Source organism: Nuphar pumila, chromosome 10 (assembly GCF_984573655.1).
Source record: "Nuphar pumila chromosome 10, dmNupPumi1.hap1.1, whole genome shotgun sequence".
In the NCBI taxonomy this organism is placed as follows: Eukaryota; Viridiplantae; Streptophyta; class Magnoliopsida; order Nymphaeales; family Nymphaeaceae; genus Nuphar; species Nuphar pumila.
The window spans coordinates 97,871,657-97,943,745 of NC_143258.1; the positions used below are offsets into that span (position 1 = coordinate 97,871,657).

The 72,089-nt window shown below is 37.3% G+C and overlaps 2 protein-coding genes across 2 annotated transcripts; both read right to left on the reverse strand.

Annotated features, from left to right (window-relative positions):
• Positions 1–17,292: 17,292 nt before the first annotated feature.
• Positions 17,293–17,853, reverse strand: LOC149827520 (putative invertase inhibitor). Its single transcript, XM_090018527.1, has one exon. The coding sequence runs from the start codon at positions 17,851–17,853 to the stop codon at positions 17,293–17,295; it is 561 nt and encodes a 186-aa protein (XP_089874653.1).
• A 3,020-nt stretch (positions 17,854–20,873) lies between these two features.
• LOC149827521 (uncharacterized) lies at positions 20,874–58,219 on the reverse strand. Its single transcript, XM_090019439.1, has 7 exons — positions 57,601–58,219; positions 45,253–45,637; positions 44,955–45,007; positions 44,748–44,785; positions 22,613–22,931; positions 22,095–22,414; positions 20,874–21,779 (listed from the first exon to the last, which is right to left on the reverse strand). The coding sequence occupies exons 1-7, from the start codon at positions 58,102–58,104 to the stop codon at positions 21,167–21,169; spliced, it is 2,232 nt and encodes a 743-aa protein (XP_089875565.1). The 5' UTR covers positions 58,105–58,219; the 3' UTR covers positions 20,874–21,166.
• Positions 58,220–72,089: the final 13,870 nt, after the last annotated feature.

Here is a 72,089-nt window from a genome sequence, read left to right on the forward strand (position 1 = left end):
AGAGCGAGAAACTTCATCCATCTTAGTTTCACAAATAGCAATCAGGTCAGGCTTCTCTTGTCTAACCCAATTCGCCAGAAACCTACGCTTAGAGGGGCAATTCAAGCCTCTGATATTCCAGCAAAGAGACTTCATGACACATGTAACGACCCCAACTCATACCTTTGAAAAATGCGATTTTTTTTTTTAAAAGAGAGTTGTGGAAAACTTCCCAAAGACCTGGGTCCCTACAGTTCCAATTTCAGTTGGATAACCACACACCACAAACAAACTTATATTTATCATTCATAATCAACCAACTAAACTCTTTTATTAATGAATCAATAAAAGTCTCATACTCGATGTCAAAAGTAGAATAACAACTTACAGGAAATAAGAATAACTAAAAGAAACAAAAGTAGAGTCACTCTGTCCGTAAGTGAAGCAGTCTGAAGCAAATGTGACCCTCGTATCCCTTCAGAAGCAAGTCGATTTTCACTGATCCCCTGTGTCTGAGAAAAACCAATAAAAATAGAGGGTCAGAAATCCGAAGAATTCTGCGTACAGGTTTCCCTAATGAATCAAATAAAAAAAAGAGCATAAATAAGATTCATGAAATATTTTGAGGAATACAGTTATAAGCAATTCATAAGACAATGAACCATCCATGCAGAAATAAACTAAACATTAAGCATGAGGGAACACGAAATAAGTAACATTGATCACAATTTAATCAATAAGGCAATTAAATGCAAAAGAGATCAACATCATGCAATGATAAACATATAACAACCATGGGAACAGATAAACATGCATGATCTAATGTATAGCAAGAATATGCATAATTTATGTACAATGCATGAACCCCTTTATTATCTTTCATTTAAGCTCTCCTCTTTCTATATGCATATCCTATTAAATGCTCACAACTTTAAATTCTTCTTTTTAATTTACCATTGCCCGCGGATACACCAAACGGGTACAATCCCCGAGGTCAAGTAGGGTTCCTTGGGTAGCTTCACACACAATTTGTATTTTATTACCGAGTTCCAAACTTAGCCCTCGACCGATATCAGGAAACAACACCATCTATCGAAACCTTGGAAAATAGCATCCAAAGTCGGGGACACCATGAAAAACAGCATCCACTGGCGCCACTTTATTGGTATACAAAAATAACAACAGTTGTGTCAAAACACACCACCCCCAGGAAAAGTGGCAGACTCTCCCTAAAACCGTGGCCAGGAGAAGAACCTCAATATCGGGTTCAGGGCAACAACGCACACGGAGTTTTTGTATCCTCACGGTTTTCCCCAAACCGCAACATCCAAGATTCTCACGCTAAAGCAGGGACATCAAGGAGAAAATGAATTACACTGTTATTTACTTTTTTTTATCTGGTTATTAATTCATCTCTTTTACATTTGCAAATTTACATGCAGAATTAATAACCTAAGCTTGCACATCAGCATGCTAAGCTTTTCACGGGACCACAGCCTGTGACAACATAGAACAGTGCGGTAAAACAATAATATCACATTTGATTTGTTGCAATGCATCAAAACAACTAAAACAGAGAACAACCTGCTCTCGAGGCTCACCTAGCCCCTAATGATCTAATTGACCATCAATGCATTCATAAGCAAAAACCATAAAGAGTATGCCACTTATGCATTCTTTTCACATGTTTTTCAATGCGGATTCATGTATGCAAGTTGTGCATGAAACAATAATTTCATAAGCATAAGCATAAATTCACACAATCACATTAAATGCATGTTTTCATGACATGCACATACTCGTGTCAAATGCAAAAGTTCATTCATGAATCGATCCAATTAAAACATACGAACAACCATGCCATTTTGACCCTGAAAAGCATCTAAATTCCATATGTGTATATGCACAAGTACACTCACTTACAACAATAATTTCGAACAAGGATTATTTATCAAGTTTAAGCACATAAGAAATATCACCCCTTTGTATGCATATGATTAAGTCTAATACACTTGGCATATTTTATTCCCATGAGCAAAGAAAATTTGGACAGATCCACTCCAAATTGCATATTATATATATTTCCCTTTTTGTAAAAGAATCGTTGCACCCATGACCTATGAAAATAACTAGGCAATGGTACCTCCATCAAGCACAACAAAATAAGCTTAAGCATGTTAGCATTTCCATTCACTTGTATGCGAGGAGCCAAGTCTAACATGATTGGCCACTCTCCTAAAAATTAATGTACTAGGCTGAACTTCCATCCAGTTACAGGCAACTGGCCCATAAATAACTCAAACCGATTCAAATGTGCAGGGGCGAACCATGGTTTATTCTATACCTGGTATACCTAAATACAAATGTATATGGTTGGTTTCTTACAGGGTCAGATGTCATGTTCAGATATACACACATGAACACTAAGTTACAGGCATGTATATACTGATTCTGGGCATCCCAAATTTGCTACGAGTCTTTCGAGAATAAATTGACATGAAGCATTCAACGGTATGTGCTATTATCGTATAAACAATAGGAAAAACATTAGAATAAAATTCTGGTTTAACATGTCAACGAATGTGCCTAGAAAATGCCTTGTGTAAAATGTCTGCCATATGCTGCCAAGCTTACCAGCTGATTGGCTGTCCTGGTAGGCCTGTCAGACCTGCAATAGGTCTGCCCATGGTTGGCCTGGCAGGGCCGACAGCTGCCCCAACCGTGCCCAGCTCGGTTGGGCTGCCAGACACCCTGCTGCGGCCAACAACCCACATTATAAACATGTTTTATTTTTCTTTTATTGCTGACAACATACCAAAATCCCAAAAAAAAATTCAGAACAGCATGTATGCTTGCATAACTCAAACATACTCAGGTTTATAAAGTTCATAACGGGGTCATGAAACAAATATTAGTCATAACATACGTTCAACCATGTTTTTGGCTTTATTTCCAGATTTTCAAGCACTAATAATCCCTAATATGGGTTTTTCATAAGGATCGGAAATACTAGCCTGCACATACATAAGAAAATCAATTTATTTTTATTTTTAGTTTTATGGATCAAACCTTCTGTTTTAATGTAAAAACACCACTACACGAGTATTATTCCGCAATAGCATACAAAAAAAAATACACATGGATTTCATCCATGGATCCTAGAATAAATGCTTGGATTTACTCACCCACATGCTTTTACACTAAAATACTTCATGGAAATCGAATCCATGTTCGTTTTCCTCACTTAACCCAAAAGAAAAACCCGTACCTTTGAATCGGTTTTTGGGGTTGCTTCCGTGAGAGAAAGAGGTCGCCGGTGACAGTAGCTAGGGAGCTGGCTTCGTCGGACGGCGTCGAATGGTTGTCGAGGTACGCCGGATGGAAGGAGGCAAGGGGGACTTCAACATCAGCCAGCGTCGCACGCAGGGAGTGAGTGGGAGAGAGAGAGAGAGAGAGAAGAGGGTGAGACCCCCTCTTCCACCTCCCTTTTATCGCCGAAACCCACCCACCATCTTGCCGAGAGGCGCGGTGTTTCGGTTATGCACTGCGTAACCCCCCCCCCTTTTGCCCCTTTCTTGTTCTCTTACAAACCTATCGGGCAACCCTTATCGGGTTGCCCCTTTCTTTAAAAGGGCTTACACAGGGGCGCGGCTCAGGTCCGGACCCGAGACCCGTAACCCGACCCCAAGCTATATGGATCCACAAGTTGGATCCAAATGGATCCAACTGTGGATCCTCGGATAAATAAATAAAAAAAATTAAAATTTTATTTATTTCTTCTTCTTCTTCTTATTATTATTAGTTTTATTATAGATGTGGATATAAAGACTACTTTATAGATCTTAGATCCACATGTTGGATCCATTTGGGTCCAATCACGGATCCAACCTTAAATACTTGGTTTTTTTTAAATACTATTAATTATTTATTTAAATATTATAAGTATAGTTTTAATACCCCATTGTGGGTTATTTACGCATTCTATTATGGATCCGGTAACGGATCCGAGGCCCAAATTTAGAAAAGTACCCGTATTTTCCAATAAACTTAAATAATTAGTTGTCAAAAATTGAGGTTATTACAACACACAATCTGGAAAAATTCGGGGTGTGTGTGACCTCGCTGACCTTCATGGAGACATGTCATCGAAAGTCGTAACATTGAGTGGGTTGCTCCTCTTGCTTCTACTACCACTGCTAACTTGTCGGTGCCGAACAACCCCCATACGCTCAGTAGCCCTCGAAGGACCGGAAGAATCACCCCTTAAATCAGAGACAACATCAAGTGGAGGACCTAAGGAGCCACCTAGGATAGTAGAGGCTACCGAAATGATAGATACCATATTGACAGTTATATGAAGCAACTGCGATGAGGAGAGAGAGATATCAAGCATCTAGGATGCCTCTTCAACCTCAACACCCAAGGGCGACAGATGGGAGGACTGTCGAGAAACGGGTGGAGCGGAAGGGAGAGCCACACTTGGGAGAGGCCTACACCTCCAAGAACTACACACAGAATCAGTGACGGTAGATGCAATAATAGTGGCCTCAGTAACGACCGGCGATAAAGGAAAATGAACTGATAGACCAATAATCATGCATCTGTGAGCCTAAGTGGAACGAGCATTAAACGCCATAATGTGAACCGTCATATAATCAAAGCGCCTCAATGAAAAAATAATGAAAGACGATGACAAAATTGACCTTTTTTCACCTTTTGCATGACTGTCTAACCAAGTTGTCAATCCACCTCGAGAAGGGGCGCTAGTCGTGTAAGGCACAGAGTCACTAACAGATAAACCATGATGGGCATGAGCATATGGAATAATGATAAACTTATCACCAGTAAGATAATATTCAGAACTAGTTGCGGTAGATATCTTAGGGCTCCCCAGCAACACATTCGACGACCGTTGAAAGCGAGATGCGAGAAATCGAGCAGACGTGCTGGGTTTGGCAACGAACGTCGAAGATGTAGATGATATAGCCGGAACCGTATTAGAACAAGATTTTCTGGTAAGCTGCCTTGGCAGAGCATGTGATAACTGGACTGAGACCCAGATAGTCCCAATCTTAATGACATGAAAAAAAATCTTCGGCTCCTGAAGATCTTCAATCTGTACCCATGGCAAAAAATAAGTACGTCGCGAAGGTCGCTTAGAACTCTGACTGGCAAAGTGGGTCCCCAACACAGAAGGTTCGTTGGAGTCAAGAGACTTCCCGGTTGAATGTTGGTGAGGAGCATTTATTCGCTTTCGCTTCCAAAAAGGATGACGACGAGCAAGAAATGATGAACCACACCTATGGCAATCAAAGCATTTCTGAAAATTCAAAGACAAACATGATGCGCATCACTAGTCTCCCGGTCTAGCACGTCGCAACTGAGATCTTGTGCGAAGGGCACAAAAAGAGCGTTGCCATGAAGATTGGACCTGCTGCCAACCCCGATCAACGACCTAATGCAGAAGCTCCCGAAAAAAGAAAAGCGGGTCAAGCAGCGCCATGACAGAACAGGCTTCGAGAGGCTCTTTCCTAACGGCACGGATAAATTTTTTGACGTCCGAGATATGAAGAGAGCCCGCATCCAAGCATGAACCAAGGACATCCGAGAGATTGAAAAATAATCGATGCTTGAGTCGGAAAGGCAGGTCAACATCGAAACCCCCACCGTCGAAGGGCGAATGCTGCGTCCCCGTCATTAAGAGCATCCTGAATGAAATGGAGGGCCCTCTGATTTGCTCCCAAGGAGCGATCAGAAGCAAGACCCCCAAAAAACAGGCGGCAAGCGACTCATGAGGAAGAAAGGAGAGAGAGAACCTGGCTGGCAGAGGGACATTGGACGAGGGGGGTCGAGGAGATTGCAGCTGGTTATGGCTCCAATGCTGTGAGGGAAGACGCTGCAGAGGTCCGGCGATGGTGGCTCCGATGCAGTGAGGGACGACGCTGCAGAGGTCCGGCGATGGTGACCCTAAGGTCGGGGCGTAGCTGTAGAGTAGGTCGAGCGATGGTGGCTCTGGCACAGAGAGGGGCGTCGTGCAGGGGAGGTCTGCCGACGGTGGCTCCTGAGCGGCGATGAGCGTGGCTGCAGAGTTGGTCTGGCGATGGTGGCTCCCGCACGGAGAAGGTCGTCACCACCCACGATCGTTCCTCCCTTGCCACTGTTTGGGCATCTCCCACACGCAGCAGCGAAGGGAGAAGAGGGGCGGCTTCCTGCGGCTGTCCACTACGGCGGCAATATGAGGAGGAGAGGAGGGCATCACTAGAGGGGGAAGTGCACGCCGGTGATGGTGGCTCCGATGCAGAGAGGGAAGACGCTGCAGAGGTTCGGTGATGGTGGCTCCGATGCAGTGAGGGACGACGCTGCAGAGGGTTACCCTAAGGTCGGTCGATGGCGGGGCTTAGCTGTAGAGGAGGTCGAGGGATGGTGGCTCTGCTTTGGCGAGGGGAAGAGGGAGACGATGGTCGGGTGAGCTGGCGTGGTTTAGGGAAAGAGTCAGGGAGAGAGAAACGGGACATCAGGGGGTTCCGTGCCTTCGGCGAGGGAGAGAGACAGTGTTGGGGACAAGTGTGCCGATGAGAGGAAGAAGGAGACGAGGGGGGAGGAGGGAAACAGAGAGGTAGGAGGCGTCAGGGGAAAGCTAGGAGGTAAGGGGGCTCCGGCGTGCCTCTGGCGAGGGAGGGTCGGGGCTCAGGTGAGCATGCCGGGGCCGGTGTGGTTCAGGGAGACACGGGGGCTCAGAGAGAGGGAGAGAGAGAAGAGGGTGAGTTTGAGAGAACAAGAGAGAGAGGAGGAGCACAACCGACTCAGCAGAGAGAGAGAGAGAGAGAGAGAGAGAGAGAGAGAGAGAGAGAGAGAGAGAGAGATGGTACCATCTGTTGTTGGGTGTTGGTTCAGGAAGCTTTGCTCTACAGGGAGAGGAAAACGCCATTCCAATGGTAGTGGGGAAAGGTCGGTCACTCAGCAGAGAGAGAGAGAGATTCACCCACACCGCCGAAACAGGAATGAGAACAAAAATTCGTTCTTCTTTTTTTATTTTTCTTTCTTTTTTTTCAAATGTATCTAAATGGGCGCCAAACAAGAATTCTTCTTTTTTATTTTTCTTCTTTTTCAAATGCATCTAAATTCTTTTTTTCAATAATTCGCTCTTGTTTGGGACAGTAGTGATCCACCCCAATTTGACCATGGATCGGACCAACCCACATTCAAGCAGACCCGTCCTAGGACCATGTAGATCATACCCGATTTCGGACCCAGACAATGCATAGAAAACAACTATAAATGTAGGTTTGGGGAATGGATCACAGGGTCAGCAGCATCGTATGGGTTAAGTCTTGTATTCAGGTCAAATGGATCTGATGATCCAAAGTTGTAAAAGAGGGTATTCTGCTAGTATATACTTATTATGTTTTTTTCTTTCATAGTTAAACCACCCTCGTAACAAAGACCTAGCTACTCTGGCTAAGCCTACTGCACTTATGATAGTTGTTTCTATGGTGTAAACCTTTTGCGCACCCCTCACCCCCAAGGAGTAGTCTTACTTCAGCATAACCCAAGGGGTAAATCCCTTCAATGTTGGTATTTTTTATTTATAACCTAAAGAAACTTCACTTAGCACGGAGACTTGGTCGCGCTGGCTCAGCCTGGCATACCTATGGTCGTCGTGCCAGCAGCATAAAACTTCAAAACTAGAACCCTTGCACCTGAGCCCTATGCTATGCGTTGGCTTGCGCAGAGGGACAACGCTCAAGAGAATTGAACTGTCGAGCAGCCAATGCCCCCCCCCCCCCCCACCACTACGCCACCCCCCTTGAGCATCATTCACCATTTGAGGGTTCTCAATAATAGTTGAACTCTTCATATGAGGCTCATTAGTATCAGTAATCAAGTCTCACCATTTACACGTTCTTGACAATAAACGACTCCTTTATATGTGGAACCAACCCCTTCATATGTGGAAACAACTCCTTCATTTGTGGGATTGGTTTCTTGAACTGAGATTTATCAATAGTCGATGGACTCTTCTTATCGATAATCACTTGAACCGATGGATGAGATTCATCAATAGTCGATGGAATTTTCTTATTGATAATCACTTTAGATTCAACCAACTCTTTGGTTGATCGAGATTTCATATCCACAAAAGTAGCCACAAATGTAGCATAAAATGTGACGTCTTTTCTTCTATCCAATGTTGTGTTGGATTTTCTCATTATCTTAAATTCTTTTAAGACCCAGGGACAACAACAATTCTTTTGGCTTCGAGAAGGCAACGTGTATAGAATGAATCAGGTTCAGTTTTTACGGCTTGCACAACTTCCATAGCTCTTTGTGGCAGGCGAATATGAGGGAAGAGGTACATTGCTCCCTCAACTTTGTTACAGGTAAGACAACCTTCTAAACTGTTAAATGCATCTTCAAACATCTGAATTTCACAATCAATTGCTTAGTGGATTAGAAAACTATACACATTTAATGCACGTGAAAGCACATGGAGCTATGTAATTTATTGTCTCAGTATTGCTTTATATATGAGTTCATCTTACAATCTATTTGAGAGTAGCGTGAGGAAACCAACAGTAGAAATATTAGAAGTTTATTAAACTATTCATGGTTTGAACATATCAAATGTTAGTAACAATTTGCACATTGATTAAAACTTAGGCCGTTGATCAAGTCCATGCAAACCAGACTTGACTGCAGGTGAAGACATGTCAACTAGTGACTCTTTCTCATCAAAAGATGAGTATTGATATGCGAACTGAGATATAGGACCCAAAACCCAAATCCGCAGTGCTATGAAATTATACCTCTAAGTTGTCTAGAGTTTCAAAAAGTGTGTGAATATAACTCTAAGTCATATCTTAAGTTCATACATTGAATCATATTCTCAAGCTTGTGTTTCACTCATTCTCTCATGAGTGATATCGTGAAATGATCACGACAGATCTCACTCTCAATGTCAATCTCATAATGAAATTAGGGTTCACACTTATCTCATACAAAGCATGCAATGATGTAGAGTCCCTACATTGTTAAATCATCGGTGACCCACTCTCCATGGTGGTTGCACTCTAGCCGCAAACAAGGTAGCCCTTTCCACAACTCGTCACTTTCGGGATTTAAAGGCTTATGTATGTTGATCTCAATACAAATATTTACTTGACATGAATAGAATAAGGAGACTTAAGTTTAATCACAATCTCATCATAATACATGTTATACATAGATATGCTATCACAAAAACCATCTCTTTCTAATATACATAACATATCACGCCTAACATGTGTATATAATCCTCTCATAATTTTATGCATGGTTATTTTATGCATATTATGTTTATACTCTAGAGCTATATTTTTAATTATGCTAATTCACAAAATCAACAATAACATGCAACACAATATGATTTATTCATAATTAAAATTACTTATAATAGCCCTTACCTCAAATATGAATGATGTGCTATGGTCGCAATCGAGACTCAAAAGGCTCTAACAGTAGGATCTGATCATCACATAAACATATTTGTATTAATATACATAACTTCTTATATTTTGATAAATTTATTAAAATATCTCTCTTCACTTGACTCATCAGACCTTGATTTGTGTGCCCCTGATTTGACCAAAACCAGAGGACGAAAAAATTTTCTTTTACGATACGAGTCTAATGCACCAAACCTCACTCAATTTTGAGTTTGGAATAAAAAGTTATGCCCATTTTACCTAAACGAATCTTAGGTACACACAAGGGTACTTTGGTTATTTCAATAATTATGATTTGACCCGACTTATCCTAAGTCAAAACAGGTTCAATCTGAGCTTAGAGTACTAGGTTTACAAAACTTAGTCTCGACCCATTTGAGTTTGGTTCAAAAACTCAATTGGATTGTCAAAATTCAAAATTAATCATAAACTAAATCCAGATCTATTTCTAATCTGGATACAAATATGTCAGACTGGATTCCGACCAATTTCTGATCTGAATCCAGAACTGATCCATCTAGTTATGAGTTGGATCCTGATCCAACTCTGATCTGGATCCAGAACTATCAGACTGGATCCAACCCCAGTTTTGGTTTGGGTCTAGATCTGATCCATATAGTTGGATCCAGATTCATTTTTGATCTGGATCCAACACTGATCTGAATCAGATCAGTAAGATCAGATCCAGTTCTATTTAGATCAGTCTAGACTGATTGGACCCAGATTCAGTCTGGTTCAGATTAGACCAGATTCAAACTGAAAATCGAGACCTAGTCAACCCGACTCGATTTGGTTCACATTCAGACCGATCCGATCTGACTAAGTCGGTCTGAACCGGTTTGGTCTGGTACTTTTTTTTCTTTTAACTTACCTGATTCGGTCTGGGTTGCACCCAGACTGATTGGTCTGGTCTAATTAAAAGGGGCGGAAGGGGCTCAACCCCTTTCCGTCTCTTCCTCTTAATAGCATAGGGGCCGATCGTCGGAGTCAGCTCTCTCTTTCTCTACAACTGTGTTTTTTATTTATTTATTTTTTCACCTGTAATCCGCCAACAACCATGGATGCTGGCCCTCTATTTGATCAGAAAAAAAAGGAGAAAAAGAAGAAGAAGGGCGTCATACTTGATGTCGCTGGCCCAGATTATGATAAGCCCCCCTTTTCTGTCGTTCATTATTTTTTTTATTGTTGCACGCTTGATTAGTCGTGGAGGGGACGCACTATGAAGGCTTTTTATAGCCTTCACGGTGGGTGAGGATAAACCTCACTCCCTCCCGTCGATCATGGGGTGTGAGGTTTATCCTCACCCCCCTCTCTACGTTATTTGGGGAAGGTGGTCCCCCCCCCCTCCCCCAACACACACACACACACACACACACCGCGAACCTCCTCTTTTTCCACATTCACCATAATAGCCTATTAAGGTCATGATATTACATATTCACTCGATTCCTTACGATTAGCATCAAATACCAACTTCCACAATATGTAGTGACAAGACTAGGTTTGGATTCCGGCGAACTCAATCAATATATTCATCATAAAGAGATTAAACAAGTCAAGGAACTAAATCTATAATCTAGATAATCAGCTTGGAGTTGGGCTGGGCCAACCGAAGTCCAGAGTCTGATTTGGGCAGTCAATCATTATCAACTTCCTCAGTTTCTACGGTTAACAAGTTGCTCTTTTCTAACCTTGAATCCAGCTCTAGGGCTACACGTGACCAAGCTGAAGCCGAGCCTAGGCTGTTCAAGCTTGGTTAGTAAAAAGAAGAAAAAGCATGTTCAAGCTCAGCTCCAGGTCAAGCTGAGCTGAACAGCTTTGTTCAAGTTGGTCTCTATTCAAGCTTGAGTGAGCTGGTTGACTTTAATAAAAAAAAAAACTGAAATGAGACACCTCTATGATAGCTTTTTGTGCAACAAAAAGTGTATTCACCATTTTAATGAGACTAATTGAGCCTACTCGATCTTAATCAAGCTTTCTGGAGCTGATCATTCTCGAAGCGTTTACACATGATCCTGAACTTGTGCTAGAGCTCAGCTTAGTTATATACACATACAAGCCGAGCTGTACTCCCGTCAATTACAAATAAAATATGATTAACATTTTGAGAATCCTACAAATCGAACTAACGAAACCCAAATGAAGAAGCAAACATACAGAACAATGACAATCTAAGAACATGTCCATCTTATAATCATAACATTTATTGACATGGACAAAGACCTAGCCGCGCTGGCTCAGCCTGCTGTACTTACGGTCTTTGTCCCATGTCAGTGTAAAACTCCGAGGGCTTACCCCTTGACCCCACCCTAGGAAGTCACCAATATTCGGCTAACATGGGGTGATGCCCATGAAATTTGAACCTAGACTGTCCGGTCTAGGCCCCATCCCACTACCCCAAACCCCTTGGGTCTAAAAGAATTTATGGGATCTAAAAGTAGCTTCTATTGAGAGATTCTCTCTCTCTTTCTCTCTCTCTCTCTCTCTTTCCAGTGGAAATCTGCCCCAACCGGTTCTCCACTTGGCTCAAACAATTACATGGTCAATGACAGTTGGACCCCTGGACCCCTAAGGGGTCCTCATAGCATTTCTCATATTTTGTATCTGAGATTTTTTGTAATTTGAAAGCCAATGTCCATATTTTGTATCAGAGTTTTTTCCCTTAAATTGATCACTTCTTTTTCATTGAATCAAGTACCTTTTGTCCCAAGAGACAAACATGAGACTGGTGATTATTTCAATCACACCAGACATGATGTCCTTATTGTGATCCATGATTTCAAATCTGCTTGATTACCCTTTTCTCAATCAAGATGTCCCATGGCTCAAGGAAAAAATATTGGCTACACTCATGGGTTTGGAACCCCTAGCTGAAATTCATAGGGGCTGATTGTGTTGACCAAATCTGTCCTCATGGATGTGTTCAGTATGGTTAAAAGAGTAGGAATTGACAATTAGGTCACAATTGTCCTCATGGATCTGTCCTCATGGATGTGTTTCCTAAGTTTGAAGGAATGTTATTTTCATAAGTACCAGGCAGAACATCTGGGCATTCTCTGAAACATGACCTGCTAACTACAATGCTCGCTTATCATAGAATCATTGGAGTCAAGAATTTTTGGCATCATGTTTAATGCGACCAAGTTCTAGAATTCGATGTTTCTACCAAAGCCTAAAAAAAAAAAAGGTTATAGGTCATGATGCACGTGATGCCCAAAATAGCCCAAGACCTCTTGATTAGAATACGTCTGGATCACATGTGAAAGTCACCTGTAAGTTACTCGTTTAGTGCTAAATAATGGAATGAATTAAAGGCAACCTTTGAAGATCTGATCCCTGCAGTTGCCATACTTCAACAATGACTAAAAAAACAAACAATTAAACCAGCTAATCAGGCCCTTTTTCCCTCCTGTCAACAAGAGACTTTGGTATCTTCGCTTGCATGTCTCCAGAGGCTGCCTCAAATAATTATCATGTTTCCTGTAGCTTTCTATCAACTCCAGCTCATATCGTATAATACTGATTAATCTATTCTTGTTTGGAGAATAAAACAACAGAGAATTCTCCTTTGACACTGGTGTGGGTGGTGGTTAGAATCATGTTTTTTGTTGGGTGAGGTTAAGGGTTCAAGCATCAGTGATCAATAAATTTTTTACCAAGTACAATCAGTTGACAGCCCTACACATAGTTAAACTTATTTTATTCATACTTATAGATTAAGGTATTTTCTCAAAAAAAAAATTAAGGGTAAATTAATAATTTTATTTCACTACTTGTAGGGGTAAAATAATAACTTGATTAGGCATTTGCTCAATAAATTATGAAAATATGCATTTAAATGCAAAATCCTCAAAATCTAAAGCATAAAAAAAATTAGATTTATCATGCACTCACTCAATATAAATTATAAAAATATAAATTAAAATGCAAATGCCTAAAATATAAATCATACATAAAAAAATAGATTTAGCATAGGAGAGAGAGAGAGAGAGAAAACCTGCGATGAAGGACGCTAGAGAGGAAAACTCATTCGAGCACGACAAAGAGAGTGAGTTGCCAATGGTCGATAGTCGAACACAAGAGAGAGAGAGAGAGATCACTGGTGGCCAGCGGTTGTTGGTCATCGAATATATATATATATATATATATATATATATATATATATATATATATATATATATATATATATATAGAGAGAGAGAGAGAGAGAGAGAGAGAGAGAGAGTAAAAATGCAAAAGGGGGCGTATTTTACCCCTTTTGCGTTTTTACTTTTATTGGTGTTATTGCTCCAGAAAAACCATAAATTTTTTGGTGCACTCCAATAGAGAGCCAAAATAAAGGTTGTTTAGTTTATGGTGCACTATGTGAGTGCGCCATAAAAACCTCTTTTTCAAAAATTACTTTTACTAGCACACTTTTTGTGTGCTCTAGAAAAAGTTTATTATACTGGCTCAATACAATTAACACTAATATAACTCACTTTTTCATTGATGCTACGTAAAATAGCACTTTTTAAAAGACTCTTTTTCTTGTGTGCCTAAGAGGATGTGCGAGTAAAAAAGTTTTTCTTGTAGTGTCGAAACTGGTATGAAACCCAAATCGACCCATATTTTTGCATCTGAATCCAAACTTACCAGCCTGTGTGATTCCTTCTCCTTGGCCTCGTTCCATCAAAATAACCTCAAAAAGATCTTCCTCCAAAGAGTCATGTTGAATTTTGGTTAAAATCTAATTAAACAACCAATCAGGCTTGAGTTTGTATGCAAAAGCTTTAACAAAAAAGAAAAAAAGAAGTCCTCTATATGAGTTGGAGCCATCAGTTGACTTCTGTCATCCCTGTATTCCTACATGGATCTTTCATAAATGTTATTGTATTCTCTTAATCATTTAAGAACATGAAAAGTCTATTGGAGTTTAAAATTTTTTGTTAGGTGCAGAGTCCCTCTCTCTCTCTCTCAAAGTGTCTAATGTGCTACATTTAGGGCATGTTTAGAAGAAGAAAAAACTCTTATAAGAAAAGAAACCTTTGCCTATGTGAAGTCTTGATACAATATATTTTCTAAAATGAAAAATTTTCACTTGTTTGGATATTATGAGAAAAACAAAATAAAAAATCTTTAAAAAACGAGAGAAAAGAGGAGGGAGTGGCGGTGAAGCTTCTCCAACACAGTTTTTTGGGAGGTGGGTGATAGTGGTGGTGGTGAGATGGATCATGGTAGTGAAAAATCATTATGGGGCGTGTTGGAGCTTCTTTGACGCCGTTTTCCGAAAGGTGGGTGATGGATGGTGGGGAAGGTAGTTTTTTGGGAGGTGGGTGATGGTGGTGGTGAGATGGATGGTGGTCTTGAAGATTGATGATAGTGATTTGTGATGGTGGTGAGATGGAGAGAGGGCCTACAAAATTTTCATGGAAACATTCCTCCACCCCTCAGAGAGAAATATTTTCTATCAAAAAATGTACTTTTTAGAAAAACTCTCTTAAGAAAAAATTCTCTTGTTTGGAAGGGTCAAAAAATTAGTATGGGTTTTTCATTTTATATCACTTTTCCAACATCTTTCTTCATTTCAACGGTGCCCTTAGGGCTATGATCGAATGCAGTTTGTATTTGGTACTCCACCCGAACCTGAATTCCTGGGATGGTTATGGAAAGTGCTGACCTGAAAATGAAAAATACCCACCGAGCTGGTGGTAAGCAGGGTCCTGTGTCAAGCTGAAGACCCAAGATCGAATCCCTCTGCCACATGGGGCGGCTGTTGTTCTGGTAGGGGTCAGCCTAATCAGCTTGCCTTTGAAAAAAAATGTAGGCTAGGATTGGATCACGATTTTTTCTAGGTACCTGACCTGACTCAATCTTTTTGCCAGGTACCCGACCCCACCCAATTTTATATATATATATATATATATATATATATATATATATATATATATATATATATATATATTTCATTAAAAATAAAATTTTAAAATTATGGGTTTGGGATTCTATATATTTTTCTAACGCTACAAAATCCGAACCCAAACCCCAACCTAGTTATTAAATATATAGGCGGGTCTGGGTCAACCCTGACCCGAACAGTTGACAGACCTAGCTGTATTTATGTAGGTCAGCCAAAGTGCCCACCAACATCTACATGAGAATGTGCTCTTCACGTGGTTGGTAGGAGCTATCAGTGCACGACTCTGTGGTGGGACGTTGCTGGTTCAAAACCCCAATAATAACTGGTGGGGTCTGCCTAACCCCAGCTTGCCTTAAAGAAAAGCCAGAACAACGCTTGCATAAATCACGATCTCACCATCTGTAGATAATAAATAAACTGCTCTTTGCTTCATCTTCTTATTCTAAGCTACTTCTTCTTCTATTCTCATGATTATTTACCATCTTCTTCATCCTTCTCATCAAGTGACACGGCCCACTCAAGCCAACTTTTTTTTTTTGTGAGAACAGATAGTCGAGTCAAGCTGGGGTTAGGCACCTGATCCTCTCTCATTTTATCTAAAGTCTCTCTCTTTCTCTGTCGGTCTGTCTCTCTCTCTCTCTCTTTTAAAGTGTATGGCATGCTTTGTGAAGTTGAAGACTTAAAAAATATCTCACATATTTCATTCATTTTTCATCTTTGAAAATGATAAAAAATAAATAGAAAACGTTACAATTGAAAATGGGTACTACTGTTATCATCTGTTACAACATAAAAATGACGTGGATATGATTATATCGTTAACGACATCACGATATGATAGGGATGGCGATATCCTCAATTGACACACGATATGATAGGGATAGCGATATCATCAAATGACGTGGATAAACGCTAAGACCCCCCCCCCCCCCCCCCCGAAACTATGTCTTGAATATCTCAAATGCCCAATAAGTTAGGGTTAACCCAAGAACAACCTAACATTAGTTTATGATTGGGGTCATTTGATTAACCCAAGTAAAAACTTTTGTGGGCATTTGCAAACTCTGAAACCTTTAGGCCGAAACATTTGGGAGGTATTTGAAAATTTCTCTTGAAACTATCACTAATCCTAATTGCGATATAACTGCATGTTCATGTGCATCATGATAACAATGAAGACCTGGGGAGAAGGTGAAGTTTCTTTCACTGGTGGCCTAGCCTCTGTAAGGGAGCCCCCAAAAAAGAAGATGATAATGAAGGCCCTGGTGCTAGTCATTTGGATCATGGTCTCTGCAGTAAGATATGGATATCCTCACTCCAATGAATATAAATGGTTAAAACTGATTTGTTTTTTTAAAATCAAGGGACTTTCATCTAGCAATCAAATGTCGGATGTATGGCTCATGGAAGGAGACAACTAACCATCTTTTTATTGATTTTAAAGCTATAATTGTGTGTGGGGGAGTCTGGTCACGATTGCAATCAACTTCTCTTTTAGGGACTTACTTTTGGCACAAGGCTTCCATCGGGAAGGTTCCAAATGGGTTTTTGTGAGGTGCTGCTGGTTGATTGCATGGAGGTCAGTTTGGCTTGAGAGGAATGAAAGGACCTTTAACAGAAGTTTCAAGCAAATGGGGGCAGTCCTTGATATGATACAATGGGAGCTTAGGCAGCAATGCAAGTTCAAATGACCGGATTCTGATTTGAAAGATCTCCCAAGATTCGGAAGTCCATGAATACGTTAAGAATTCTTGGTTTATTTTAGTTTTCATTTGTACTGCTTCATGTTTGGCATTAGGGTGACATCTAGTCCCCTACTTATGACTTGTAATTTTCTGTGAATGTTTTCCTTCAAAAAAAAAATTACAGAGTAGCAATAGTAGTAGTCTCAATAACAACAACAACAACAAAACAGAACTCATCAAATGACTAAGGAAGAAGAGCGTTTATGGCCAAGACATTGCTACACAAAGCGAAGAAGTATTTATTCTCCCTTGTGAATGGAGATTTGTACCCCTTCTTGTCGCTGAAACCGTCCTCACATGTGCTGGACTGTGTCATTGAAGCAGTAACATGCAGGTTGACATCAAAATACAACTCATTTTGGAAATCTTTCGCCGCCTGCCGGAGGTTGCTGATGGCGCCCCTGTACAGACCAGAGCAGTCCTTGAGGCATTTTTCAGCATAACTCGGCACCTCATTCTCATCTAACAAGGATGAAACGTTGGAGCGGATCTCCATCCCTTGTGCAATAGTCAAGTTTATGGCAATCATGGTGAGCTGGTAGATGTCAGCATCCTGGCTTTCTGGTACAGACCGGAGGGAAGAGACACAGACTTCATAGTGAAGAGTGGTGCGACATATCTGTATTACAAAATCCGGGTCATGATCGGTTTCACAGTGTATCGGAAGGATAGCCCAAGTTGCAAATAGGATGACTGAGAAGAACAATGGCAAGCACAGGGATCTGTGTCCAATCATTGCAGACATCATTTGCCAAGTTTAGCAGCCAGAGAGAGGTTTGCAAACTATGTATAGTGTTCATAGGGTTGACTTTTAATGGGCCACAATAAAATATTGAATGCAATTCACTAATATATTTAGTCAGTGTGCATAAACGTTTAAAAAAAAACAGAAAATGTTAATGTATTTAATTAGTTTTAGTTGCTTTTGATTGTCTGATTAGTGGAAGTTGGTAAAAGTAAACTAATAGTTTGGTTGAGAGGGAGAACGTGCTATTTTGGAACTAAAGGCTTAAACTTACACAATTTGGAAGTGGTGAAAAAAGTACTTTCCCGGGGGAGGTATGGTTGCATTTTCATATGAAAAACACACTTGCTTTAAGGCCTCTATTGTTTCATTCCCATGTAAAGCAAAGGCTTTACATGAGAATAGACACATATTTTTAAAATCCTGCTAGCTCAACTCATGTTGAAAGCTTTACATATGAAAGTTTTTATTAGGGGGAGGTATCGATGGATTTACACATAAAAAGTTGTAGGTGGTGAAAAAGTTGAGCTCCACTTCTGCTGACACTTTCTTACCATGATGATTTAATGTTTGTTTCATTCATGGTGAAAAATGATAATATCAGGGTTGTCTCAACACTTTCCCATGTAAGTTACATAAAACAACCGAGGCCTAATACTTTGATTCACTTTGTGTGAAATTTTTTATTCTTATATGCAATGATTTTTTTTTTGTCATTTTGAATGAAACAAACCGGCCTTAAGTGATCCTTAAATTAAAAAATTTCATTTCTCTAGTTTTTTTTTTTTAGACAACTGTTGGAGGAGTGTAGAGCCCGAATTCTACGTTGATATAAATCCTTAATTTTCATGGATCAAACTTGTATTTAAAGGTTGCCCTAGACTTCTTGTATTTAAAAAGGCCAATCCTTATTTTGTAACTGTGAGTGTGTGCCACTTAAAATCTTTGTTATTTGTGTGATTGATTTCTTTCTCTTTTTTTTCATTTTTTGTTTCTTCTATCTATCAATAGTACGCGATCTATTGATAGGCTATTGAGTCGTTTCCTAACAAAACCTGAGGATAACTCTTAAAGGATTCAAATCAAAGACCCCTCGGTCATGATAGTTTGACTCAGTTACCAGGAAATAAAATGGATAAAAGAAGCGACATGTGAAGTGAAAGCGTGCAGGGAAGTGCTTAAAAATAGTATAAAGGGAAAAGCAGGATACGGTTGTGAAGCGATTATACAAGCACATGAAAAATGAAAAGAAAACACATATAAAACAATATGAAGCACAACCAAAAGTAAATAAGAAATGATATAAACACGAGTATAAAACCAAATAAAACCAACATGTAAGCTTGTCATAAAAAACGTAAGAAGTTAAGAGAAAGAGAGGGGGAAGTGGCACAAAGTGAGAAATATTAAGGAAACAAAAGAGAAACGATTTGAGGTGGAAGCGAGCTTCCTACTAAAAAGAATAAAGTTTCTCATATTTCAGAAGCATGTTTTCCAAAGCTTCCCTCCTTTCAAGGAAAGCCAGGAGTTTCTCGTTTATGAAGCTTGTTTCCCCATGTATCCAGAAGGTTACAGTAAGTATGGTTTGACTTTGACTTAACTATTCAGCTATCTCATTAGACCTCATTCCTCTAGCTCAATTTGAGCTGGACATTGTTCCAATGATCAAATCATCAATATTATACTATACTGGCCACGGTTCCCACATATAAGACTTTGACAAAGCCCTAGAGTAGATGGACGGCTTCATTTTCTTTAATTTTAGATGGAAGTGGACCACGCATGTGGCGATGACAATGAAAACTGGTTGGTAATCTTCAAAAAGACCTGGCCATGAAATGCAAGGTATCTTTGAATATAGAAATGACGAAAAACTTTGCATGGTCAAATTCATTCATGTGCCTTGGAAGACAGCTTTGATTAGAATAAGCAAAGGAAAGAAAATAAACAATTGGTTTACAACCATGAGTTTGAGCATACCAGTTTGAAAAGCAAAGCGTGGATTCAGAAAACAAAGACTGATCAACTCAATACTAAGAAAAACCTGAACCAACTTGGCTTAGGGGGACAATGGAAGTTGCTTAATCTGACTAGCAACCAGGACGTGGCTTTGGCGCCAGTTGCCGGTTACAGTAGAGGATTTAGCTCCACAATGACTGGGTTAACTCATAGCAGATGACATGAAAGAAATTGTTGGGTGTTCAAAGATGATCTGTGGAAGCCAGTCCATTCATGACAATGTGATGTGAATGATGTCATGGCTGTAAAATGGAAAGAAATCAAAACTTGCTGCTCTGATGAGATTTAGCATAAAGGTGAGATAGCTTTTTAATATCCATTCAGGACAATGTGATATGAAGTCGTAAGCATGGGTTGGATGAGATAGCTGGATGGTTAGGTCACACTACTATAATCGAGGGGTCTCAGGTTGGAAGAATGAAGGTTATCTCCCAGCTTTGCCAAAAAAAAAAAGTCATTCTGAATGTTAATTCCTGATTTACATAGTTATGCAACATCATACTCTCTCTCCAAGGCCAACTATGAGTCATCAAAGGAGCTATTAGAGCATAGAAACTCTAGGGTACTAATACCATAAAACAAAAAAGAAGAAAAAAGAATCATGTTACTGATGATGTTTGGGATGTTCTCTTGGACAACTTAATGGTAACAGGTTTGCAACATCATAAAGCTGAAGCGTTCTGCCAAAATCATAAAAGTAAAGAATCATGGATCATAGCAAGGTCATTCTGTTTTGTAAGAGACCTACACGTTTAGTTCCATTACCCTGACTTGCACAAACGTGAAACTCAACGACAAACAAAAGGATGGAATATGCAGTTTAATCATTCTGATAAAGGTTTTGTAACCAATTTTGCTTGTATCAGAATTAAGAATCCTTTATTTCACTTTGATAAATACTAGCCGTGCAATTTATCCAACAGGTATTTTTTTGACACGTGCGTGACACACACACACACACACACACACACACACACACACACACACAGAGAATATCATGGAAGCCAATAAACTGCACTTCTATAGGAATGCGATCACTCAGTTACAGCTCTTCATGTAGACATTTGCAGCATTGACGATTTATGATTTTTTTCTTGAGGGGTCTAACCTACCTTAGTAAACAAAGGTGAATACACGTATATTATTAACTACCACTTAGAAACTGCACACTCGTTTGGCGTAGCTTCTTTTCTGCATAAAACAGAGACATTCGATCAACTGGACCGGTTTGGAAATGATGAAGCACAATCGGTTCCAGCTACCAAAAAACCTCTAAAGAAACTACTAATTTATTCTATGTACTCTCCACTTCGACCAACTTCCCACAAACCCACTGCTTCTTAGTTGCAGTTTTAGGATATGAATTCTGAATCATTTCTTCCAATGGAGCACGTTGTTCAGCTTTCATACCATTCTCTATTATGATTTTCACATGTGCTCCAGAACTATCATGTTCGTCAGGAGAGCTCAAAGAGATGCTTAACTGCTGTCTCAGGCCATCAACCTTGACTTCTGAATTACCTTGACTGTAGCCAACTTTGTTTACAGGAGCTCCAGACTTCAGTAAGTTCTGCAATGCAAACTTGGTGAAATCAAAGTCTTCATGATTATTGTTAATCAGTGAAGAATGGTGTATGCCATTGATGGCCTTCCCGTTTGGACTTTGGCCATTGAATTCGGTATTATCACTGATCTTCACAAAATTTTCTTGATCTGAATTGACAAAGGTGGAACTGGTATCTAGGCTGTCTGCAGCTGTAAAACTTTCGCCCTCTATGCTTTCAATGGACCGAGTAGCTTCAGCAATGAGCTTCCTTGTCTGGGAAAGTGAAGCTCGGACAAGTGGGTTTGTCATGGCAGCTACCTCAAGGGCCTTTGCAGCCTTCTCAGCTTCTGCAATCAGCAACCTAGCCAAGAAAAAACAATAGTGAGAAATCCCATGGAAATTATTTGTGTTATGATAGTCCCTCCAAAAGATACCCTCCAAAGTTTGCATTCAAAAGACTCACAGACCCAACTAGAAAGGCAGAACATACGCTATTTTGACTAGGCAAGATTCTAAAAAAAAAAGAAATATATATATATATATATATATATATTTACTTTTGAACAATATAAAATCAGATAGTCATGTTCTCCTAGTTGCATATGCAGTTGAGAATCCGCTCAATGTAGGGGATAGCAAGAAAGACATAGCTAAAGGGAAGGGAGAAAAGTCGTACTTTGCCCTTTGAACAGCTTCCCTTTTCTTAATCTCCATGGCAGCCCTCTCTTCCCTAATGTTCTTTATCATTTCCAGCTTGCTACTGACCAGTGGGTCTTTAAAAGAAGGTCGGCGTATTTTCTTCTTGACCGGTGCAGCATTCAATGGATGACTAACCAAACGTGCCTCTCTATCAATCTTTACAGCTGCTTTCTTGTTTACACGGTCTCTTTTGACACCTGGTGATTCACCAAGAGGCCTTCTCCTTGGTTTTCTTTCTACTTCAGGGGGTATACCATGAAATTTAGCCAATGCAGAGCAAACACGTTCTCGATATCCCTGCAAGGGAACAAAATTCCACAAATGAATCCCACTATGAGAAAGATGGAGTAGGACATCAAACTATGTGATAAAATGAACAATGACATTCCTGTGTGTGTGAGATTCACGTTTGGGTGACCTTTTCTCACTACAGAGAGTGCATCCCAAGACTACATCAAAAAGACCAAATGAAATGCATCTTTAAGGCATCCTTACAGGATCAGACCATTTTGCAGAAATGGCTTGAGAGATTTTCCGCCGCTGCTCAGGAGATTTTGGAGCTCTTTTTCCACCGTGTGGCCTGGGCATTAGTTTTCTCTGTTCAATGCTCTCCAGCCACTCCACCTTCAGTTGTTTGTTTAAGACATCATAGGAATCCCATTGTAGCTCATCTTCGAGAGCAAAACCCCTTCTTGAAGCATCTGCTACTGCGTTCTGCCATGCAAGGCAGCAAGACTCTTGCAATAAGAGCCACTTCCGTCTTCTCTCCCACCCCATTCTGACTCCTTGGCCAATTTTAACCCTTGTATGTGCACTGTAACATTATAGGATCATAATTACGCAGCAACTTCACTAACAAAGCTGTCATTAACAAAGAAAGCAACAGATTCTTGCTTCTAGAGTGATGAAAAATACACTGAAAGAAAAGGAAAGTACCTAGATTGCAAAATCTGAAAAGCCATCCATCCCAAAATTAAGAAAATTATAGTTTCAGCAACAAAAGATAGAAAGTGTAAATATTATTTTAAGATATTTTTGCATTACATCCCAAATCCTTGTCAGAGTTACTGATAATAAACAGAAAAGACATCAAACGAATGCTGTCAGTCCAAGACTCGCTTAGAAAAAAGGCATTAACCAGACAACTGCCAAAACCATCAGCATGTACCTGCAAACCCAATAAGGCTCTGTTTGGGAGCCAGTGTTGGAGAGGAGATGAGAGGGGTGATGGGAGTGGAGATGAAAATGAGAGATGCGGCTGGAGTTGTCAACGACATCCTTGTGAGGCTGTAGTTGAAAATGACCCATCTCCCCTACCAACATCATTCTCATCTCCCAAAACAGTGTTCCCAAACACCTGTGAAGGTAGGTGGTATTAATTACACCCTCATTATATACCATCTTCACTCTCATCTCCTCCCATCTCCCACTCCCAAACAGAGCCTAAATTAATTTCCTTCAACCACAACTCACTCTGTTGGTGGGTATTGTTCTGAAAGTGCAACTTCCTACTCATTTTCTTTTCCTCTCTGTTCTTTCCATTTTATACCATGTCATTTAGCTATCTCAAACACATTGAAACATTGAAAATGTGTTTTAGACAACATAAGCATTCATTTGAGAAGATATATTTTATGTTTCTTCAGTATTTTACTTTTAGTTAAGAAACATATTTTAGTTTCTTATACTTTTCCTTTCCTAAAACTTTTAGCCACTTTCCTTTTCTCAAAGGATTTTCAAGCACTAATTTGTCATTTTCTACTGAAAAAGAGATTGAGCAGGAATTCTCCAAAACTTTTTGTACAAGTCTAATAAGGATATGAATTTCAAATGCATTTACTTATTTTTCACTAGAAAACCACACCAGGTACCATTGTTTATGCATATTAACCAGTTACTGGTAACATCATATACTTTTTGATGCTCTCATACAAGATTTCTCATTAGTACTGGAGCTACATTCGTTTTGGGCTAAGTCACACGAACTTGGCTAAAAGGTCGACGCACCCTCGCCGACCGTACCCGACACGGGTGCGGACACGGTCAACTAAGTGTCGGACTCGGTCAATGCACTGGGGCTGAGTCCGTCCACATTTTGGACTCGGTCAACTTTGACCGAGTCTATTTTTGTCTATTTTTAGGGCAAAAGACGTATAAAAACTAAAAAAAGTCGATCTTCGATCGTCTTCCTCCTTCTTTATGTGTTATATTTTGGTAAGTTTCTGTTGTTACTTCAATAGAATTACTTTTTTATTTTTGCTTTAAAATTTACAATTTTATTATTGTTATATATATAGCCGTGTCTCTGTGTCCAAAATTTTTTAAATTGCTTTGCACCCGCACCCATGTGACATAGCTTTTGGGGTTCTCTCTCTCTCTCTCTCTCTCTCTCTCTCTATATATATATATATATATATATATATATATATATATATATATATATATATATATATGGTGCTCCAGAAGCACCTACTAGATATCATAATTGTAGGTTGCATCTTCTCAATCAGACCTGATAGATGTACTTAACATAGTTTATTTGATAGGAATCATGTTTTGGATCACGTTTTTGGGATATAAAAATAGATTTTTTTAAGTAATAAAATTTTGGTACATTGTGAGCCCTTGTTTTTTGAAGATCTTAAAAAGCCTGCATGTTTTTGAAGATCTTAAAAAGCCTACATGTATGCCATATGCCATAATCACATGAACCAAAACTTGTGTTCTACTAAATAATTATTGTAGATCATATCTATAGGGTCCGATCAACAAAAAAACTTGAAAATTTTGAAAATGTAAAGCTTCTATTAGTTGGGAGTAGGTGCTCCAGGAGCACCATATCATTACAACATATAGAGGTCCACATGATGGTATTCTGCTCTAACTTATCCTCTACTTGGATCCAAGAAATACATGTCTGGTTTGACTCTCAATCGGAATAAAGCAACAGAAAATTGACTCTAACCGTTCAACTAAACCTTTGAAAGCAAATAATTTCCAATTAGAATGGTGTATTAGTAGTTGACTCATTCACAAAGGTTCAAGATTCCTTCAATTGAGTGGAACAAATCGACTTATCAGCTTTTCCCCTCCGAACTGATGGAATACAACAAATGACAACAGTTACACCTGATTGGCTCATGAAGAGAAAACTCCATGGATGCTGACTCAAACTTACTGGAGGTCAAGACAAGACAAGGAATTCACTGAGCAATACACGTACAGGGATCATTGTTGACAGTCGTCCATGGATTTTGAGTGGTACTCTTCCTCATGGCATCCTATTGTGCATGTGAGAGTCAGGCTATGCAAAATCTCAGGTGATCTGGAGATGAGAGGGGTGATGGAACTGGAGAAGAAAACAGAAGATGAGGATGGAGTTGTCAACTACATCCGTGTGAAAATGCAGTTGAAAGTGACAGCTCTGACAGAAATCTACCTTGGGATTTGTGCCTTGCAGTCCAAGCAAGGAAAAGAAGGAGAAAGAGAGAGATGGGAGAATATGGATAGTATTAGTACCCACCTCTAGGGACGTCCTTTCATTATATATTAGGGTATAACTTGAAGTACAAAAATGCCCCTTACACATTAATACAATACCCAATCTTAAATGATACACACAAATGACACAAATACCCCTTATTATACAAAAATGACTCTTCTAACATGCCCCTTCAAACTGTACATGAGTTGCAAATGACCATGGACAGTTTGCCTTTAAGATCCCAAAATCTCGTACTAGGTAAAGGCTTGGTAAATAGGTCGGTGACTTGATCATCTCCCAAAATCTCGTACTAGTGAATATTAAGCATGCAATATTTGAACAAATCCACACATGCATCTTCCTAACTGTTTCAATCATTCTCAAACAGTCTTCCCATTCACATAAAGAATTACAAAAATATTTTCAGACTTATATCAAAGAAAATTATAATTTTGCACGTTTAATTGGCAACAAAATCAACACAAATTTTGCTATCAAGGTCTTGTTGGAATCTGGATCAGATCCAACCTGATGTGACCTGGTTTGACATGGGTACATCATGGGGTGAAGTGGGAATTACAGGGCAGTTGTAGCAACTGCCCATGCATGGCAACCACTGATAGTGGTAACCACCCATTATAGCCCCCCACTACAGGCTTCTTTCAGAACCCTATAAGAAGGGGCATGGTTGCATGATGAGGATAACCAAGGTGTATCTTCTTCTTTCACATACGGGTGCTCGGTGTTCTCCTGAGCCTATCGATGGGCAGTTGCAAAAACTGCCCTATAACTCCTGCTTCACCCCATGATGTGCCCATGTCAAATCGGGTCAGATAAGGTTGGATCTTATCCATATTCCAACATTCTCCTACTTGAGCCATTGACATGAAAGAACACTACATCAATGTTTTCTGTTATTTTGATTCAATTTCTATGAGGGTTCACATGATATTCTTTATCACAAGAATGAATCATACGAATAATGGAGATCAACACTTTTTTATGAAATGTCATATTTTCATGTACTACAATATAATTCATTTTTAGTGTTTTAATATGTTACTTTTATAAATAGGTTGGTCTCTAAGACATTTCATTGGTCCTTTAACATTGTTATTATACTATTCTCTTTACCTAAACGAGAGATCTTTTATGTAGAATCAACAATATACAAAGCCATAAAGAATCAATTTAGTTTCACAAATGTGATCACATATAACCATAATGTATTGTTATACATTAGAAGAAATAAAAAATACCCATCCCCTTTGTATGTTGAGAATATAATCTCGGTGCTAGCCCTTTAGTAAGGGAATCTGCAGTCATTTTCTTCGTACCGATTGTATTAAAAAACACTAAATGATTCTCAATCATTTCTTTAACAAAAAAGTATTTTAACTTCATGTGTCGACACGATGTTGAACTCTTGTTGTTATTCGAGAAGGATACAACAATTTCATCATCACAGATCTTTAATGATCTCTCAATAGAGTCCACAATACCAAGACTCATAATGAAGTTTCTTATCCAAATGGCCTGAGATGAAGTCTTGTATAGAGCAATGAATTTTGCCTCCATGGTATGAGTTGCAGTTGTAAACTGTTTTTCGCTTTTCCATGAGATGACACCACATGCTAATAGGAAAATGTATCTAATAGTAGACTTTCTACTGTCGATACATCCTACCGAGTCTGCATCAGAGTACCAAATGACCTCTAGGTGGTCAACTTTTCTGTAGGTCTTCGTTCCTTGCAAATAACGCATGACATTCTTCGCTGCCTTCCAGTGTGCAATGCCTGGATTAGACTGATATCTACCAAGCATTCTCACAACAAATACAGTATCTGGTCGAGTGCAGGTCTGCACGTACTGTAAACTCCCAACCGCTGAAGCACATGGGACAAATGCCATCTAAGTCTTTTCGTTATCATCTTAAGGACAATCCTTTAGACTTAATTTATTCCCTTTCACTATGGGTGTCGAACTAGGAGAACAATTCTCCATTCTATATCTTTTAAGAACCTTAAGGATATAGGATTTTTAAAAGAGACCAAGGAGACCCTTAGTTCTATCATAATAAATCTCAATTCCAAAGATATGTGAGGCCTCACTCATGTCTTTCATGTCAAAATAAGAGGAAAGAAAATATTTTGTCTCATGTAGTATGCTCAAATGATTAGTTGCAAGAAGAATATCATCAACATATAAAACTAGAATTATGAACTTACTACCACTAGCCTTAAGGTATATGCATTGATCAACAATGTTTTCAGTGAATTCAAAGTTCATAATTACCTCATTGAACTTTTTATATCACTCGCGAGGGGCTTGTTTAAGTTCATATATTGAATTTTTCAATTTGCAAACTAAATGATTCGAGTTATATACATTGAAACTAGGAGGTTGTTGCATATATGCCTCAGCTTTCAAATCCCCATTCAAGAAAGCAGTTTTCGCATCCATTTGATTTAGCTCTAAATCAAAATGAGCTACGAGGACCATGATTATTCTCAATAATTCCTTAGTTGAGACAGGAGAAAAAGTTTCATTATAATCAATATCTTCTATTTGTGTGAAACCCTTTGCAACGAGCCTACCTTTATATCTCTCTACGTGCCCTTTAAAGTCTGTCTTGGTCTTGAAGACCCACTTACAACCAACAGGTCTTGCTCTATCAGGTTGAGGTACAAGATCCCACACTTGGTTCTTTGCCATAGAGTCAAGTTCTTCTTTAATGACATTGATCTAATATATCGATCTATCACTTTCAATGACTTCTGCAAAGGTGAAGGAATCATCATCAATATCTATGAAATCATTGGGCTCTTGCAAATATATCACATAGTCTGAATGTATACCAATTTTTTTAGTCTTCGTAGACCTTCATACAGGTGCTACAAGTAATTCAAAATGAACCTTTGTATTCTATTATTGTTGTTGTTGTATATCCTCATCAATAACTTATTCTAATTGGGATTGATGTTCAATGACTGGATTTTCCCTAGCATTATCCAAAAGAACAATGATAAGAAAAATTTGGCCTTTATCCTTCGCAGGTGTGGAACCTGAATCCTGCATTTCCTCAAATTCGAACTTTGAGATGCATCTATCCCAATAAAACTATTTTCAAGAAATCTGGTTTTATCTGTTTTCACTATTTGTGGTGTATGAGATGGACAATAAAACCTAAAGCCCTTTGATCTTTCTGGATAACCAATAAAAAATTCACTAGTCGTCCTAGGATAAAAAAAATTTATACGTGGGTTATACAATTTAACTTCAGTTGGACATCCCTGTATGCGCATATATGATAAAGAAGGTTTCCTACTAGTCTATAACTCGTAAAAAGTCTTTTAGATAGCGTTCGTAAGAACCTTATTCAAAATATGCATTGTTGTCCTAAGAGTGATTCAACATCGCTCGAACCATTTTCTTAAGCGTACGATTTATTATTTCAACTACACCATTCTGATAAGCAATACCAAGCATAGAATATTGAAGTACAATACCTTCTTCTTTTAAAAACCACGCTAATGGCCCTTACTTGTATCCCATCTCAATGAAACTGTGTGAAGAATCCTTGCAAACAATCAAGTTTTCAAATAACTTGATAATTCAAATACTCAAGACACAAAATAAATGCACAGTGTTTATAAGCTTTACACCACAAGAGAAATGCAATAAATGCACAGTGTTTATAAGCTTTACACCACAAAAGAAGTGCAATAAATGCACAGTGTTTATAAGCTTAAGGAGACAACTCCTTACTGAAATTCTACCTTTATAATGGGCTTACAACCCTTATTTATAAGCTTTAGCAACTCATAAGAGTTGTTGGGCTGATTCCCAACAGCTCTAATTAGAGTCATTGGGAGTCAACCCAGTGTTTCTTATTCTTACCTATGTACAACAGTCAGTGGCTGACTATTGTACACTGTACACAGTCAGCTACTGACTATTGTACACTGTACACAGTCAGCTACTGGCTGTGTACAAAAATAGTACATAAAAAAAGGATAAAATAAAAAGAAAAAGTTACAAAAATAAGAAAAATTAAAAGGAAGAATTACAATTATATTCAATGACATGAATGCGCGTAAAATAACTAAAATACCCCTACAGCTAATACAAGAAAGAAATATTATATATATATATATAAGTAGATGGATACATGTACATATATATGAAATATATATGTATATGTATCTTCTTTTATACATATAAAATATATATTATAAAATACATTGTCTTATGGATTACAATTTAACACCCCCCCTCAAACTTAGGGCATAATGACCGAAAGTTTGCCAAGAAGGAAGTTGAATCGCGGAGAGCATAACGATTTGGTGAAGAAATCTGCTAGCTGATATTCTGAAGTTACATATGGAAGATCTATGACTCCTTTCAGATATGTTTCTCGGACATAGTGACAGTTCATCTTGATGTGTTTGGTCCGCTCATGAAATATGTGGTTTTTTGCAATATAAATTGCACTCTTGTTATCACAGCAGAGCTTGGTGGGCTCTTCTACATTAATCCTCATATCTTCTAGTAGCTGATGAATCCATACAATCTCCATGGTAGTAGTCGTCATGACACAATATTCAGCTTATGTTGAGGATAGAGACACTTTTTGTTGCTTCTTACATCTCCATGAAATCAACGAGTCTCCTAAAAACACACAAAAACCAGTGGTGGAGTGACGGTTATTTGGGTCGCCTCCCCAGTCAGAGTCAGTATAAGCAATTAATTTTAATTCAAAAGAAGAGGATAAGAAAACTCTCTTGTTTAGTGTGCCCTTTATGTATCTCACAATCCGCAAGATGACACTCATGTGAACTGATGTTGGTGCATGTTGGAACTGACTTGGAGTATGAACTGCATGAGAGATATCTGGTCTAGTAATACTCAGATACATCAAAGATCCCACAAGTTGTCTGTAGGGGGTGGGAGCGGAGAGATGAATACCATCATCAATCTTCATTTTGGCTCCTACTATAGCAGGAGTTTCACAAACCTTATCATCCGTAATACCTGACCTGTCAATAATCTCAAAGGCAAACTTAGTTTGAGATAAAAAATACCCTCTATGAGAGTATGCTACTCCAGTACCCAAAAAATAAGTTAGAAATCCCAAATAAGACATTTTAAAACTATCCTTCAAAATTGATTTTATGCTTTTAACCCCTTTAGAATCACTTCTGGTTATAAGCATATCATCCACACATAAGAGCAGAATGACAATCCCTACATTGGTTTTTCTAACAAATAAGGCAGTGTCAGTGAAATAGGAAGAAAAACTATTTTCTAACATTACGGAGTTAAATCTATCGTACCAAACCTTGAGAGCTTGTTTTAAACCATAAAGTGTTTTTCGAAGGCGGAGCACTTTCCCTTTGAGAGTCTCCATTGCTGATGGAGCATCCATGATTCCATATATACCTCTTCATTCAGATCACCATTTAGGAAGGCATTTTTAACATCCATTTGATAGATGTTGCATTTGTTGATTGAGGCAACGGTAATGAGACATCGAACAATAACCATTCGGGCCACAGGGGCAAAAGTTTCTTCATAGTCAATCTCATATTCTTTAACTATATCCCTTTGCAACTAATCGAGCCTTATATCTCTCAAAAGATCCATCGCTCTTAGTTTTTACCTTAAATACTCATCTACACCCTATTGTTTTCTTACCCTTAGGAAGATCTTGGAACTCCCAAGTCTTTGCCCTGTTGAGAGCAGAAAGCTCACATTCCATTGCTTTCAGCCATTCATCATTCTTTTTGGCTTCTTCGAAGTTTCTGGGTTCTATATAGGAATGAATGGTGCTAAGGCATGCTCTATGTTTAGGAGTAAACGAATCATATGAAATAAACTTACAAGGCATCTTTCTACTTCTCTCAGATCTTCGTAGGTTTTCATCATTTGTTGAATTGGACCCACTAGGTTCACTGAATTTTTCAATTGCACTCCTAAAACTGTTTCTATCTCTATGGGTATATGTTATAGGATCTCTCAATGATCCTTCATTTCTATGTTGAGAGATAGGTGGATGGGAAGAGCCATTTTCTTTGTCATTGACGTCATTACGAATGAAATCGTCATCACTATGATCACTATCATCATCATGTTCTAACATTTCAAATAAAAAAGAGTAATCCATGTTTTCTTCAAAGGGTTCACTCCTTTCAAAACCATTAACATTTTCCAGAAAACTCATATTTCTAGAGACATATAGCTTGTCATTCTGAATATCATAACAACGAAACCCTTTTTGGGTTTCGGAATATCCAAGAAAAACATTGGCAATGCCTTTTGGTGAAAGCTTGTCGTTCTTGTCAGTAAGAATGAAGCATTTACAACCGAAAATTCTCAAACGACTATAGTCGGGTTCTTTGGTATATAATTTTTCAAAAGGCGAGATATTATTCAAGTTTTTAGAAGGTAGCCGATTTATAAGATAGACAGATGCTAAAGTCGCTTCAGCCAAAAAAACTTTTGGGATGTTTTGAGAAACAAGTAATGTTCAAGTTGTCTCTATTATATGTCTATGCTTCCTTTCGGCTAATCCATTTTGTTGAGGGGTTTTCAGACAAGATCTTTGGTGAAGAATACCATGACTTTCAAGATAATTTTTTAATTCACTTGAAAGGTATTCTCCACCAGAGTCAGTTCTAAATTTTTTTAGATTCTCATTAAATTGATTTTTAATCATCATATGATAGGTTTTAAAAATTGAGAAAACTTCATATTTGTGTTTAAGAAAATAAATCCAATAATATTTCGTGTAATCGTCAACAAAAATGACATAATATGCAAAGCCTCCTTTTGATAAGACGGGTGTCGGTCCCCATACATCTGAATGGATAATTTCAAAAAGTCTTGTTGTAAACATAGATCTTTGACAAAGAGACAATTTTTTCATTTTCCGAAGAATACAGTCGTTACAAGTGAAATCACTTTTACATAGACTTTTAACAAAAGGTAAATGAGAAATTTTTGCAATATTTGGATGTTAAAGTCTCTTGTGCCACACATTAATATCCTTTTATTGGACAACATTACAAAACGGCTTCTTTGGAATTTGAAGAGAATCGATATAGTATAGATCGCCCTTCTTAGAGCCTTCCCCAATCAATCTCCCAGACCGGCGATCCTGTATCCAACATTTGTTAGATGAAAACTTTATATGACACCCATGATCCGAGAGTTGAGAAATGGAAAGCAAATTTAAGTTTAATTTTGGTATAAATCTAATTTTTGGAATAAAGAACCCTTGTTTTTCAAAATTTCATATTCCTTTTACTTCAAGAGATGTTTCATCCGCGGTTGAAACAAAAGATGGAGAGCGATTTTTTGAGTATTCGAAAAAAGAACTAAAACTTGGAGTCATGTGAAAAGAAGCACCCGAATCTAAAAGCCAAGAGGTCTTACCAGTAGGAGAAGAAGTTGACATGGCGGCTCCGAAAATAGCCCCTTTTAGAAGAGGTTGAAGTGCATCCACGATTTGTTGCAATGAGAGAGCTCCATTTGAAGATGACGAGCACTCTTCCTTTTGAGGTTGGGATGTAGTAGCCATGGCAAGTAACTTTTTCCACTTTGGGCAAATAGGCTTGATATACCCCGGTTCCTTACAAAAATGGTATAAAAGCTTGCTATAATCCTTCTTCCCTCCTTGACCACTTGAGTTATGATTCTTGAAGTGAGGAGGCTTGTAAGTCCTTAAGTTGCTCCCCGGTCTTGAGACGGCATTAACTCCTTCATTTTCTACATTATTGGAAGGTGTAGTAGTTAGAACACTTGGGTTGTTCTTGCTTATACCCATACGAGTCTCTTCCACACTTAGTTTAGTAATTACATCTTCAAGAGAGGGGGAAGTGAAGGCGGATAAAAGAGAAGACCGGATTTGTTCGAATTCAGGCCTAAGCCCATTCAAAAAATTAAAAAAGCTATCTTCTTCCAATTGTTTATGACGAAGCTCTATAGCTTCTCCACTCCACTTGGGTTCGAGCATAGCAAGCTCATCCCAAATAGAAGAGAGTTCGGCCAAATACTCTCTTATAGTCATTTCTCCTTGATGAAGAGTTAACGCCCTTTTTTGGAGGTAATATTTATGGGACAAGTCCCTAGAGGTGTACATCTTCTCAAGGTACTCCCACACTTGAGAAGCCTTCTTAAACTTGATAATATTGGCGTTAATTCTTGTTTCTACGGATGAGAAAATCCATGAGAGGATTTTAAAATTTTTCATCTCCCATTCTTCATGCTTTTTGGTGTAGTCTTCAAGAGCCTTGACTCTTTCTTCGCCTTCAAGGATTTTTATTTCTCCTTTCTCCATCAAGGTTATCTTTGGCTCCGGTTCGGGAATCAAGCCTTGGACATAACCCCAAAGCCTTTTTCCTTTAATATGATCCTCCATGTTTTCGGCCCAAACGTGATAGCTGGACCCATTGAGTTTGAAGCCGAGAGAAAAATGAATCTTTTTCACCCATTAGAGAGGAGAGATGATGAAAAATAATACGTACCACAAAGGATTTTTAGACCTTTCTTGATAGAAGAGTCTTTTAAAATATTGGATGAACAAGAGGATCCACTCCAATCACCAAAAATTCAAGGGCACGCTTTTCGAGGCACCCAAAAAATTGAGAATCCACACGATCTTTCTTTCTCCAACCTTGCTCTGATACCATGTGAAGAATCCTTGCAAACAATCAAGTTTTCAAATAACTTGATAATTCAAATACTCAAGACACAAAATAAATGCACAGTGTTTATAAGCTTTACACCACAAAAGAAATGCAATAAATGCATACTGTTTATAAGCTTTACACCACAAAAGAAGTGCAATAAATGCACAGTGTTTATAAGCTTAAGGAGACAACTCCTTGCTGAAATTCTACCTTTACAATGGGCTTACAACCCTTATTTATAAGCTTTAGCAACTCATAAGAGCGGTTGGGCTGATTCCCAACAACTCTAATTAGAGCCATTGGGAGTCCGCCCAACGTCTCTTATTCTTACCTGTGTACAACAGTCAGTGGTTGACTGTTGTACACTGTACACAGTCAGAAATAATACATAAAAAAAGGATAAAATAAAAAGAAAAAATTACAAAAATAAGAAAAATTAAAAGGAAGAATTACAATCATATTCAACGACATGAATATGCGTAAAATAACTAAAATACCCCTACAGCTAATATAAGAAAGAAATATATATTATATATATAAGTAGATGGATACATGTACATATATATGAAATATATATGTATATGTATCTTGTTTTACAACAAAACAAACAACAACAACAACAACTACGCCTTCATCCCAAAACAATTGGGGTCGGCAATATGAACCAACAAAGAAAATCATTCTGGGTCTTCCACATGAATCCTTCTCCTCCATTCATTTCTATCCAATGCCATGTCCTCGGTGAGGTTCAAAGCATTCATATCCTTTCCTATCACCTCCATCCATGTCTTCCTAGGCCTACCCCGACCTCTTTTAACTAATATATTTTCCCATTTCTCCATCCTTCTAACTGGAGCATCATTAGGCCTTCGTCGAATATGTCCAAACCACCGTAAACGATTCTCACTCATCATATTTTCAATGGGTGCAACGCCTACCTTCTTACGTATCTCCTCGTTCCGAATCTTATCTTTTATTGTATTTCCACACATCCATCTCAGCATACGCATCTCAGCTACACTCATTTTTTGAAGATGATGTCTCTTGGCAGCCCAACATTCCGTACCATATAGTAAAGCGGCCCTAATAGTCGTCCTATAAAACTTTCCCTTCAACCGCAATGGCATTCTACGATCGCACAACACTCCAGTTGCACTCTTCCATTTCATCCACCCAACCTTTATCCTATGATTTACATCTCCATCAATTTCTCCATACTTTTGAATGATAGATCCCAAATATTTGAAAGAATCATCCACCGGTATTTCTTGCTCACCAAGCTTCACTACACTCCCATCTCTATTTCGTTGCTTACTAAATCGACATTCCATGTATTCTGTCTTACTCTTACTCAACTTAAAACCTCTTGCTTCCAATGTCTGTCTCCATAATTCTAACTTAGCATTAACCCCAGCTCTAGACTTATCAATCAAAACAATATCATCAGCAAACAACATACACCACGGCACATTTTCTTGAATTGATCTCGTAAGCTCATCCATCACTATAGCAAATAGGAAAGGGCTTAAAGCAGATCCCTGATGTAACCCAACCGTTATAGGAAAATTGGTTGTCACCCCTCCACAAATGCGGACATTGGTTACTACTCCTTCATACATATCTTTAATTATACTAATGTACTTGAGAGAAACACCTTTCTTCATTATTGTCCACCAGAGAACGTCCCTAGGTACTCTATCGTAAGCCTTCTCCAAATCAATAAAAACCATATGCAAATCTTTGTTCCTCTCTCTATTTTTCTCAATAAGTTGTCTAAGAAGATGTATAACTTCCATAGTAGATCTTCCAGGTATATGTATCTTGTTTTATACATATAAAATATATATTATAAAATACATTGTCTTATGGATTACAATTTAACAGAAACGTCCATAATATTCGCCACCTTTATCAGACCTAACTACTTTAATAACTTAAGCGATTTGTTTCTCTACTTATTTCTTAAAGTCCTTCAAAACCTAAAATACTTCTGATTTTTCAAATAATAAGTAGAGATACATATACCGTAAGTAATCGTACAAAATATTTTTCACCCATGTAACATGGTAAAAAAGGTCCTCAAACATCCGTATGCATGATTTTTAATCGTTCATTATTATGTTTAACATATTTCTTATATGTGTTTGACTGCTTAGCGTTTATGCAACCAACACTGTAATGAAATGGTGGTCTTCCACAAAAGCACAAGAAATCTTCAAAAGAGTGTCTATTGGAGACACTTCAAGCATAACCCATAAAAGGGTAAAACTGAAATAACACGCTAAAATAATAAATCTTTATTCCTTCACAAGAAATGCTTAAGAAGCATTGATACAAAGTGGAGGGGGATCACCCCTATTTATACAAGTGGAAGAGATTAAGGAGAGCTCTTTTAGAGCACTCCTTGAGAGTCGTTGGACACAACTCTAAATATAGCAGTTGGACTAGGTCCAACGACTATATTCCTAGTCAAGTCCTAGTTGGGACTTGACTAGAATGCAATGTCTAGTTCAAAATGAACTAGATAATAAAAAAAGAAAAAAAATCATAATATATATAATAATATATACAATAATAATATTATATTATATTATTATTATATATATTATATATGTTACATTTTACATTTTAACACTCCCTCTCAAACTTACGGTACAATGAGCGAAAGTTTGTTTAAGAGAAAGTGAAATCTGAGAGCAACAAGAGGTTTGGTGAAGAAGTCTGCTAATTGGTATTCTGATGTAACATATGGCAGATCAATGATTCCATGTAGATATTTCTCTCTGACATAGTGACAATCCATCTCAATATGTTTGGTGTGTTAATAAAATGTCCGGTTGCTAGCAATATAGATCACACTCTTACTGTCACAACACATTCTTGAAGCTTGTAGTGCTTCAGTTCCCATGTCAGCTAGCAGATGTATGAGCCAAACTACTTCCATTGTCGTAGTGTCCATGACTCTATATTCAGCTTCGGTAGAGGAGAGAGAGACCTTTTGTTGCTTTTTGCATCTCCACAAAATTAAAGATTCACAAAAAAAAACATAAAAACCAGTGGTTGAGTATCTATTATTAGGATCACCTCCCCAGTCTACATCAGTATAGGCAATAATACGCAAGACTGCTCTCATGTGAATAGAGATGAGAGCATGTTAAAATTGACTAACTATGTGTACAACGTGTGCTATATCTGGCCTAGTAATAGAGGGATAGAAAAGTGCTCTGATAAGCTATCGGTAAGAAGTGAGATCATCAAGAGGTTCTCTATCATCAATCATCATTTTGATGTTGACAAGCTCTGGAGTATCTACTTTCTTGTCATCTATAATTCCAGACCTAGAAACAATATCAAAGGCAAATTTAGACTGGGATATTAAATAACCACAAGAATAATAAACTTCAATTCCTAAAAAATATCCTAATAAACCTAAGTCGGTCATTTCAAAATGAGTTTTAAGAAGAGTTTTGATGTTTGCAACTCCCTATTTGTCGCCTCTGTTGACGATCATATCGTCAACATAAAGAAGGAGGAAATAATGCCTGCACCAAAATTCTTAATAAACAAAGCAATGTAAATCAAACAGGATTAAAAACCAATATCAAGCATACCACGACTAAATATGTCATACCAAGCTTTTGGTGCCTGTTTAAGACCATAAAGAGATTTTTCTAAACGAAGAGCTTTACCCTTAGAGATAATAATACCAAGTGAAGTTTCCATATATACTTATTCAATTAAATTTTGATTGAGAAAAACATTTTTGACATCCATATGAAATATGGGCCATTTTCTAATAAAGGCCAAAGTTATTAAAGTTCTAACAGTGGTCATACGAGCAATATGGGCAAAAGTTTCTTCATAATCAATGTCATACTCTTGGGCATATCCTTTGGCCACTAAATGAGCTTTATACCTTTCAAGAGTTTCACCACTCTTGGTTTTGACTTTGTAAACCCATCGACAACTTATAAGTTTCTTACCTAGAGGAATATCTTGAATAGCCCAAGTGTCAGCATTTTTTAATGTGTCAAATTCGGTTTTCATGGCTTCTACCCATTATATATGGTTTTTGGCTTGAGAATAAGATGGTGATTCTACATATGATTGTATTAATGCAATAATTGCCCTGTATGTGGGTAAAAAGGATTCATATGACACAAATTTTTTAAGAGGTCTAAAAATTCTGGATGATCTTCTAGTTGATACTTCGGAACATTTTCCTAATGTATACGAAAGATTTGACTCTCTACGTCTTGAATATTGTAGACTAACGTCCCTATGGATTTGCTCTTCATTATCGACATTATGTTCAACAACAATAAGACTTTGATCATTGTCAAAGTCACATTCAAGATCTCATTCATTGGATTTTGAAGTCAAATCTATTAAAAAGGAATATTCAGTGACTTCCTTGGGTTTTTTAATTCAAAAAAACTTTATTTCTCTAGGAAAGATACATTTCTTGATACATATAATTTTTCATTTTGGAAATCAAAACACTTATAGCCTTTTTATTATCGGCATATCCTAAGAAAGCACAAGGAATCACTAGAATAATCATTCTTGTTGGTGAAAACAAAACACTTGCATCCAAAGACTCTTAATCTAGAATAATCAGGAGTTAAGTTGACAAGTTTTTCAATAGGAGTTATGCTTTTCAAAGAAGAAGATGACATTCGATTAATAAGATAGGTAACAGTTAGTGCAGCTTCCGCCCAAAAATCTTTTGAAACTTGATTTACCAATAATAAGGTCTTAGTAGTTTCTATGATGTGTCGATGTTTACGTTCGGCCAACCCATTTTATTATGGTGTGTGTGGATAAGATCTTTGATGTGTGATGCCATGTAAATTGAGATAGTCTTTGGACATAATTTTTTTCTCCGAATAAGTGCAAAAAATGGAAATATCATTTTGAAATTTATTTTTAACCATTTTATGAAATGTTTGAAAATGTGAAAAAACTCAGATTTATACTTAAGCAAGTAAATCCAAGTATGCCTAGAAAAGTCATCGAAAAAAATCGCATAACACGCATATCCAGCTTTTGAAATAACTGGTACAGGACCCAATGTATTAATTCAAGTGGTCCAGAGGAAACAAAAGTTCTATCATGAAATGTTAATCTTTTCATTTTGCCAAGGATACAGTCTTTACAAGTAAAACTTTTTATAAAATTTTCCTAAACTTGGAAAATGTTGGATTTTAGATATATGAGGATGTCCAAGTTTTTTGTACCATAAATCCAACTTTAGTTTTTGAACATTACAACAGAAAGCATTCTTAGGCAATTCCAAAAAATTCATGTAATAGAGTCCTTCTTTATGGCCTTCCCCAACCAGCTTCCCTGACTGGCGATCCTATATCGAACAACCATGAGAAGAGAAGGAGATATTACACCCATAATCAGATATTTGATAAACAGACAAGAGGTTTAAATTCAGTTTATGAATATATCTAACTTCTAGAATAAAAAATTTCTTTGTTTTAAGAAGTTTTTCAAATTTTCATATTCCTTCTATTTCAAGAGAGGTACCATCAGTTGTGAAAACTTTTAACATACTTGAGTTACTTTTAAGATATTCGGATAAGCTATTGACATTTAGGGTCATACAAAAAGGAGCACCAGAATCAAGGAGGCAAGAAAAGTTACCAGGATCAGAGAATAATGAAACAACTGCTCCAGTTGAGGCTTCAGTTGAGGATGATGCTCATTTGATAAAAGGTTGAAGAATTTTCATCAATTGAGCCATAGATACCGATGCATCTTGATCTTTTGATTCTAATCCGAGCGATGCAACTTTCTTTTCGTATCTTCTCTTTAGCTTAAGACATTGAGGCCTATAGTGCCCCAACTTATGACAATGATGACAAATGACTTTTCTTTTGTCAAAATCACCACCTTGTCTACCAAAATGAGGAGGCCTATAAGTTCGCACATAGTTACCCAGTCTAGACACAGCTAGAACGAAGTCATATTAAGTTTTTTGAGTATTCTTCCTAAGTCTGTTTTCATCCATAGTTAGTTTCTCTATAGTATCAATGATAGAGGAAACTTTTCCACGATGTAGAAGAGCCGATTTGGTCGACTCAAATTTCGGTCTTAAACTATTTATAAATTGATAAAAATGTTCCATATCGAGTTGCTTTTGGCAAAGCTTGATATCTTCGAAACAATATCATTTTGGCTCAAGAAGAGTCAATTCCTCCTAAAGTTCGAATAATTCATTGTAATATTCTCTAATAGTTTTGTCCTTTTGAGTCATCGTCCGGACTTTGTCTTGTAAATTGCACACATGTGCAATATCTTTAAAGAAATACATATTTTTAAGATATTCTCAAGCTTTATCGGCATGCTCAAATTTAGCAAGACGAGCATTTCTTAATGTTAATGCTATTAATTAGCAATGACATAATTTTGGCGTGCCCTATTCTCCGTTCTTTTCATTTTTTCTCATTCATGGGTATGATGGTGATCTTATCATTATCATCAATCTTTTACAAGGATGAGAAAAGGAAAGAATAGATGAGAGAAGAAAAAAGAGAGAAGAAAGAGAAAGATAAGAGAAGAGAAGAATGAGCACAATCACAAAATTTCGTAGCCAAGCTTCCTCCAAAGTCCTTTCCTTCTTTAAAACGATCCCTTAGTCACGAACAAGAAGATAAATCACTCTTTGCAAAGGGAGCACAGAAAACAAGGCAGAAATTTTCAAGATCAAAAGTTCTTCAAGGCTTTGATACTATGTAATGAAATGGTGGCCTTCCACAAAAGCACGAGAAATCTTTAAAAGAGTGTCTATTGGAGACACTTCAAGAATAACCCATAAAAGGGTAAAAATGGAAGAACACACTAAAATATTAAATCTTTATTTTTTCACAAGAAATGCTTAAGAAGCATTGACACAAAGTGAAGGGGGATCACCCCTATTTATACAAGTGGAAGAGATGAAGGTAGAGCTCTCCTTGAGAGTCGTTGGACCTAGTCCAACGGCTCTAAATATAGTTGTTGGACTAGGTCCAATGACTATATTCCTAGTCAAGTCCTAGTTGGGACTTGACTAGAATACAATGTCTAGTTTAAAATGAACTAGACAATAAATAAAAATAAAAAGAAAATAAAAGAAAATAAAAATATATATAATAATTATATTATTATATATGTTACATTTTACATTTAAACAAACACATGGTTCTAGATATGTAAAATCAAGGGATCCAAGAATTCTTTCTTTCACAAGTCTTTGGACTCTTTCTTTCGAGATGTGTCATAACCCTTGATGCCAAAGCAAATATGATTGATCACCCTTTAGGCGACGTGTATTGTCAATCATTGTGTTCTCAACGGAGTGAAATTCTCGAATTTGGAATTTGGTTTTTAAATGATACAAACCATCACACACATATGTAGAACCTACAATAATAGAATTTTCAGCAATAATAAGCTTGAAATTTTTAAATTTAAAGAGAAAACCAAACTTATTAAGTTTTGAAATTTAAATAAGGTTTCGACTATAGAATGGAACATAGAATGTATCAATCAAATCCAAAATGAATCCTAACTCCAATACAAATTTGCAGATCCCAACATTCTTGACATGCGAAAGCATTTTATTTCCTAAGAAAATGCTTCTTTCATGCTTTGTTAGTTCTCTTTTGTTCAGAAATGCTTGCAAAGAGTTGATAATGTGCACCGTGGCACCAGAATTAATTCACCAACTATGCAATGGAACATAGATTAAATTGCACTTATAAGAAACAAGTGACTTATTACCTTTATTCTCGAGTCATTTCTTATGATTCAGGCAATCCACCTTATGTCCCTTCTTCTTGCAGAAGAAACACTTTATAGAAAAACCTTCAGTCTTGGATTTGGCTTTCACCTGAGAGTTTGAACTCTCCGTAGAGATTTTCTTCTTGTTTTTTTTTCTTGAAGGAACATTTTCTTGCCCCCAGTCTATGTTTTATTCGATGAGAAGCCATATGTGCACTTGGCACCCTCTCACCCTTCAGTTTTTTTTCTTCTTCAATACACTTAGTTAAGAGGTCATTAAAAGACCACTCATCATTATGTATGTTGTAGGAGATCTTGAAGGGTCCATATTTAATAGGCAACAAGGTCAAAATTAGATGGACCAGAAACGAGTCAGAAATGATGAATTTCATGTCATTTAGTTGAGATGCAATGTTTTTCATCTCCAAGATATGATGTCGGATGTGACTATCACCCTATGTTACAGGGACTCGGCAAACTGGGTGCCGCACCCGCATCGATGCGGGTGCGCATGTGGGTACGACACCTGGTGCGGTCAACCCGACCCTGGGTGCGGTCAACGCACCTAGGGTCATTTGTGTCTAATTTTTAGACTTTAAAAAAATTACCTCCAATGAACTTTGGTGTTGAGGGAGGATTAGGGCAAATTTTTTTTGCCCTAATCCTCCCTACCTCTCCTCCTGAAGCCTCCGCCGGACCCCGACCCCAACGTCGTCGCCAACCGCTTCGCCTCTACTCTCCTCTTTAGGTAGGCTCTCTCCTCTCTGCTCTCCTCCTCTCCTCTTCGACCCCTCCCCTGCACAAAGAGGAAAGACAGGGAGGGGGCTCGGCCCCTCCCCTGCACACAGAGAATGCAGGGAGGGGCTCGGCCCCTCCCCTGCCAACAAGCAGCGCAGTGAGGGGGCTCGACCCCTCCCCTGCCAACAGAGAGTGCAGGGAAGGGGCTCTTGCCAACAAAGAGCGCAGGGAGGGGCTCGACCCCTCCCCTGCCAACAGAGAGTGCAGGGAGGGGACTCGGCCCCTCCCCTGTACACAAAGGGAGGACAGGGAGGGGGGCGACCCTGCACAAATTTTATATATATATATATATATATATATATATATATATATATATATATATATATATATATATATATATATATATTGTCGCACCCCCGCACCCGCACCCATGTGACATAGCTATCACCTGAATATTTCATAGACACTAACTTTGACATCAGTGTACTGGCCCTAGCCTTATTAGAATTGATGAACTGAGCCTCAATGGCTCCCAGAAATTCCTTCATTGTCGTGCAGCGAGAGATGGCGCCTCGAATGTTTTTAGCCACACGAGATTATAAAAATAACAGGCTAAGTCTATTTGAGTGCTCCCACTTCTTCTAGGCAGTCTTCTGCATAATTGTACTATGCACTGTAATAGTGGAATGTTCTTCAATTCTAAGAGCCAAATCCAGGTCCATATAACCTAGAGTGAACAAAACTATCTCTTTCCAATCCAAGAAATTAGATCCGTCTAAAATGAGGATGTTATTAGAACCGTCAATGATGAAAGAACTTGATACTGCAAGAAATGAAATGAAAATAACTTATAATTGCTCAAACGAGACTCATGTTGAAAAGGTAAAAACCGAGACCCTTTATTATTTACCTTTTCTGAAACAAGCATAATTGGGCCATTATCGTTCTACTTTAGTGCAAACGATAATACTAATAGTTGTTTCATTTCCTCAATTCACAAGGAATTGATTTCAATTGGTGAAACTGGTAGATCATGTAACCAAAGACAATTTAGCATTGTACCTTTAGGTACGATCATGCTTCATAGGTTGGTATACACATTTACTATTACACCCTGTGTGAATTTGGAACACAATGACTTACCTTTGGGTAGAATCATTGTTTCATAAAGTCACACAAAATCATAATACAAAATCTTAACACGGTCCAAAGAATTATCAATCAACACAACTCATATCACTTTGGTGATTTATGAGTCAATCAATCAAGATCTTTTACAGAAAACATATTCGTATTATAGAGCATGCCCATGCACACACAATAATGCATGTATATTCATTATATCATCAAAACATACAATTTATAATTCAACTTATATGCATAAATAAATTTTGATGAAAACATATCACAAATGTCATGAATTTAGTGACAATTCATGCTTAAATATCATGCATAACTTAAATAACATCAAATGCATGTAAAAAGTCATGCTTTCATGATAATAAACACTTATAAAGCATAAAAATAACAAAGCATGCTCTTTTGGGTAAAACCCAGGGTCATTATGCATAAACCGATCCCAAACTCGTCTGAAACGACTCTGAACCGGTCAACTAAGAGTCTGAACCAGTCCTGGAACTTACGACTTGTCCAAAACATGAACAAAAGCTCATAAAACCCTATAACCGAATGAGAAAATCTTTGTTCTTTCATTGCTTCATGAAAATAGGGTCTCTACATCCCGAAACCGGTGAAAAACTGATAGGAACCGGTAAAAATGACTCTAATAGCGGTCTTAAACGGCCCCGAACCGGTCAGCTAAGAGTCGGAACCGGTCCTAGAACTTACGAACCAGTCCAAAACATGAACAAAAGCTCATAAAAGCTAGAAATAAAGTTTGTTTTGGCTAACTGAAAGTGATAAGAAGACTGCTAATACATACCTCTGAGTATGTCCGAATTTCACCAACTTCATTTTAACCTGCATCCATTGCATAACAAATGAATAGAACTCTTTAACTGAATTGTCAATGTCAAATTGTTTGATCATAACATCTCTTTTACTTTTTTCTTTTTCTTTTTTTTTTTTGCTCATTTTTCATGAAAGCACTTAGCCTTCGGAAGTAAAAATTATTCTTACATGACATCACCTTGGGATCCTGCATTGCCAGTTTTGTTCTCTCTTGTATTCTTTGACGTGTTTCTGCATACAAGAATGTGATGACCAATCAGAAGCCATTGGTTTTGAAATATTTCAATACACCAGTATAAATGTAAAATGCAGTCAATCCTGTAATAATAAAATTAACTAACCCAAGTGAAAACCAGTAAAGGAAATAGAGATGAAGAAAAAGAAAGAAATATAAGTAATGAAACAAGACTAATAAACATGAAACAATGTCCAGAACAGCAAAAAGCAATTCAAGGTATTTATACAACCCTTTTTACCTTCACTATGTTTCCTGCCTTTATTCCATGGCACTTTTCCCTTGTTTGCCTTAGAAATTTTCAACCTTCTTGATTTCTCCCTCTCATCCATTTCATCAGAATCTTCGCATGAAGATTGAAATGCTCGAGTCACTGGATCATCCAACGTCAAGTCATTGATCTTCCCTTTACTCTGAACTGGCTCCATGATTGCAGCTGCCTTAACAAGAAGTCCTCCACGCATCTGAAGATGTCCCATCCTAAAATTCACTTTACCCGGAACATGAAGCTGCACTTGCCACGAATATTGCAAACACTTCTCTTTCCAAGAAACACATTTTCCCCTTTTATTAAGGAGGAAATGAGGCTGTATCCAAGTTGTAACAAGATGGTTTTGGAAGGCAGTCTGCAATGTAGCAAAATCTGTAATTGAAATCAGAAAATACAAATCCCCGGTAAGCCCTCCCTGTTGCAGCAAAAATAAGTTCCAAGATTTTATTTTTTTGAACTACAAGATATAAGCTAAATGCTGGACCAATTGATAATTTAATTGCCCAAGTATATAAATTTACATAAATATCATAATGTGCCGACTTGGCTAGAGTGAGTCAGGAAGATCCAAGCAAGCGCTAATCCACATAATTACATTTTTAATTTGCCATTCCATTCAGTCAATAAAGAAAAATGAAGAAATGTAGACAGAGCCATTGTAATCAAAGAATAGATTCCTAAACACGCAATGCACACACACACACACACACACACACACACACACACACACACACATGTATTCTCGAGATCTTGAATAAAAAACAGCACCATGACCACTTTTTTTGGTGTAAATTTTCACCAGGTTGAGAACCTAAAGCATGAATAAACATGTCTTGTTTTCACACGACCAGAGCATGAAACTTGCAGGGATATAGACGAATATTAGAAGCATAGAAAAAACACGATGGTTGAAATTCTCAAAATAGATACCCACCACCATGTTCTATATGTTCACTTACCCCATAATAGAAAGAGGGTGGGAAGTTAAGAAACAAACCACCCAAAAAAATCAGCAGGAAACAGCCAGAAACAGAGAAAACCGAAACAGAGACAGCGGAAACAAACTTCTAACGTGGAAAAACAAAGTGAGTATCGTGAAGAAGACTAGAAAGAGAAAAGAATAAAACATAAACAGAAGAAAAAACAGTTCAATTGATGGTAACGCACAACACAGTTTCAGAGAAAATCGGTAGGAACACCCAACCCAGAAACAGAAAAAGAAGAAGAAGAAACCAAACAGAAACAACAGAAGCAAACCTCTACAGCGGAGGGAAAACAAAAAAACGAAGTGGGTATCGTAAAAAAGATCAGAAAGAGAACATAATAACAAAGAAAGCGCAGAAAAGAAGTGCAATTGATGTATAACGCACAAAAACAGAGAAAAAAAGGGAAAAGTTGGTAGGAAGACCCCGAAAAAACAGTAAGAAATCAAACAGAAAGAAAATCATAGAATGAAAAAATTGAAGTGGTGTCGTGTAAAATAGGAGAAAGAAGAAGAAGAAGAAGGGGAGGAGGAGTTACCGAACGAAGGCATGAGAGCTCGCTCATTCAGCTCATGGAGGAGAAGCGCGTCCCCTCAGCACCACCACACAGCGGCAGCAATGGGGGATAATAGAACCGGGGATGGATTATGCCCACGTTTTAGGGTAAAAATTTCTTCACTGCCACTGCTTCATAGGGGTGGCAAAACCTGACACGACCGGCCAACCCGCCTCTTAGGCGGGTTCGGGTTGGGCTTAAACTAACCCGTTTAATAAACGGGTCGACCCGCCTAACCCGTTTATTAAACGGGTCGGGTTCGTGTTAGGGGCATGCCAACCCGCCAACCCGTCTGACCCGTTTAATAAACGGGTTAGGTGGGCGAGTCAACCCGACCGCCAACCCGTTTACCTGACCCAACCCATTTATTAAACGGGTTGGCGGGTCGTGTCGGGTTACCCATTTAATAAACCGGTCCGTGTTTCCCATAGCCTACCTGTTTAATAAACGGGTCAGTTCGGGTTGAGGTATGCTGACCCGCCAACCCGACCCGATTGCCACCCCTACTGCTTCAGAGAGATGTTATATTTTGATTATGGATCGGATATTTGTTCGAGTCTGAATTCATTTACCTAGATTTAGTAAGACGTGTCATATATTCACATCTAATTGATGATCTGATTTAGATTTAGATTTCGATTTAGTCTAAGTTCAAATCCTAATATGAGTTTTAATCTGAACCCATAAGCGCATGTTCGATGGAGTTCAAATCAGATTCAGTAGTAGCTTCGTTAATCCAAATCAGGCATCTGACTCCCAATTTGGTTCCAACAGCTCTGATTACGTGACATTAGGTAAGGGTAGAACCTGGTTGGGACTCTAGTGCGTCCATATCTGAATCGACTTTAAGGAGGTATTGGTACTGGGTTTGGACTTGGGCCAATGAGACACTCCATAAGAAAAATGATGCTTGGGTCCTATAAGGATTACAAGAACTAGACCTAGTTCATAATCGGTAAAATAATACTTTCTATGAAAAATGATCGTACAGTCCTTGCAAAATGGTGCACTTTCTGAAATACCTATCAATTTGACAAAATCTCTTGCATATCTAAAATTATGAATTCTTAACTTTTTTAGGACATTTGTTGCTTTTCGTACATGCAAATTGCACGATATATAGGTATGTTGTAGGAAGTTCACAACCTTGCAATAAAAAGGAGATTCTGTGAAGATCTGCAAATACAGTACAACATTCGCAAGTATAGTACAACCTTTACGAATATAACCTGCAAACCTCACTTAAGTAAATACTCCTCAAGGAGCTCTGCAAATGTGTGTGATATTCTCAAATACCTAATGTGAATGTCCTCAACTTTCACACTTTGATGAGACCTCTACAAATGTAGTACGACCTTCGCTAAGAAAACCTGTGAGCCTCCTTTAACTAAATACTCCTCGAGGAGGTTCGTAAATGTCTAATGGCATTCACAAATACCTATTATGAATGTCTTCACTCATTTATGGGTGTTCTCATGACATCTGCAAGATGATTCACGAGCATCCTCTGTATATGTGGATCTTGTGACCTCATTTGAGGACTTTTCGAACATTCACACATTGGACATGAGATTCACAAATGTTCTCAAGATTTAAATGTGTATCTCTTTATATTTTTTGAATGTTCGTACGAGCATTAAATGTAATATTTTATTTTTAAAAAGGTGATGGTTCACACTTTAAAGAGTTTTTAGTATTTAATAGTTTTTTTTGTCCCCTACCCTTTTGCCTCATCATGTTTTGCTTGCTCTTTGTCGTGTGGCTTCATCGCGTAGTGACATTTCATCGATGACTTTTTGAGCATCTGAGACATCATTTGCAATGAGATATTATGTTAAGCACATCTTTAATGACTAGATCAGTTATGTTTTAAAATGTTTAGCATGAATCAATTATTTTAACTGATCAATGACATGCATTGGTTATTTTGTGAAAGAATTGCATGGTTCTCAAGTTTTCCTTACATGTTCAACAACTTATTCTATTTTTTTGTTTGTTTAATTAATTTTCATGTGAGTCTACATTTCTTGCTTTATTTTTTTAATCTGGTATGTCTTTATTTTCATATGGTTGTTTATCTAAAGTGATCATGAGCTTTATACTATATAAAATATGTATCTAGTGAATTATTTTCTCATGATCATTAAATTTGTTGAATATAGTTGTTTTAGAAGTGACTTGTGAATTTTAAACATCTTCATGCTTACGAGCTTGTACTATTTCATAGAACCCCTCATGGAGAAATTTACATGAGAAAGAATTTCTGAAGGTTGACAAAAGGTTATTAGACCTATTTGATTTTACATAATTAAAACCATAGTAAACTAATCAATTCTATGATCTTTTTTGTTTTTTATTATTTGATTTTTTATTTATTATAATTTTTTTATCCCTATCATTTCATGATCATCAAATGTTATACCTATTGATATTAACACATATCTCATGTTTAGATGATTGTATTATATTTAAAAAGGAAAATAAAAAAAATTTATAAAAGTGAACCTTTTTGTCTCCATTTTAATAAATATCTATTGTCTATTTCATCTTCCTTGTGAGCTTTCATTTGCTTCTGACATTTTGATCTTGCGAACAAAAGAGGAAAAATAAACTAAAAAAATATCTTATTGCAATGTATATACTTAGGCATCTACAATATTTAATGTTATTTTTAATGCAAAGAGCTTATGCATACTTTTGTTAGTTGCTATAAAAATGATTTTTCAATCATCAGTTTGTCTATTTTGTTTGTGTAAGAAATTCTTCATTTATTGATTATAAAATAAAGATTGAAGAGACTAACATTGAGACAACAACACCAACACTTACTGATGAATCAAAGCAAAGAGAGGAACATAAAATTTACCTAGTAATTGATATTTTCTATTATGGAGTACGAAGGAGGCTTGACAAGTAGATAGAAAGGGAACTCGCTTCGTGGCCAAAAGTATAAATGTTTGACATTCCATAATAAATGCAACATGGGTATGATGAGACCTAAAAATCTTTACTCAAATAACAAGCAACCAACACCTTCAGTGACAACAAAAGAAAAAGGTTAAGAAGTTTATGGCCAAAACATGTCTCTCATCTCAAAAGTATCTAAGAAGGGAGATTCATGTGTGCAGATAATGGTGAAGAAGTTGAATAAGTCATTGACCGAGTTTAAGGTTGCTCCTGCCTAAAAGAAACAAGAGACATGACCACCAACAATGATAGTGGTGAGATGCAGAGGGAGAATGTAGACACTGTGAGGGTGAAAAGGGTAGAGGAAGTACTTTAACAAAGGGAGAATGTTATGGTTGAGGTAAATTTTTTTTTGCAGAAGATAGAAGGTAGAGATGTTGAGATGAAGAATGACATTGATGATCCTCAAGCAAAGAAGGAGAGTGAGGATTCTTTTGCAGAAAAGGTACCACAACAAAAAGAGAAGGTTGTGGTGGAGAGTGAGTAGGAGGATGTTGAAAGAGTCTGATGAGGTAGAAGAGCAGCACTTGAAGGAGCAAGAGTCTGATGAGGTAGAAGATCGACACTTGAAAAGTGCATGCTCTGAGAAAGAGGTAGCAAGGATCTAGTGCTTACGAATATGTACTTTCTTCATTAATTATTACGGATAATATGTTTGTAAGATGTTTGCAACCAATTTCAATGTTATATTTAATTATTCATTAAATCCTCATATATATATGTGTTTATATTGATTATTGTAATTTAATATTTAAAATATTATATATATGTGTATGAAGCATGTATGTAAGATCGCTATTTTGAATATACAATTCATTGATTAACTTGTCATATATGTGTGAAACATATTTTTAGGATAACTAATATGAGTATAGATATACATTCATTAAATTGTCATATATATGTGTGTGTGAAGCATGCTTATGAGATAACTAGTTTGATTCTTATAATTCAATATTTAAAATGTTATATATGTATGTGTGTGAATCATGTTACAAGATAACTAGTTTGAATATTACAATTTATTGATTAATTTGGGTGTGAATTTGAGTTTAAATTTCAAATAAATTTTATATTATAAAATTTAAGAGCATTTTTATTATGGTTTAGGATTTTTATATGAAAATTAAATTTAAATTTATATTTTAATTTAGAATTTAAAATTAAATTTTGAAATATAGTTTGAATTTTAAATTAAAATTTTTGCTTAGATTATAATTTGAATTTAAATTTAAAATTTAAGTTTGGATTTAAAATTTAGTTTTGAATTTTAAATTTGCATTTAAAATTGAATTATGACTTTAAATTTGAATTTATATTTAGCTTTTAAATTAAGAATTTCAGTTTAAAATCGAGTTTGAATTAGGATTATGAGTTTGGATTTAAATTTTAATTATGAGTTTGGATTTGAATTTGAATACTAAATTTTGAAATGTGAATTTAAATTTAAGTTGAGTTAGTTTATGTTTGATTTATTAATTTTAATGTTTATATCAACTTTTAAATTTTAAGTTATATGTTATCCTATGAATTTCAATGTATTTATAATTTGAATTAAGAGTTTTGATTTAAAGTTTAATTCTAACTTTAGATTTTTAATTTGAATTATGAATTTAAGTTTAAATTTGAAATTTAAGGTTTGTAATATTGGAATTGATTTTGGGTTTTCCTATGAATTTAAGTTTGAATTATTTTTTAATTTGATTGTGAAACATATTTATAATATTAGGATTCAATGATTAATTTTTCATATATGTCTGAATTGAATTTAAGTGTTATATTCAATAATTAAATTATGATATTTGACTAATTATTCATCGATTTTATTGGTTATAAGCATATGAGTGGTTCTTAATACTATTGAAGGAAGTAAATGACTAGTTAAATCAAATGCATTTTTGAAAATTCTTGGAGCTCACGCTATGACAAATTGGTCATAGTCTTGTAGATTTTACAGTGCAATTTTGAAATTTGACAACCAATACATTTAAGATATTTGGTTATGAGATAACCATCACCTTGAAAGATGTGATATGTATCATTAGACTGAAGTGCCATAGGGAGCCAATGAATGTACCTCGGTTTGAAAATTTTAAGCACAAATGTCAAGTTTTATTGGAAACACCCGACGATGCATTCGAAGGTAAAATGTTGAAGTTATCTTGCTTGAGAAAAAAACATGACAACAATAAGGGGACAAGAATGAAGGACAAATTAGCTTGTGTTAGATGTAAGACCGGTTATAGGGTAGACAAATATATTGTTATTATAGAAACGTTTGACATTTCTGAGATGATAAAAACATGTGTATTGAACGAATAAACAATATCTTGGAGAAACTTCAGGTGCAAGTTTAATAAGACCTTCAAGCAACATAGTACTCTCAATGAGCGCTTAATAAAACTTATATCCCTTCTCATCAGTAGTTACAATTGATGCATTATTTTAAACTATAAAACTTTAAGTTATGAGATGACATTCATTCCTTATTTTATGAACTATAAAATTGTTTGTACATATTTGAAACAAAACCTTTTTTTTTGTTATCTAACATTGTCTAACATGTTAATTCATGAATTTTCTTTAATATTCTAAGTTTTTTAGTATAAATATGAATGTTGGAGTTATGGAGAGTTGAATAAAGAAATATATATAGTTGTGTCTGCATGTATGCTTTAAATGTTGTTTTTTTTGTAGGGTTTTAAATGTAAATATTGGTCTTATATGAGTTTATATTTGAATGTTGGAGTTATGGAGGGTTAAAAGAAGAAATATATACAATTATGTGTGTATGTATGTTTTAAATATTCTGTTTCTTGCAGGACTTCAAATGTGAATATTGAAATGATGAAGGTTTGAAGGAAATATATATATATATATATATATATATATATATATATATATATATAAATAGTTGTATGTATGTATGTTTTAAATGATGTATTTCTTACAAGCTTCAAATGTAAATGTTAGAGTTATGGAGGTTGAAAATATGGAGATTCATTATTGAATGAATCAAATGAATGAGAAGTATGCTTTAGAATCAATGAAATGAATAAAAACTATGATTTATAACGAATAAAATAAAAAATGAATGAATGTATGAACTACTTTAAGTTAATTGAATGAATGAATGTATGCATTTATATATTTATTTTTTATTGAATATATATATATATATATATATATATATATATATATATATATATATATATATATATTCATTTGGTGATGGATGGATGGATGAATGAATGATTATAAGAGTTGATTTATATTAAATATAAAAAAATAAATATATGTATGAGGAGGTTCATTTATAAATGAATTAAATAAATGAACATGTTCATTTCAAATGAATAAAATGAATGAATGAATGCATGAATTGGTTCATTTCAAAAGGTATTTTTTATGGAGTTAATTTAACAAAAAAATGTGTTATTTCTATTGCTATTATAACATCAAAAGACATTTTTTTGGCATTGTTTTTTGCACTAGCAAAAGAGTTTTCTGACACTATTTTAGCACCAAAATAGATACTTTTTTCTGTCACTACTTTAGCGTCAGTAAAAATGCCTTTTTCGGCCCTATGCATTAGCACCAATAAAGACGTTATCAACAAACTTTTTTGGTGAAACTATTGATGCTTCATTAGCACCAGCAAAAGTCTTTACTGGCACTAGGCAGATTTTTACTGACGCTAATTTAGCATTAGTAAATGTTTGATTTCTTGTGGAGTGGTCCTTCAAATGCACATTAAGTTTCTTTTGACAATTTGGTAACCATTTTCTACGTTTTTTTTTTTTGGCCATTTACCAACCAAAAATGGCTAGGACGGCACCACTTAGTGAGTGCAACCATGTCATTTTCTATCCAACGGTGTCTAGAGTTCTCAACTATAGCCTTACTGTTAGTATAGCAGCAAACCGTTTGAAATACCCCAAAATCAATGAATATTTATTGGACATTTTAGGAGTATAGTGATCTTTTTTGGACATGACATGAAATACCAATATTTTCAGGGGTAGTACGATCATTTTCTTAAAAAGACCCATATAAAATGGCAGTTAAAAAAAATAGAGGTCCATCATGTTTTTCAAAATGTGAGGTCCATTTTTTTAATTAGGGGCCAACAGTTTGGCCATTAAATATTGGAAAATTTCCCAAAAAAATCAATTAGAAGCCATGAGACCTTCCCAATTAGGCATTCACCATTGTCCGCATTTGGAAAGGCAATGCACGAGTTCAATCCCACTCATCCCCTATGTCATCTCCATTTTTATACCCTCTTAAATCTTATGATCGATACAAGTTGTTTTGATCAAATTTGACCCTATAAATGGATTTAACACGAACAATTTAACAAGAATCCACCCTTGGATCATATTTTTTCAACAAAAAATATAAATTTTTAAGTCACAAAATTTTATGTTTTGTCAATGGTTGATTTTTTAATCTCCGAAAGATCTTGCACACAAGTTGGATTTCAGCGATTTAAATGTTGATCTTCACTAAATGAATGATGTAGATTACATAGTTCAGTTCCACTCATCCCCTCTTAAATCTTATATGATGCAAGTTGTTTTGATCAAATATGACTCCATAGATGGATTCAACGTTAACTATTTAACAAGGATGGACCCTTGGGTTGTATTTCTTCAACTAAAAAATAGGATTTTTTTTAAATCACAAAATTTTATATTTTGTCAATGGTTGATTTTTTAATCTTTGAAAAATCTTGCACACAAGTTCAATTTCAGCCATTTAAATGTTGATCTTCACTAAATGAATGATGTAGATCACATCGTAGAGTCCCATTTGATCAAAACAACTTGCATGAATGAAATCCCAAGAAGGGGTACGAAGATATGGATGACATAGGGGATGAGTGAAACCGATTTGCTTGGTCTTAGCCAAAAGGCTACATCTATTTTTTTGCAATATAGGGTTCCAGCCTAACCCTCAACATTGCCTATCAAAGAAAAAGGCAATGCTTAAGAAGCAACACACGAAACAGAGAAAATTCGTTAAATCTTGAATATATGATTAAAAAGGGTTTATATTAAATAGAAAAGTGAAATAAAAATTAAGCTAACAACACAAACAATTACAATCTTAATTCGGTTATATTTTCGTAAATGAGGTGAAAAAAGTGAACATTCGTACATGATATGCTCCTTGAAAATCAAGTTAAACTGCAGGAACCATGGGTTGACATACAAGATTTAATGTGATTCAAAACAAAAGTTTCATAAAATTGCATCCGTATTTGAGTTTTTTTTTTTCCTTTTAAAAACACTCATCTAAACATAATTTTTCATGTTCTAGTTTTTTTTTTCCACAAAAATTGAGTTTTTCTCCAGTATTATGAAAAAATGGAGTTTCATTTTACGTTTCAAAGTTCTTGCTTTCACTTGCTAATTATTAGATGGAACATGGTCACAAATTTAAATCTCAAGATTTTCTTGGCAAGGGAAAACCCCAGAGTTGCCAGTCAAAGAAGCAGAAGCGAGAAGTGAGGCATTTCTAAAATTTTAAGAAGCGAAAAGCACACGACGACTTAAAAGCGAAATAAAAATTATTTCGCAAGTTACCTAAGAAGCGTACCATAAGTGTCTTAGGAAGCGAACCGAAAGCGAGGGAAAAGTAAGGAGGAAGCAAAAAAAGAGAAAAAAATAAAAAATAAAAAACACAAAAAATAAAAAAAAATAAGAGAAAGTGCACGTTTCGGAAGAGCTACGTTTCTCAGTTCCAAAACATGCTTCGGAGAAGCGCGCTTACCCATATGCTATGGTGCTTTCGATAACCCTGAAAAATCCTATAACAAAAATGAAAGCTTTTGAAAAAATATGCATACAAATCTTAATTTGGGCATATGATATTTAACAACATTGGGAAAACAAAATAAAAATGTAAAATGTAAGAAATGAGAGTATAAGAATCATGATAATCTCTCGCTACACATACACATGCAAGTGAGTTTGAGAATTCTTATAGACATCAAATTATGTTAAATTCTCATTTACAGGAAAGGAAACGAGCAACAAATGGCGGAAAAAAAAAAAGAATGAAGAAAACGCAAATTACAAGCATTTTGTGGTCAACCACTTGTCCAACTTGAATAAAAAGCATCACCCTCTTGGTTGTGCCCGGACCAAGACCCATATCCAGATACTCAGCATAGAATTTGGTATGGGGCATGGTCGCGCCGATCCACATCGAAACCAGCTGGCTGAATCCACCAATGTTTTGATCATTTGTTTTCATGATAACAGTCTCCAATGAGTATGACATTATGCCTCTCTTTATCCATGGACTCATGGACCGTCTTGATGGACCCAGACCAGTCCTGAGCAACCACCACCTGGACCAATTTCCGGCTTTTTGACATGAGACAACCAGGGAACTCCGCGTCTGAAGATGACTATGGCTTGCCGGGTAAGCCCAGAAGCCGGCGGTGCAAGGGGATGTTTAAGTCCTGCAGGATGCTGAAGATATGGTTGATAATGGCTAGGCTGTTGCTGGTGAGCTGAGTTGAGTTCTTTAGTGCTGAGTCCATACTTTCCTTGAACCCACCAGTTGTGTTGTCTAACCCATCTAGGCATGTCATGAAGTTGGTGATGGCCGAGCTGAGCCAAGCATTAAGGTCTTCCACTTTGGTCCGTGATAGGATGCTCTGTCCAGGGATCTGGCACCAACAAGAGGCAATGTCAGGGTCTACGCAGGTGAGGTGATATGACTCGCGGAGCCACATCGAGGTCAGGGTGGGCAAGTCTCCACCCTAACCCAATGGGGTTCAGGTCAGGGGTGGCCAGTGCCCACCCTGACCCCATGAAAGAAGGATCAAGGTGGCAGTGCCCACCCTGTGCTCTCTCTCTCTCTCTCAACCCAAAAATCTCTCAATAGAGGGGTTTGCTGGGCTGGCAAACGAGTCGAGCTTGAACTGTTGGAGCATGGCTTATTAACGCTACATCTCTGCTCTTTGCAAGCCAATCGTGAGCTGGCTCGTCTTATAAAAAAAATGCTTTTTAAGTATTTTTAAAGCTTGATAATATATATATATATATATATATATAAATACATAATACATATAAATATATAATATAAAAGTAAATATAAATATAATATGTAAAAATGACCTAAACGGTGTAGTGATTTTTGCCAAACCCAGCAGGTGGGGGCCATCATTTTTGACAACTTTTGCATGTCGTTCATCTTGACGATGGATGGCATCCAAAGGTACCTTGGACCTGATCTGCTCTCTAGGCTCAAGTTGATCACCTTGTCAATCAGTGTAGTGTAGAAAGGCATAAACAAAACCTTGAGGCAACATTCTACAGTATAAAGGGACCATCTGATTTTTTTAATGAGCATATATCTGCCAATTCAAAAAAATTCTTACGACGGAGATTCTAAAACGGCATGAGCTTTTCACCATCTTAATCTGAATTTAAATCCAAATTCTATTATGTTTAGCCAACATCCTATTAGTCGGATATAGTACTTGTTGCATCCAATCCGAATCCAAACCGTTTACATCCCTACTATACCTGTCATCTTAATTTCCTGTTGGAAAGATTGACACGTATATGCCATGCTACCAAATGAGGATATATCGGGTGATTAGACAACACACAAATTTTTGTGTTTTGAAATCTCTCTGGATTCAAAGTGCTGATATCATTATTTTACAATGAATGGTCGTGATTGAAGTGATGGACGGTGGTGATTTCAAAACATATATAAAAGTTTGTGTTTTGTCGAAACACCTGATCTATCCTCGAAAGGGACAAGAGAAAGGAATTTTTGACTCACCTGTTGCATGGCCGATAGGGAGGAGTTGAGCACATCCATGGAGTCATCAATGAGTTCCTGGCAGTCGTTCAGCGCCTTCACGACCCTCTGGTCCTTGACTGAGCCCGCGAGTTTCGTTGGCAAGCCAGATACGTTGGAGAGCTCTGCATGGGCTACTCGGAGGGAGACCTTGAAGAGCAGCTCCGGGTCCGTGGTCGATGGATCGACCATGGAGGTGAGGCTCGCGATGCAGGACCTCTGGTCCGTTGTGACCGCGCACACGGCCTTGACCGAGTCTGCCTGGCTCAGCGAGCTCGGCATCATCACCGCCGATGAGTCCTTGCGCTGCGGGACATATGTACCGATGATGGCCGCCAGGGCGATGAGAATGAGAAGAATTAAGGATATGGTGATGATGGTGATTCGTTTCTTGGTTTCCCTTGTGTACCGGAGAGTCTCCTGCTGCTCCTGGTTAACCGCATCGTAGCCTTTGAAGGAGTTGATGTTGTTCTTGGCTGAATTCATGGCCTTGTTTTGAGAGTTCTCTCCTCCTCCTCGTGTTCTTCTTGTCTCTTGTATTCTTCCTACTTCTTACAGGGGAAAGGGTTGCATCGTTGCCTATATGTATAAAGGAGGGACGTATCAAATGTGAGTGGTTGGATTCTTTGTGTTTATACAGTGCAATGTAATGTAAGGTTATGCAAAATTATTAATTTAATAATTTATTTTGGAGTATTAGGTGGGAGTGAGATATTTATGTTGACGTTGGCACCTTTTTGCTTGTGACAAAAATGCCATTTGACCTACACCAATGACTAGCATGGTCTTGGAGGTGGGCCAGTCTGGTGGGTGTTGTCCAATTAGGGCTCACAAAACAGTCCGAGGGGGTCGAACGTCTGACCAACGCATTTGATGACTTGTGGCTCTACGAGCCCGTGACAATTCCGATCTACTCATCCCTATCTTCGTCATGGGGGGGGGGGGGGGGGGGCAGAACTGGGCTGTAGCCCAGTCCTGCCTCCCGGCCCAGTTAAATTAATTTTTTTTCTTTTAAAAGCCCAGCCCTTACTGCAGAAAATAGTTTGATTTGTTCATATGAAATAGATTTTTATTAATAATTATAGCCATTTTTTATTTTATCTCAAAAAAAAATTTCGGGGCCGTTGCCCCCGAACCCCATACTATCACACCAAAAATATTTTTTTTTGCTACACCCCTGTTTGCCCCCCCCCCCCCCCCCCTCACATGAATCCTAGCTATTCTTCATACTATATCTTGGGATCTTACCAGTGCAAGTTGTTTTTTTTATCAAATCTGATCTCATAGATGTGATCTTCATGGTTTATATAATTAAATCAAATTTTGAATCTCTACAATCCGACCCTTTTATAGGATTTTATAGAGACTAAAAAATCAATGGTTATAAACATGTCTAGGTTTATTGATTAAAAAATATACATTTTTCTTTAAAAAACAAAAATCCAAAAGCTGATCCCTATCAAATTGACTATAATGAATCCATCTATGCGATCAGATTTGATTAAAACAGCATGCATTAATGTTAGATCTTATATGGGGTAAGATGATGCGTATGATATATGTATAGGGGATGAGTGTAACCGGTCCACTGATAGTCAGGTTGGTTTGATGAATTGACTCGAATTATGGAGACACTGATCTATAAAGCTTGATTTTTTAAGTTGGAGCTGGGCTCGAGCTCATCCCGACTTGTGAGATGGTTTAAGAATCGAGATGAGTTAGCTAGGTCAACTTAAAAGACGTGGTTATAGCCCCAAAGGGGGTGGGGCTTGTGCTGCTAGACGGGCAGTCAAGGTTTGATTCTCATGAGCATTGCGCAAGCCGACATTCAATATAGGCCCCAGGGGTAGGAGTCATAATCTCAGAGTTTTACATTGCCGGCACGTTGACCATAGGTATGGCTAGGGCTGGCTGACCTCTTTGATATTTGAGGCCGCCGCCTAGGGCCTCAAATGAAAAGAAAAATATAACGCTTATATTTCACATTCTAAGGGCCTCCGATGAAAAAAAAATGGAGAAATATGAGCTTCCAATGAAATATGCTTAGGTCCTCAACTTTTCTTGAGCCACCCCTGGGTACGGTAGGTTGAGCCACCACGATCAGGTCTTCATGCCTGGTGCGGTTTCTTCGGGTTGTAAATCGAAAAAAAGAACGTGGTTATAGTTGGAAAAATATTTGGAGGTTGATATTGAGACAGTTGGGTGACAAAACTTTCCTTTCAAAGCAGCACAAGGTTTTGGAGTATTTAGGAGAGATGCAAGCCAATGGAAAAGACAAATGAATAGAGGCAAATTTCTCATGTTAGATGGGACCGGGCTTGATGATGAAGGTCTGGGTGAAACGCGGTTTACAGACTTTGGTTTGAAAAGTATGAAAATTAGTCCAAGTCAAACACCGGCTTTACTTGTGAATAAAGCTATGTAAACAAATAGATTGCGTGGAATAAAATCATATAGTCACAGGAAATAGATATTTAAGAAATATTTCCATAAAAAACTTAGAAAATCTTTGAAAAGTGAAAAAGCATCCATTAATGAAAACAAAAATGTTCAAAAGATAAACCAAAGGCTAATAAAAAGATAAAAATACAGATTTTTTTACTAGGCCCAGAGAAAAACCCCATCAGAGAGAGAGAGAGAGAGAGAGAGAGAGAGAGAGAGATCTTCTTGTTTTGTTTTTAAATGGAAATGATCCCACGAAAAAAGAGGAAGTAGGAAGGGAGCAGGCACCTTCCCTCCCTATAAATTGCCCTCCTTTGAAAATTTCATCAGACTCTGAGGCCGAGTGGACTTGACCTTTAAAATAAATTGAAAGGGTCAAATGACCCAGATAAGTTAAAAAAAAACTTTATTTTGTTAGTTATTTAAATTAAAACTTACAATTTCATCACGATTTTAACAGTAAGTCATTATAAATATAAAAACAACAAAATTAATTATTGAAAATTTCAATGATATTTGTGATTGTAAAAGATTAATATACATTAAATCAAAATATACAATTAAAAATAAATAGTAAAGTTGTTAGTACCAGACCAAGATGGCTGATCAATAACTCTAGTGTTATTCAAACTCGAGCACAAACGGTTAAAGATGGCATGGATCTAGTCATTTAGCTATAACAACTAAATTAATTATTTGCTTAATCCTACTCTCCTAACGCGTTGGACAAGGATTTTCGCCGAGTGAGTCTTGAGTCAGGCCAAGCAGCTCGAGTCTATGTTTGGGAAGGGCCCGGACCTAGTGCACTAGGCCGAGCTAGCCAATCCACCCAAAAGCACTAGGAGTTATCAAGAACTTGAAGGGTTTTTAAGTAATTTTAGAAGCAACTATAAAAGCTGAAAGTTATGTCACAGGGAGACGAGAGGGACTCAGGGGTCATTTGACGATCCTGACTGTTGAGTTAAGCCGTTCCTATAGCTGCCACGTGTTTCATGCTTTTTGCTGTTAACGGCGTAACTCCGTTAACATTTTCAAAATAAAAGAAAAGGAAAAAAAAAAATTCTACAAAACCCCAAAAAAAGGAGGCTTGTTTTGGGATTTTCTCTCTCCGTCTTCCACCTCGCCATTAGGGTTTCAAAAAGAAAAAAATACCGCAGCCGATCGTTGCCATTGCTGCAGTCTGCAGCAATGGCAACTATCGGCTGCGGTATTTTTCTCTCTTCCAAACCCTAATGGCAAAGGGGAAGGCGGAGAGAGTAGGGATGGCAATGGACCGGGGCGAGGGACAAGGTCTCCACCCTGTTCCGTCTCAAAATCCAAACCTCCATCCCTGCCTCCATCCCCGCTTCATGTCCTCCACCCCTGGTCCAAACAGGGGTGAGGCGGAGCCCCATTTCCCCTAGTGTCATCCCTTAGAAGGATTGAGGATGGGACGGGGCAAGGCGGGGATCGAGATGGGGACGGGGCGGGGCAGGGGAAAAGATAAGTCCATCCCTGCCTCCATCCCCGCACGGGGATGGATTTTAACCTTCATCCCACCTCCATCCCCATTTAATGCCCTTCATCCCCGGTCCAAACGGGGCCAGGCGGGGCACCGCTTTCCCCCGGTCCACTGCCATCCCTAGGAGAGAGAGAACCCCAAAAGAAGCCTCCTCTTTTAGGGTTTCGTAGATTTTTTTTTTGTTTAAATTTGAAAATGTCAAAAACAGTAAAACACGTGGCAGCCATCCGAATGGCTTAACTCAATGGTCAGGATCGTCAAATGAGCATAAGGTCATTCCACGAATGACTTGATCCGAGTTCATGTCACAGGGACACGGACACACGGGGTCCGTACAGGCACATGACACGAAATATGGAACTTTTGAAACACTAGAACACAAGGGTACATATTTTTTAAATTTTTATTTGATAACTTTTGATATTCTAATTGTTATTGTTGATATAATCACGAAATATTAACAGTAATTTAGACCGTGTCATTATCTGCCATATGGCCTGTCCACGCGTCACTTCTTTTTATCATTCAGCCCCACAAGCATAAATGACGTTTTTGTGTGGTAGAGCTTCCAAGCATCTTCGTAATCGTGCCTGTGCTTCCATTGTTCCCATTGGCAGTTTGACTACTATGTTCAAATTCAGGTGTCACAAATCGGAGTCATGATAAAATTTCGTTGTTGTTATGAGAAAATAGCTAAGAAATATCGACACTTATAAAATTGCAAAACATAAAAAGAGTATATATATATACACACACTTGAGCATCTCATCGATAAGACCTCATATATTTGTTCTTTATAATTTATATAGTAAAAACTACGCTTTACACTAAGACTCAACATTCCGTTGATTGAACGATCTCCTATATATATATATATATATATATATATATATATATATATATATATATATATATATATATATATATATATATATATATATATATATATATATATATATAAAAGGTGATTGCTGCCTAATACTTTTTCGGATTACCGCCAACTTACTCTTGAAGTTTTTTTCATATCTTTTTTAAATCTAACTATATAGATGTATTCTACGTACATGCTTGATTTTATAGGAATCGATTCCTTGATAGTCTGGTTCTAGCACACAGGTATGTTTTATAAAGTTTAAAAATCAATAGTCTAAGAATTTTATAAAATATTGAAGTTTTAAAAATCATGTATTTTTTTATTGAAATTGCATATCAAATACCGTTTCCTAGTAAATCGAGTATGCGGCACACATCTGTAGGGTTAGATTTGCGAAAAACAACCAGAAAACACTTGTTCACTCAAAGAAACGATTTTTTTTTAGCTTAGCAGCAAGCTACCAGGATTTTGATTGGTTTTTCATGGTTTTCTTAAATCTGACCATACATGTGTTCTATATACTCAAATTTATAACAATAGACATGTGGATGGTTTCATTATGACATGCAGGTAGGTTTTTATAAAGTTTAAAAACCAGCAATATAAGATTTTCATAAACATTCAAGGCATAAAAAAAATAATGGTTTTTGTCAACAAAAAAACACGATCCAAATGTCGTTTCTTAGCAAATCGATCATGCTGAATTTTGTAGGATGCTGAATTTTGTAGGATAAGATTTGCGACATTCCACTCAAAAATGCATGTTCGTTCATGATAGGCAGCTACCACTTTTTATAATATATATATAGTCTTTGGTGCATATGCTCATACCGTAACAATGAGTTGAAACTCATAGGTGCAAGCTGTTTTGACTCAACCTGATAGATGCATTCAAAAAAGGGAATTTGTTAGAGATCAACACTTGGATTGTGTTTTAAGCAAAAAAAAATATTGTTTTTAAGTCATAAAAATTTAGTGCATTTTACGACCATTGATTTTTCAATCACAAAAAAGCCCCTAGATACACACACCAGATTTTGATGAATAAAAATTCAATCCCCACCAACAGAACCATGGGGATCATATCCGAGAGAGAGTGAGAGAAAAAAATGGAGAGAAGGTGGTAGCTGCTAGCCACTTTTTTTTGGCAATCATAATAGCTAACTGGTATTTTTTCATGTTTTCCTTAAATTTGACTGTGAAAATATGTTCTACATGCTTGATTTTATAAGAATCAACTCTTGCATCATCTGATTCTTATGTACAGATAGGTTTTTATAATGTTTAAAAAATGGATGATTTAAGATTTTTCTAAATATCTAAGGCTTAAAAAAATATTATTTTTTATTAAAAATACATGATCCAAGTATCATTTTCTAATAAATCAACCATAATGAACACATCTGTGCAGTCATATTTAAGTAAAATTACGAGAAAACTGTTCAAAAGCTTAGTTAACTTGAGGTTAGCTAGAAAAATAGTTAGCAACTATCACCTTATATATATATATATATGGTTAATATTTGGCACTATAGAAGACACCAAATTATATAAAATTATTGAGCTGAATGTCATGAGTTCAAGCTTTATCAACTCAATCTGACTACATAGATGTGTTCAAGAAGGTTTGTTTGCTAATAAACTTTGGCTCATGTTATTTCGATTCAAAAATATGATTTTTTGAATCATGAAAACTTTATTGCATTGTGAACTATTAATTTTTGAAGCCCTTAAAAGACATGACTTAAAACTCATTTCCTACTAAACAAACATTGTAGATCATATCCATAAGATTTAATTTACAAAAACAATATAAAATCTATGATTTTTAGTTGATACCCTCAATAGCACTAAGTATTAACCCTTGGTAGATTCATGTGTTTTGACCACATATATATAGTAGCCCAACAGTGGATGAGCTACTCATTGAACAAGCACTACAAGAAATCTATGGATTAGCGACAACCAAAATTCATCGCTAATCCGTCGCTAAATAGTTTAGCAATGGATTAGTGTCGCATTAGAGACATAACTTTCATCACGGATTTTTTGACGCTAAGTAGTGACAGAACTTATCTGTCGCTACTTTCGTCGCTAATTTGCGACAGATTAGAGATGGACATGATCCGTCGCGAGTCCTTCGCTATTTTAAATTAGCGATGTATAATATCCGTCGTTAAATTTTAAAAAAGAATTAAAAAAAATTTGCTCTTTGCCGGCGCGTTCTTTGGTAGGAAGCAATTTTTTTTGCACAGAACCAACACGTTCTGGCATCGGGACACTCTTCCGCAGTGAGCCAGTCACGACGAAAGAAGGGATGCGGGCAGCCTCTTGCGGCGGCCGATCGGGAGGGAGAACGACTCCCTCCTGAAAGGAGACCGACAAGCTCCGTGTCGATGGCTAGAAGACCTCCGGCGCCCGCTTCACAGAATAAACTGTCGGCGAAGGAGTGGACGCACGAGAGGGAATAGAGGAGCGGCGTCAATCGACCGACTGCGACCTTTTCGAGGTCGTAGTGGAGACAAGATCCGACGAGGGAGAGGAGGGATGGGCTGTGGAGAGTGGTAAGGGGCACTGTCGGAATGAGGAGGACAACGCGGGGGAGAGGTAGCGGGAGTTGATCTCGCGAGCCTTTGGCCTTCGGGGGCCGACGCCATTATCACGCTCGGAGGGTGCGAGAGACCGTTGCGCATTGTTAGAGGAAGGGCGGGGCTTCTGGCGTCCTGAGAAGCACCTCAGGTGGGGACAATTTAAATCGAACGGGGGGAGGGAAAAACGGAGGGAGGAAAAATTTTGAACGGGGGGAGGAAAAATTTCGTGCCTCAGGTTGGATGGTTTAAATCGAAAATTAGCGACAAAATTAGAGAGAAAAATTTTCCGTCGCTAATTAGTGGCAAAAAAATTTCATCGCTAATTAGCGATGGAAAAATTTCGTCGCTAATTAGTGGCGAAAAAATTTCATCGCTAATTAGCGATGGAAAAATTTCGTCGCTAATTGACATTTTTTGTAGTGTTTTGACGACAGAAAAATGTTGTCGGTAATCCATCGCTAATTAGCGTCGGATTTAGCGAGAGAGATATTTTCGTCGCTAATTTTACAAACATTTCGAATGTTAGTGACAAATAGTTTTTTCTTGCTAATCCGTCGCAAATTTGTGACAAAAAAAATCCATCGCAAATTTTCGTCGCTAATTAGCATTTTTCTTATAGTGAATCATCAAATGATGCTTGTTTGCTTATTTTCAAAGATTAAGGGTCATTAGTGACGATCATGACTGCCACTAATGACCTATAACATGTAAAAAAAAAATAAAAGATGTTGATCTTCATGGAGTGAAGTGTTTGTGTGTCCACTCTTATGAGTTTTTCTCTCTCTCTCTCTAGAGAGAGACAGAGAGAAATAGGTTGGTGCAAAATTGATATGTGTTAAATGGTTTTTTTTCGCCCTTCTAGTGTTTTTTTTTCCACAGTTTCGACCCCATAAATGTGTTAGGCATGGTTGATTTAAAAGGAATCCACACATGGATCATGTGTTTTCGATAAAAAAAAATGATATTTAGAGCCTCAAAATTTTACAAAGATTTTAGACCGTTGATTTTTAGAACATTATAAAAACCCACCCACGTGCCGAAATTGAACACTTCAAGAGCTGATCCCTATAAAGTCAAGTACATAGATCACATCTGTACGACCAGAATTTAAAAATAAAGCAAAAAACCTTGAAAAACTCATTTAGTATATATATATATATATATATATATATAACCAAAGGATTTTCTAAACTTCATGAGATGAAAAGAGGGATCTAATGATATGAAGAACTGTTAATGCCTCATTCTTTGAAGGGAGGATGTGCAATGTTATTGCATACTTTCAATGTGCCGCTGAACCTGATCCCCAAGATGGTGGGTGATTAGTTGCAGCGACACACTAAGGGTACATTCGGGTGCTCCTTTGAAAAAACATGATTCAAAATCACATTCTAATTTGCCGAATAATGCTCAAGCAAATTAGAAAGTGACTCTTATTTGCAAAGGCAAGTGATTTATTTTAGTCTGCTTATACAAATCAGATTCACTTTCACATTCAAATAAAAAGTAAATTAGAACATTCAACCCAACGTGCCCTAAAAGTGATCTGTTTTCCATTCATTGGGTATCCAACCATTGGCAGGTGATATGGTCGAGCAAGATTTTTCAAGAGGCAGTTAAATCCCTAAATGCATTGGGGAAATCACACAAGCGTTGCCGTCGCAATTGGTCGAACAAGATTTTAAAGAGGCGCTAGAATCCCTAAATCCATTGGAGCAATCACAGGCATTGCACACACAATCCTCTTGGCAGAGAACTTCACTGTCCATTGATTGATCTCACAAGAACCTCATGGTCTTTGTGCATATTGTAGATGGTGAAGATGAAAGTGATTGAAACAATCACTTGATCTGCTCTCCTCTTGGCATGCCCTATGATCGATCGAGATTTGAAGGGGCACTAGAATCCCTAGCTAAACACATTGGAGCAATCACAAGCATTGCAGGCAATGCTGTTAAAATCAATCTGAATCGGCTTGAATGAGCCGATTTACATTGAATTGGCCCTTAGCCGATTCGTGTCATTTCAATTCATATTTTTAAATATTTTTAAGAGGTTAAAACATTGTTCACTATTTTTTATTGTTTAATGACATGCCTCATCCGATGGTAAAAATTGTGGATTTACAAATGATACGATTTGATTCGATTCTTAGGATTTTGAACAAACCGATTCACCTAGCGAACCGATTTTAACAACATTGATTGTAGGCACAATCCTCAATCGTTTCAGATCATTTAGCATCAACTACAGAAGAAAGTATTTGGAGAGCTATGTTTCTGCACTTCAAGACAGCCAAATAGGTGGGGGCATTAATTGATTCGCGACCCATTTATTTTCATCTCTCTCTCTTACATACATGGAAGTAGGGGTGGCAATTTCTGACACGACCCGCCAACCCGTTTAATAAATGGGTCGACCCGCGTAACCCGTTTATTAAACAGGTCGGGTTCAGGTTGGGGGTATGCCAACCCGCCAACCCGGCTGACCCGTTTAATAAACGGGTTAGGCGGGTGGGTCAACCCGCCAACCCGTCTGCACGACCCGCCAACCCGACCCGTCAACCCGCTAACCCGACCCGCCAACCTGCCTACCCGATCCGTCAACCGCCAACCCGACCCGCCAATCTGACCCGTGAACCTGAAAACACGTTTACCCGACCCAACCCATTTATTAAATGGGTTGGCGGGTCGTGTCGGGTTACCCGTTTATTAAACGGGTCGGGTTTGTGTTTGCCACAGCTGACCCGTTTAATAAATGGGTCGGGTTCGGGTTGAGGTATGCTGACACGCCAACCCGACCCACCAACCCGACCCGATTGCCACCCCTACATGGAAGTCTCATCCCCAAAATCAGGGCACAAATCACCTTAAACATACCATCGGACTGAATACAAATCAGAACAAATAGTTTGATTGGCGTACACAAATGCTACCTTAATCTATGCCAAACTATGGATATATAGAAAAATAAGCAGAAAGCTCAAAGAAAATTCTTCATAATTCATTCTTTCTTTGAAAAATAAAACTCTACAATCAATATTTATAGATGAAAGAAAAACCCTAATATAAATGGATCTAAGATGGATCCAATACATAACAATAAAACAAAAGCCATTCCAATATCTAATATCCAATTTAAGCCTAATAAAAATTCTAAAAGAAATAAATAGATCCAAATGGAACCTGGTCCCCGTCAGTCATACTCCTCTCCTTCATCATTCTCTCTGGGTTGAAGAATACTCGGCTTCGAGTTAGTCTAGCTTCAGATTCTTTCAGTCACGTTCAACTTTCAAAAAGTAATGAGTGAAATTAGGTCTTTGACGATGGAGATCCTATACAAATAGATCAGCTGGAACCTATAGTGACAAGATCCAGTTCTTAGCTCATGACCCAATAGAAGAGAAGTATGTAGACCCTTGCTTGATCCAAGTTGCATAAGTGAATGCATATATTCTATAACTAGGTAGTCTTTAACGGGTTTTAGAGTAGGACGTGGATCAAATGGAAAGGTTAGGCTTTGAACACGGGCTAGTTTCAGAAACAGTTTGGGTTGAATAGGTCCAGGGAGGTTTAAGAGGCTATTAGGATTCAATGGGGTTTGGTTTGATAGGTTTCAGGGCGAAATATAGTCCAAAATGAGGTTACAAAAGGTCATAATCGATTGTGAACCAATTCTTTGGGTCGACCCAAGGGTTAATTGGTTGGCATAAGTAGGACTGAACCAGTTCGACTTGAGTCATTGGGCATCACTCTCTCTTGTGGGAGTGGGGTGGATGGTCTAGGGTTAGGAAATCCTAGTCCCTCATCCGCCCATAGCGGGGCCAGTACTCGATCGGCCATACTCTGCTCCTGCATCATTGATCCAAACCGTATATTCTCTCTCGCTCTTACACACACGCACAAACGATATGGACGGCAATGACTAGGGACAAGGACAACCTAAGAGACACAGTCAAGGACAATGCTCGCATCAAACAAGCACGCCAATAAACAAGCCCTAAGACTAAGGCAAATCAACACAACCTAGGAGCTGAATTTGGAGACACCGGTTTAGAGGTCCAAACAGGCCAGAAATAAGCAACGACGAGTGATTAAACATAGCTAAATTATCCCAAATGTGCTAAAAAAAAATCTGTTTTAAATGAGGTTCACAAGGTCATTGGGACGTTTCACCAAACAGTTGGTGAGCATCTCACCAACACATGATAGACAACCCTTTGTCACAAAATTTCAACAAGAAAAATTTTCGTGAAAATTTTATACCCTTTCCTAGCAATACCTGCTAATAAAATAAATCAGATTTCAAGCAACACTAAAGAAAAAGAACCTTCTAGGTAGGGGTGGCAATTTCTGACCAGACCTGCCAATCCGCTTCTTAGCCGGGTTTGGGTTTGGCTTAAACGGGTTCGTGTCATAAACGGGTCGATCCACCTAACCCGTTTATTAAATGGGTCGGGTTCGTGTTAGGGGTATGTCAACCCGCCAACCCATTTAATAAACAAGTTAGGCGGGTGGGTCAACCTGTTTACCCGAACCTGACCCGCAAACCCATAAGCTTTTCAATGTAAAACCCTGAACCCGACCCGCCAACCCGCCCGCTAACGGCCAACCCGTTTATTAAACGGGTTAACCGTGTCTTGTCGGGTTACCCGTTTAATAAATGGGTCAGGCTCGTGTTTGCCACAGCCGACCCGTTTAATAAACGGGTCGGGTTCGTGTTGAGGTATGCTGACCCACCAACCCGACCAGATTGCCACCCCTACTTATAGGCATCAAATGACTTATGAGATGCATGATGGCCCTACTGAGTCAAGCTCGCGATCGCGTTAGTTAGTTCACCCATAAACACAACAATCAATCCTAAATCAAATTTAACAACTTAATCAAGTAACACGTTCAGTTGAAGACATCAACCTAATTGATGCATGTAGGAAGAAGAAATACAGAACTGAGCAAACATCCATGCAAGTTGTTCCTTCTCAAACAGGTAGCAAAGAAAGTTTAAAATTTAAAACAATGAAATTGGATTTAAAATTAGGATTCAGTCCAACACAGAGGACGTCATGTGAACAGGAAGCTCAGTCCACACACAACTTTTTCAGATTGGAAACTTTTAAGCTTAACAACATACAAGTTGTGTAAGATTTTTAATACCAATTCTTGCAGAAATGGATGAACCCGAGGTCTTGGGCGTGCGCTATTATGCAATAAATCTCCACAGGCTTGTTCTTTAGATCACAACCTCTTAGCCTTTTAGTGAGATTTTCCTTCTCCAAGACATCGGTAACACAAGTAGATTCATTTTGTAATTGATCATTGTACTTTAGTGAGATTTGACATACTACAATCATGCCACCTGAAGGAACATAATCAACTGCTATTTTATTTTTTATAAGCATATCATCGTACATACTAATATTTAACTTCTATATGCTTACTCTTAGAGCTATCAGCTCTTCTACGAATCAATTGTATAGCAGCTTTGTTATCACAATATAAATGAACTAGATCTCTTAAAATATTCAAATTCAAATCATTTAGAAAGCGATTTATCCATACAACAAAGGTGACTGCCATGTTATAGGCTATATATTCAGCTTTTTAGATATGTTGTACCACACACCCTTGCTTTTTGTATGACCATACAACTGTCCCACCTTCTAATATAAAAACATAATTAGAGGTGAATTTTGCTTCATCTCTATTATCAACAAAATCTACATATGAATAATCTATAAGCCATAGCCTATCAGGTCGATAACATAGCTTGAGTTTCTTAGATATCAAAAGATTCTTTTCACTGCTTCCCAATGAGGGAGCCCAAGATTGTTTTGATATATGCTTACTAGACTTACAACAAAACTTAGATTGGGTCTAGTGCAAAACATAATATACATCCAGCTTCCAATTGCCTGAGTATATAAAACATCTAGCTTTTATTGTCCATTTTTTGGACAATCATTTTTGCTTAGTTTTAAGCCTTTAACTAAAAGAATACCTTTTGCCTTGATACTTTCTATTCTAAATTTCTTTAGAATATGATCAAAATACTTTTCTTGACTTAGACATAATAACCTCAATTTTTTATCTCTTTGTATTTTAATTCTAAGGATATATGAGGCTTCACCCATGTCTTTCATTTCAAATTGAAAACATAACCAAGACGTAGTCTCAATTATCATGTCTATATTATTCTCTGTAATTAGTATGTCATTAATATAAAGGAACAATATAATAAACTTACTTTCACTTTTCTTGGCATATTACGCACTGGTCCAGACTATTTGCCTTATAACCCAAATTGGTTATGATTTTATGGAATGTCAAGTACTACCACTTAGGTGACTGCTTAAGTCTTTATAATGATTTATTCAACTTGTATACTTTAACTTCTTGACCTTTAATTTCAAAGCCTTTGGGTTGTTGCATAAATATAGTTTATTTTAATTCACCATTTAAGAAGTTGTTTTCACATCCGTTTGATATAGGTCAAGAACGAAATAAGTCATCAGTGCCAAAATAATATGAATAGAGGTCAATTTTGCTACAAGAGAATAATGTTCTTCATAATCTATACCTTTACATTGAGAATAACCTTTCATAACTAATCTTGCCTTGAACTTATCAATAGTTTCATCAACTTTGAGTTTTTTTTTTAAGAACCCATTTACTATCAATTGCCTTACAATCCTTAGACAAAGTAGTCAGTTCCCATACTCCATTTCTTTCTATGAAATCTAACTCATTTTTCATTGCTTCTATCCAATGTTTAGATTCATTAGAAGCAATTGCATCATTAAAACTTAGGTTATCAAGAGTTTCATCCAAATTTATGGAGTAACCTAGTTTTTTGCTCAAGAAAATATAGTAATCACTAAGATACGAGGAAGGAGTTCTCAATCTTTCCTGCCCAGTTTTAGGTTGTGAAGACTATTGGTCATTCACAATTGATTCAATATGTTTAAACTCTTGATTATGTACTTTTAAATCATTTATGATATCAAGAGGGACACCATCATTCTCAGGATCAAAGCCACCTTATTTACTTTCCAAGAATTCTA

Bases quoted from the DNA above. Each gene is read 5' to 3' on its own strand.
- LOC149827521 (XM_090019439.1), bottom strand. From the start codon at position 58,104: ATGAATTCAGCCAAGAACAACATCAACTCCTTCAAAGGCTACGATGCG. The intron at 22,415-22,612 runs GTAAGGATGCCT...GTTCCCTTGCAG, and splicing joins CTGCAAAATGGTCTGATCCT to GGATATCGAGAACGTGTTTG. The intron at 21,780-22,094 runs GTACGACTTTTC...TTTCTTGGCTAG, and splicing joins GAAGCTGTTCAAAGGGCAAA to GTTGCTGATTGCAGAAGCTG.
- LOC149827520 (XM_090018527.1), bottom strand. From the start codon at position 17,853: ATGTCTGCAATGATTGGACACAGATCCCTGTGCTTGCCATTGTTCTTC.